General features: G+C 49.3%; 1 protein-coding gene and 2 long non-coding RNA genes across 6 annotated transcripts; all 3 read right to left on the minus strand.

The window, feature by feature from the left end:
* Nucleotides 1-351: 351 nt before the first annotated feature.
* Nucleotides 352-18,624, minus strand: LOC137865586 (uncharacterized). 3 transcript variants are annotated; one of them, XR_011102007.1, is made up of 4 exons: nt 18,473-18,624; nt 17,862-17,931; nt 1,576-1,666; nt 352-998 (listed from the first exon to the last, which is right to left on the minus strand). It is a non-coding gene; the product is annotated as an uncharacterized lncRNA (long non-coding RNA). The 3 variants fall into 3 exon arrangements; XR_011102008.1 differs by lacking the exon at nt 17,862-17,931; XR_011102006.1 differs by lacking the exons at nt 352-998; nt 1,576-1,666; nt 17,862-17,931 and adding an exon at nt 2,224-3,749.
* A 3,159-nt stretch (nt 18,625-21,783) lies between these two features.
* Nucleotides 21,784-35,517, minus strand: GATA5 (GATA binding protein 5). 2 transcript variants are annotated; one of them, XM_068700484.1, is made up of 8 exons: nt 35,432-35,517; nt 34,093-34,141; nt 32,781-33,386; nt 30,531-30,697; nt 25,059-25,184; nt 24,087-24,174; nt 23,378-23,502; nt 21,784-22,613 (listed from the first exon to the last, which is right to left on the minus strand). In XM_068700484.1, the coding sequence occupies exons 3-8, from the start codon at nt 33,298-33,300 to the stop codon at nt 22,458-22,460; spliced, it is 1,182 nt and encodes a 393-aa protein (XP_068556585.1). In that variant the 5' UTR covers nt 33,301-33,386; nt 34,093-34,141; nt 35,432-35,517; the 3' UTR covers nt 21,784-22,457. The 2 variants fall into 2 exon arrangements, with proteins under 2 accessions (XP_068556585.1, XP_068556584.1); XM_068700483.1 differs by lacking the exon at nt 35,432-35,517 and having other exon boundaries at nt 34,093-34,674.
* A 31,005-nt stretch (nt 35,518-66,522) lies between these two features.
* Nucleotides 66,523-70,039, minus strand: LOC137865537 (uncharacterized). Its single transcript, XR_011101971.1, has 2 exons — nt 67,836-70,039; nt 66,523-67,269 (listed from the first exon to the last, which is right to left on the minus strand). It is a non-coding gene; the product is annotated as an uncharacterized lncRNA (long non-coding RNA).
* Nucleotides 70,040-70,388: the final 349 nt, after the last annotated feature.

The following is a 70,388-nucleotide window of genomic DNA, read 5'->3' on the forward strand; positions in this document are numbered from 1 at the left end:
TTCTCTGTGTAAGGAGAAGCTCTATTCAGAGCTATGCAACTTCTCAGACAGAAAATGTGTTGGTTTAAGGCCTAGAGGGAAGTTTAGTGATGCTCTCATGCTGCTTTCCACCTTTTTGGGGGCCAATGGGAAGTGCCAACTTGCTCCAACTGTTAATTGATTCTTCTAAAGACCTGTGATTAAGACACAGTGATTTCTCACTGCCCCCCCCATTTTTTTTCCCCTGCCTTTTTGGACAAGGAATGCACAAGCTTCCTAATGATAAAATGGAGATGAAATTACCTTCTGTCATGGCTTAAAGGATACTGAGATAGGGAAAGAAGGATATATGAGCAGGTCAAAGGAACGGTGTCATATTTTAAGTGACATCCGAAAAAAAATCCATCTTTATTCATTTGCTAAAGAAATGAACAATAAAATGGGGTGCAGGCAACTCAGATAACTTTGGATTTTGAAGGAACTTTTTATGAGGAAGGAAACCAGACTTTTGATATAGTTCATACAACATTTATCCTAAGAGGTGCTATAGGAATGTGACATACGTTTAGTCAATGTGCCTTGGACCGCAGAGGACACTGCTCTGTAACACATGACTCCCATTTCCTCGTGTTCTTTCTGAGAACAGCTCCTGAAATGGCCAGACATCTGACGTGTTCCACTGTCAGTGAAGACAGTCCTTCTGGCACGGGGCACGTAACCTTTTGTTTTCACAGAGCGTTACTGGACTGACTGGTGAAGTGGCTGTCATACAGCGATGGCAAGCTTTCCCCAGGCTAAGTGACATTCCCAGACCCTTGGCAGCAGAAGACACGTTTCTCCTGCAGTGGAAGCATTTGGAGGAAAGCCCCGCGCGCTTTGGCAGCGCCAGCTGGGTACCTGGCAAGGATCACTCAGCACTGCCTGCCCTCGCTCCGTCCCGCGTTACCTCCACCGCGATAACGGGAGCCTGCGAGCATGCTTGTCCTAATCCCAACAAGGAAAAGCGGAATTACATCAATCTGCAGGGGAGAAAAAGACACCACTTTGGGGATGGATGAGATCCAGAGTCTTGTGTCTGTTTTAGGGCACGGTTCTAGGTCAACAGTGGAAACAGGGTGGCAAAACCACAATACACAGGGTTCTTAATGAGCATGGGGGTTAAACACACTGAAGACAACAAAGCTGTTGTGGTACATTGAGTTACTGTTCCCATCAGTGCAATCAAGAATTTAACAGCAACTCTTAAATATATATTTTTTCTTTTTTTTTTTTTTTTTCCTCCAGTCCACCAGTGATAGGCAGATGTATGACAGCAACATCCTAAAGCACCAGACACCTGAATGCAGCTTTGACATCTCTGCTGCTGGCTGACAGACCATGTACATTTCCTTAAATGCACCTGCTTACTGATGTGCTTTACACCACTTTCATGGAAATCAGCCATTTAGCATTGGCACTGGGCTGACAGCACACCCAGATCATTGTGCTGTTCAGCAGATGTTGCAGTGGCTTGGCCAGGTGAAGTGATACAGCCTGAGCTCCAAGTAATAGCATTAGAGATAATGAAACCCTTTTGGGATTGTCAGAAGTACTCACAGGATTCTGGAGGCTGCATGCCGAAGCTGTAGGTCTGTACTGAGCTCTCCTGCCTCTCCTTGGAGCTGGTTCTGCAGGAGCAGGAACATGCCTGCAGGGAGACCAAAACGTTACGATTATGTGAAGGCTGACAGGTCCCCGACACTATCTGCTATAGCAGAGGGTGCCCGTGCAGATACGCACTGACTCCTTCAGGAGGAATATTCTTTGTGAAGAGCTGACTAATCTGAAAATGCCTCCTGTGTTCCTACTCCAGGCACTAAACTGAATAAGATTTTTCCCCTGAGCCATTTTTAACTTAACAGTGATAGGTGAGTATCAAGAGAGAAAAAGCCATACTATTGCGTATTTCTTCTGCTAGCATAAATTAAATCTTTTCCTAAATCTTTCATTCCAATACAGGTGTATCTGTAGCAAGCCCATCTCATCAAGAACTGATTTCAAGTCACCCTTTTCAGACTCCTTTTGCCCTATCCTTGTCCATACGAGGAGGTTGCTCCTGTGGCAGCAGGCTGGCTGCTGGGTGAGCATCACACTGCTGCCTCCAGCTCATTGAGCCCAAGACGTGAATGGAGCTGAAAGTCATTAAGCCCATGAAACATCAGTTAAGCTATCATGGGATTTTGCCAGCCTTTAATTAACTGGCTGTTAGAAACCAGAAGACCAGACACAGTAGGTTAATACCCCTGAGTGCCAGCTTCTTCGTTGCCTGAGAGCTTGCTGTTAGCTTGGCTGAGAGAGGAGAGCAGAGGAGAGCCCTACAATTATGTTTTATCCACCAGAACTGGCTTCTGGCTGGGTTCATGCACTCATATTGTAAGGGGTAAGAGCATCTTGTGCTCCTACTGGATAAAGCAGACCCCCAGGGAAACACAAAATGAATATTTTATTCATTAGTCATTTTTCATTCATCTTCACTTCTATGAAGAAGCTCCAAGCTGCAGAGAATTTAGTTGGAAAGGTATAAAAATATTTCAAGTTCCCACACCTTCATTCATTGCGCATTTTTCCAGATATTCTTCCCAGTTCTCACTCATGTTATACCTCTAACCCGTCACAGTCTTCTTTTAGGCATAATGTCATTATCTATTACTTTAATCCCAAAATGGTGAGGGAGTGCTACATGGAAAAAAAGTAATGGGAAATAGGCCCAGCAAATGGAGTTAAGGAGAGATAGGAAGGAGCCAGGGTCTGTCAGCTCCCCGGGGCCCCGCAGGATGCCTGCAAATGACAGACAGCATTTCCCTAGTATCAGACGAGGCCAAACACATTTCTTGATAAACTAATTAGGTAAATGTGTTGAAACAATGCAGTGTGACTGGGTGCTCGCTGGCTGTGGCTGTGCCTGGGGCCGAGCTGCTGTTTGGTGCCATGCAGAGCATACGGCCTTCTTCTTCAGCTTCCATGTAGGCACTGGGCCTAACCTCAACCACAGGCAATGGGCCTTCAGACCTCCTCCTCTTCCTTCTCCTACACAGGAGACACCACTGAGTTCAGCACCGTGCCCAACATTTTTTGCCTCTGTATTATAGCCAGCAGTAAAGAGCAGATTCACAGGAGTGCCAAGGCAGGGCCGTGGAGACCTTGGCCGCTCTTTCTGCATGCTGAGGACTCCCTTTTCTCCAGCCACCCCAAGCCAGACTACTGGCAGCAGCATTTGTTTCAAAACCCAGGCAAAAAGAAACATTCCCAGTCCACATGCTTGCTTGCAGGATGAAAAATTACATCCTATCCTTCCTCCTCCTCCCTCTCGGTCCTTCACTGCCTTCCAAACATGATGCCGGGCCGCGTATATCCTGAGCAGCCTTTGCTCAGACACGACAACCTGGACTTGACCCCTGAGGTTCTGGCTCCACCGAGTCTTCCTGGCCATTTCGGGCAGCAGGAACCTCTGTCAGCACCAGTGATGGATGGCTTCAGTGGGAGAGAGGCCTACAGACTAAAAGTCTCACAAACACGGTGACAGGCAAAAATAAAATAGATCCCGAGCACCAGCAGCTTGCTGTGAGCAGAACCAGGGAAGGGCCTGGTCGTGGTTTGTAGTCACAAAGTCGTTCCTCTTCCTGCTTGTCACCATCCTTCCTGCAGCCCATGTGGTACTTGGGGTGTTTTTCTCTTGCCCAGGCATTTTCTGGCTTTCAGGCTTTCCCATACCTTGCCTTAACCACCAATAGCTGGAAATGAAGGAAATAACAGCTCGTTTCTCTAGCAAGTTACAAAGGCCACTGCAGGTGCCTTCGCAGGCCCCATACATGCCTGAGGCCATATCTCTGCTTTGTCAAGACTGAGCCCCCAGCAAGCAGACAATCCACGGTGGTATCTCCAACCAGACATCATGATCTGCCGGAGGGACAGCTTGACTGACAGATGGCTTTGTTATATTTTACAGAGTCAGGAGAACTTCAGGACAAGATCCATCTCCTCAGGACTGTGTTACTTGCAAGATGTTCCTGAGAGGTTCCCTGGTGTCCCTGCCTGGTGCCCACCCTCAGCCACCACCTGTACCCTGGGCTGGGCTTGGCACCACAGGATTTCCCAGTGAGAGACACCCCAGAGATTGGCCTCAGGGACATCAACTTCTTGACTCCTTGGCAGATTCTGGGCAGCCAATGCAGCCCGAAGAGGAAATGAGGGCTGAGGAGCAAGGATCTGACCTTGTGCTTCTGCCTCCTTTTCCAGATTAAGCCATTTCCTTATGAGACACACACCCTGCAGTCCAAATATTAGCTGAGTTTCCATTTCAGGCAGTGCCATTATTAGCCAACTCAATCCCAGCATGCGTTTGTACCCACTCTATTTCATGACATTTTAACATTGAAACTCCATTCATTTGCTAGGAATGGCCTTTCATTTGCATATCCAGTGCAGAAGGCAAGCCCTCAAGGTCATCTGAAGCACTCCTCTGGATTGCCAGTGACCTGCGAGCACTGGACTGGGGAAGCATCAGTCAAACTGGAGGGACAAGTCACAGCAATGCTTTGCCACCGCTGGGCTCCACAAACCAGGACACAAGCAGGACATCTGTCATTGCTTCTGGGGACAACCAGATTTACATTCCTCCTCTCCAAGGAGCCTCCAGACTTATTCCACCACCAAAGCAGCAATATGGGCTACACCATGCAAAACGTTTCCTTCAGCCAGGGTGATCAAGGTTGAAGATTAATGGAAACCTCTGGAAACCCAGACTCTGGCCAAGGAATTGGGGTTACTGCATGACAGCGACTGCGTGCTCCGAACCCTGCCCTTCTGCCTGTGCCCCTTACTTCACCTGGTGCTTTATGATGGGTTATGCTAACATACATGAAATTTAATTTCCGGTTATTAACCCACAAGGAGGGTATTACTGTTTTCAAAGACTTTACATTGCTTCCAATTAGCGCTGCCCTTTGGTTTATGGTATGTTGTTTTTCTTGAAAACCTTTGAACCAGGTTGTACATGAGCTGAAGGGCATTCTGGGGTTGTTAATAAAGATTAACTCTTTTAAGCAAATACCTGCTCCCATTCATTTGTAAGGATTACACTGTTGCAAAGGAAGGGGATCTGAGGAAATGTTAGCTCTCTGCTTTGCCTTCAAATTTCTCAAACATTTTTATGCTTTCCTGTATCTGGGATCCCATTTTCCAGCCTTGCCAAAGATGTCCCTCTTCCCATTTCCATAGCAGGATGGTTACAACTAAGTAAGAGCTGCCTCCAGAAGCTGGACACACAGCAGCTATCCTGCTTCTGCCAGAGAACGGCTTTGGGATGGTTTTGTCCAACCACTCCATAAAATGTGTAGAGAAAAGAGGAAGCTTGAGACATTAAGAGGAGAGAAAGGGGAGTTACTGTAACTTTGAAGCAATTACTATTTGACTGCCTTGTTCAATCTCAACTTCCACTGCTCATCTTTCTCCATGCTACCATGAAATTTTATGGCTCCAAGTTAGCTTTAGTCTTTCTGCTTGTCTGGTATCATTTATCTCTTTACCTTCAGATTACTGATGTACATTACAAACACAGAGGTAAATGTGTCCTCAGTGTATGTATTCTCACTCTGACTGGCTTTCAGCTTGCTTCTGTTATTACCCTATGATTCTGCCAAAGGATGTATTCACCTATGTTCTTTTATTATTATACCTTCCCTAGCCAGAATATTTAAAACAAGGAAAACAAGAGATTTACCCTAGGAAATTTAGCTTTATTTCTCACCTTTCAGTCAAACCCTTCTCTAGATTTCTGCACATGCAGCTTCCACAGGAGAATTGTTCTTTGAAGTGTGGGTATTTGTACTACACCTCTGCAAGGCACGGTTAGATGTCTTTGTCTAAGAATGACAATTCAAAACATTTCCATTTTCCTTCATTAAATCTGGCTGCATGACCAACACGTGAACTTCATACTCTTATTTAAATGAGAGCAGCTAGCTCTGTCCTAGTGTTTCACACATAAAAACAACACATAGCTCTTATTTTCCAGAAAGATCACTTGAGGAGGGGATTGCTGGTGTTCCTGATGAGCTGATGGCAACTTCTCCACCAGGGCACTGTGCCAGTCAAAGAGGCTGTCAAAGGTGATCCAACAGCTAACAACTGCCACTGCTGCAGCCTCTCAAAATGATGCCTTCTGTTTATTAACACCTCACCACCCAGACTAGGACTTGGTGCTAAACAATAAACAACAGCTGGTGGAGCTGAGCCACCCATGAGCATATCTTTCAGCTAAACTCTTAGGTTTCTTCTGACATGTCCTTTTTCCCCCCGTCCTGTTGTGTCTGGATGGCACAAGGCATAATCATGCCCTTATTGGGTGCTTCCTGAGTTGGTTCTGAGCTTTTGGTGCCCATGCAACCCCCTAGAGGCACGTGATTCTCCTACCTGAGTTGCAGGACCCTCATTCCTGTGCTCCATGGGGACACAGATCTCACTCCCACCTCTAAAAAAAAAATACTGGTGACCTCTCAGGGTGCCAACCCAGTATCTTTAATTCTAAAAAAAAATAATTTAAAAATCAAATTAGACAGAACTTTTTTTTTTTGTGAAGAGCTCTGGAGGTTAGGGAGGCAAGATCTACACAGATTTCATTATAATTCAGGAGCATCTCACCCTTTGCAGACTCAAACCGAAGGTAAGATCTATGTGCCAGGCAGCCACGGGTCAATACATTCTTTGGCCATGCTCGTTCCCTAAAGAAATAGATGCTTGGTTGGGGAATGGGCTCATTTAATCTATCCTCTGCTTGCACTTCTAGCAATTCTCCCAAAAGCTCATCTATAAAGCAATGAGCCTACAATCCTGTGTGGAAAACACATTGCACTTCTGTTTTCAGTATGGCCATATATCTGCAAGGACATGCAGCCAGCAAAATGGCTGAAGCCTCAGTGGGTCTGCGGACATTTATTGTGAAAAGCAGCAGAGGAGCAATCAAAGTAATTGCTTGGGGCCGAGGTACGTATTTCTAATGAGTCTCGTTGCAGAGGGACTTATTCAGTGTCTGCATTATTTACACAGGACACCACTATCAGTAAAAGGCCTTATTATCTACTCTGTATTTGTTTCTATATCTTTTAGTTTAGCAACTCTCAAATTCAGTGTTGGTTTTTTTATTTTTATAGCTTGTTTCCTCTTTAGTGATATTATCATGGAGCCAATAAAAGTGTTTTCCTTCTACATCTGGTCAAGGAAAGATTTTGCTGGGTACAAGAGTCATATTTCTGCAAATGCCTCCAAGTGAATATAAAAAGCTGTTGGAAGCAATTGAGTTTACTGTTGCCTTATGTACTATCATTAATTAGGAAATAAAGCAAACGGCATTTTATATCACTTGTAATCAAAATGTTACAGTCTTAAAGCGAAGTCTTCCAAGTGCTGAGCTTGAGAAGAGGCAGTCATATAGACAAGCAGAGGAAAAAAGGATGCAGGGCTTCTATTCTAAAATTTATGGGCCATGTTTTCAGACCGACAATGTAAGAAGGGCTTCTGTGCTGAAAGGCAGGATGAGGGCAGCTGCCCTGGCAGAGCAGGCAGGATTATTGCACATAGGGGATGCCTGGATAACTGGGCAGCTGCCCTGATTTATTCCACCACTGCAGCATCACAGTGACTGTCTGAGCAGCAGCTCACTGTCTGGCTCCCATTCTTGGGTATCACAAGACACTGATATTTAGTTATCATTCCTTCCCTCCACTTTAGTTTAAATTAACTTTTTTTTAACCCCAAAATATATTTTAATAGAACCCAGTTTTCCTGACTTCCTTTCTAGTCACCTCCTTCAAAATGTTGAGCAGGATAAAAAATCAATAATAAAAAATCCAAACAAAATACTTAAAAAGAAAAAGAGCATTTCGTCAGCAAGCCTTTTTTTCCACAACCTCTAACATTAGGTGCCTTTGTCAACTCCATTAGGACCATATCTGCACTTTCCGGAGCTTGAATGCTTTCATATATTTGGCTCCATATGAACAAACTGATGGAGCAAACATATTAGTAGATCATTTGCCATGTACATGATTCAGATACCCAGACATGTACAAAACCCAGGCAGGGATTAACCAAGTCTGACAGCACTGATGTGACTCCAGTTCTGTGTATGTATAAGCGATAATGAACCAAAGGCCCTGTTTGTCTTCAAATAACACACAAAATGATTAATTATTCGGAGGGGCATGAGTAATAATCACAATATTATATGCTTGACCATAATGGAACACTGCTCTCTTCTTGCTTTGTTCCTCTAATCTTGGAGAAGCAAATATCCACAGGGTGTTACCAGTAGGCTTGGAAGGAGATTGCAGTCGCTCACAGCTTATGAGGAGTACTTCTTTCCCATTGTGATTTTATGCCCCTGGGACACGCAGAAAACCTCTTTGGAAAATACACATAATTGCTAAAGGATTAAAGAGATGTACAGAAAGAAAAAAGGCAAAGAACTCCAGTTGCAGATTGCAGACTGTAACACGTTCCCATTAAATTCAACAGCAAAGTTTTCTTCCGTTCAAGAACAGGTCCTAACTGAACTTTTTAAATCATTGAGATATTCCTTGATAAAGATCACACACTTTGTCACAGAGATGCCTAAAAGAAAGAACAGATACTCAACCTCCCTATATTTAATGTTTATTCATTTGCTTCTGATGCAATGCAAAACTGCTCCTTTGGACATTCACCAAAGCAGCAACTCCAGCACTGGGATTTCTGCCTCTGGGGAGAAGCACACAGCAAGGTCAGGTGCAGGAGGAAAGTAGGAGGTGTGCACAGCTTTGCTCGCAACCCGAGGTGCAGACACACCGGTGTCTGAAGGCACAGGTACCTGCTGGGGACCAGGTCCTGCCTGGGCTCCAGGCCTGGGGCTTTGCTCTGGGCTGAGCGTTTCGCTCTCAGCCAGAGTCAGCAGAGGGAGCAGCAGCCTCAAGTCTCCTTTCCCCTCCAAGGAGCAGCCTAGTGAGGAGGTTTCCAGCCGAGCCCAGCACAAACTGGGGAGCAAAAGGTGAAGCAGGAGCTGCCAGTGCCTTGCTCCAAGGAGCAGAAAGCAGCAGGTGGTGCACATGCTGCTCCCACCCTGCCTCTGTGATCAGAGCCCTGTGCTCCATAACATCCCCTACTCAGTTAAATAAATTGGAGAAGGGGCTAATATCATAGCACAGTCAGTATTTGCCTCCCCTGGGATGCCCACACACTGCACAATAACCCCAAGATCTCAGAGCCCCAGGAGAAGTGCAGCAAGAGGCAGTGCCCAAAAAGGGTTACTGGCTTTGAAATTATACCTGCACCAAACTCACATACAGCTAACAACAATACTTTGTCTTCCTTGCTGAAACAACTAGACCCATTTTTTCTGTATTCACTATATATAACTTCGCCATCCTCCTAGTTTAAAAATATTATAGTCAAATCCTGTCTTTGCCTATTTTTAGTTGCTATTGTCCACTCTGACATTTTGGTGTACAATATTGACGTGGATGCATATGGATCCAGCAGAGGTTTCAAGATTTTTTTTTCATTGGAAAGTGACCAGGCAACACAAGTTGCGTTGTATTTGTGCAATTTAATTCTCAGGTTAATTAGAGCTCAGCCCAAGGGAGGTTGCTGCACTTCCTCAGGCACCACTGTCTCTTCTCCTACAGGGACCCCCCTTGAAGGGCAAGGCGGCAATTGTATTGCCTCCATGGGAACTGACCCTGGACAATAGAATTCCCAAGAAAAAGCTGTTTTGTCACAATTTTTTCCCTTTCAGATGACTCCCACCTCTCCGTCCTCAAAGGTGACTTGGTTTAGGGGTGCACTTTGCATGCAGGTCACGCTCAAGTGGAAGCAGCATTTTATATTTTAGTCCCCGGGGTATTTTGTCAAAGCAGCATCAGTTTCTGGTAGAAGTTCTTATACAGAATTATAAGGGAGCCTTGTCATTCCCCAGCTAAATAAGCTGCTTCCACCACCACCTCTTGGTCCAGCTCTGCCTTCAAAGCACCTCATTTTGGTCATTGACAGACAGGGTAAATGGACACGTGTGTGCTCCCATGCCAAGCTCTTCCTGATGTCAGAAGGACCTGAGCAAGCGAGGGATGTTGCTCTTACAGTCTACCCTACAAGCAAGGCCTGGCTAAGCTAGGGGAAACTATTATGAGTTAACTGCTCTTGCAGTAACATCTGAAATGCAGAACCATGCAGCTCTGCCAGCACATCTCAATGTCAGCCTTTCCCTCTCTTTTTGACCCGCAGCATCCCATTCAGGACTGCCCATGGGGCACCTTCTTGTCCCCACAGCCCCCAAAGGGCCCCCTGCCCCCAGCCGCACTCCTTGCCAGCCCTGACATTTGCGCACACGTTCCTGTGACCGACCTCGGCGAAGTTGGAGTCTGATGCAGAAGGGAAAATATTCCCTTCACTTGACATACCTACGTGTTAAAATGAAACAGGCTCATACAGGGGAAAAATCGCGCTGTTATCAGCGTGACATTGTGGAGTCTCACGATCATAATCCAATATTAGCGTGTGATAGGGATCCTGCCGGCGGTGCAGCCTGTGCTGGGGGACAGATTGGACCTTGTGGGTGACCTCTGCATGCCTCACAGGGCTGCTTTCACCTGCCACACAGCCCCAAGCACATCCCCGCTCCAACACAGTATTTGTGACTTTGGGAAGGGAGGGGGGGGGTCTGGGACCCTTACTCCTTGAAACCCTAAAATCTTTCTGGGCTTCTGGTGGAAAGGTCCATGGAAAACAGGGACATGGTGGGGAGATGCAGTGGCGCCAATGGGAGGTTGGATGCAAATCCAGACCTCTTCCCATCTATCTGTCTTCCATACCCCTCTCCTCTGCCCCTGAGGTCCCAGGCTTACCTGGGATCCTGTTTATTTTACACTTGCTCAACTGCCTGAGTTTACAGGGACCTCGCCTTTTAATGCGGTAATCACAGGAGGTGTGGAAGTGCTATCACCCACACTTTATTCTGCCAATATCAGCTTCCCTGCAGCACAGGGCAGCGGCTCTAGAGGGACAGATCAGCCTCATTGCTCCCCTTTCTGGATGCATAACAAGGCACAAGAAGCCAGGCACTTTCCTTGTCCCCAGCAGGCACATCCCTGAGTTCACCCTGCTCCAGGACAGCTCAGAGCCACGGCTGCATTCATCCCTCCAAATCCACAGCATTTATCCCAGGCATGCTCAGCCAGCATCCGAGGCTCCATCTCAAGCTGCTGGACCTGCAGCACCCAAGCCCCTCAGTCACAGAGACGACCAACTCCTTTTTGGAACAGACTGAGATGCAGTAGCATGAAACCACAAGCTGAATCCTCAAGGAAAAAAATAGTCAAATATTCCAAAGCTAATAACTAATCATAAGAATCCTCTGAACTGGAACAAACCAGAGTGGATTTGCACTGGCAGCAGCTCCCCCGCATAGCCCAGGTAATACCACCAGCCCCTGCCCAGGCTCCAGGGTGGAGGTGGTCACAGTCCCTGGCTCAAAGGCTGGTGCCTAAAACAGGGTCTGGCCTGATGCCCTGCTCCTGTACGCAGATGCCACACAGGAGCAACAGGCTCTTCAGTCAGTCTCCTCGAAGGAGGAGCCAGATCTGGTATCCGAGCCGAGGAGGAGCACGGAGCCAAAGGCCAGCAAGCTTTCACATCCGACAGGACCCACGAGAGCAAGTAAACCCTGTGGCCTCATCCTGCAATCAAACCCCAGCCAACAGGACCCGGAGGGCCTCAGACCTTTCCTCTTTCCATAAATAAAGCCATGCATGTCCAAGTGTTGTACTTGGACGTGGACCTGAGGAGCCCCGTGCCAAAGGATGAGCCGAGGAGCCCAGCCGCGTGCTGCGCAGGGTGGCCACGGCCAAGCCCTTCTGGCACCCTGGCACATGCCCAGCCTGCAGCAGCCAAACCAGGCACATGTGCCTTCCCTGGTGTTCATCCCATAATCTCCCTGGCTCAAATAAGGAGAGTTAACATGTCAATTATATCCCCATTACTGTAGCATTCATTGCATGGCACAGTTTGATCCTGGGAGATGCCCTCTTGATGGAAAGTGGAGGGGGGGGAGAAGGCTGGGGGAGCCTGCAGGGTGAATTCACTGGGGAATGGGTTTATTTATTCTACTTCAGAACAGATTTAACAATACTTATCAACTATTTTAAGGAAAAATCAATTACCTCAGTTGCTAAAATGGTGGAGAGGCAAGCCTAGATAGGGGCTGACCTGAGGTATACCCCTAAACCCAAACCCAGCATGTTTTTCCAAACCAGAGGCAGGAGAAGCAGGACAGCAAACGACACTGCTCACACAGGCAGCCACATGCCACTTCCCCCAGTTGTAAAATCTGAACCTAATATTAAGTTCAGTACAGCAGTGGTTATACCCTGCTAGAAACCATTTTTTTTTTTTTTATCTACTCATAGCCTTGCCTGTGTTCCTAACTACAAGACAGGCAGCAGCTTGTTTATTCGCATCCCACAGCAGATGAATGGGATACACACAAGCTCCGGGAGGCACAGCATTTGTTCCTGCCCTGTGAGCATCCCCGGCTGGGAGATCCCCACTGAGAGCATCCATTTATAACCAAAGACAGAGGAGATTCGCCTCGGCTCTGCGGAAAGGCTCTTTACGTCATAAATTGTATTTAAAGGCTCTTTCAAGAAGACAAGCAAATTTAAGAGGGCAGTTAGCTTCTGGCACTCACATGCATAACTTTATTTGAGTATTCAATTTCCTCCTTCATTCATAAAGTAAACATCGGAGTTATCTGAAAGTGACTGTATACTTATGCAGTGTTTTCTTAAAAGAGTCAATAGGAGCAAGGCGACATAAAATGCTTCAGAGAGCATGACACAGGAAAACACAAGCCTTTAAATTATACACATTCAGGAAACGGTTGAATTCAGCATTTTAGATGGAGAGGTTAAAATGTTTGTGCTGAATTGTATTAAATCTTTCACCAGTAAATCCTGTAGGAAGCAGAACATTTGAGGGAGCCCACTTATTCCCAGTGTCTAGGAAAGACTCCCAGAGTTTCAAAGGAAAACGGCCATTAATCTCACTGGACAAGTGCAATCTAATAAAAGCTGTTGTTAAATTAAGGCAACTTTGTTATTAAGTGTTTTCCAAATTTAGTTTATTTCCCCCCCTCTCCAAAAAAATCTATTCTGAAATGGAGGCCCTTTGTTGCCTGAAATTATTTTTTATTTAGGGAGCAGGACAGGATCGGAAGCCCATGCAGTAGTTAATAGTTTAATGTGCTACACATTTACCTTTACAGAATTTTTACATGCATCGGTGAGGTCTTGGTTTGGGCATATATATATAACTGTTTTATGGTTTTTTACAAAGCAAGTGAGCTTTGGGAGTGCAGAAGGGTCCAGGACAGGTTTGCAGACTTGCTTCTACCACCAGGGCGGCCTCATGCCCACTGGCTGACCCCACCAGTGACCACATTTCTCAGACACAAGCCAAGCTTAACTTTATTTTTAAAAAAAACTTCAATTCCAAGACAAATTCCAGAGACCAGAAACTGTGGCCATTTCTGCCACCGACCTCCCAATGGACCTTTGTCAAGTCACTTTGCCTCACTGCAGCTCAGCTCCATCACCAACAGCACAGCATGACAAATGACCACTTACACGAGGATGATGCCAAGAACTGTTCCCATCACCACAGGGTACAGATGCAAGGAACCAAGCCCAGAAGTTGGAAATTAAACATTTTACCAGAGTTTTATAGCAAAGACTTGTCAAACACCTTTGGTTTCTTTGGATTTTTTTTTCCTGCATTTATTCTCAGCAGCTCTCTGCATGTGACGATGTAACCAAGTATTAAATCAGGAGAAACTTTAAACTGCAATGCTGATATTTATCTTCATCAGCAAATGTTTATCATTTGGGGGATTTCTTGCAGATTTTGTTTAAAACAAATTAAATTGGACTGTTGAACCTGATTCTAGGTATAGCAAATGCCCAAGCTGTCTGTGCAATGAAACCACCCAACTGCCAAATCTCTATCCAGATGTTTGATTTGTAGTTCTGTGCTTGTACCTCACTTTGGCACAAAAATCTCTGGGAAAGGGAAGGAAATCAACTGGTAGGACTGCACATTTACAGCCTCTTCCCAAATTATATCTAAATTAAAATTCAATTTCAGTGGAAGATGTAGAATGGATAGCTGGATTTTTACTTGTATTTATTTTTAACGTATTCAGGAGTATAGAGGGCCTGAGGATCTGAAGCACTGAAGCATGTGAGCTTCGCAGCGGTCACTCAGACCTGGCTGGGAAGGGAAACTCTCAGCTTTCTTACAAAACAAACTAAAAGCAAAACAAACCACTTTTCCTGGTGAGACTTTCATTCAATTCTGCAGACTCAGGAAGCTCCTGAGATAAGCCTCTGCTCTGAGGATACACTCGGAGCTGGCTGAAGCCTAGACCCAAGCTGGCAATTAGCAGGAACACAGCATGCTTTATGAATTAACACATTTGTCCAGCCTGTCCCAGGGTGGAAAAATAACCTGCCTGCGGTGTTTTCTGCAGCCCAATTGTACCTCTTCAAAAAGACATTAGTGGTTAAAATGTGTGCCAGTCTTCCAAGAAACCTCCCAAGGAAGTCCTCAAGTTTCCTGGTTGAGCAGGACTAAGCAACCAATGACATTAAAAAAAAAACCACAAAAATTCTACTTCTGGATCCAGTGGGAAATTTGGAGGCATTGAAATACTCAGTTAAAAAAGCTTATAAACCTTGAATCAGATTCTGCTTTTGTTTAGATTTGGTTTCTGATGAGGAGATAAGTAGATTCCTATTCTACCCAAACCAATTTCCTACTAATTATGGACTGATCCCCAGCCTGTTTTTCTTTAAAAAAACATAGAACTGAATTTCATTACAAGAGCAGATGACAGCTATTTTAACTGAAAAACACGGATACTATTGTGGTTTTGTTTTTGGCTTTCGCCTCCCGCAAATGCAAGAGGGCTTGGTTGCCATTTATTCAGACTGCCTTTAGAAAACAAAAGGAACTCCATCCCCAGTGACCTTGCTCAACGCACTCCAGATGTAACTGATTTTGTGGTTATGTTACAAGCCCCATTGACACCACTGTAGCTAAAATGATTGGTGATGCACAAACCCAGCCAGAAAGGAAAACCAAGCCAGAAAGAAAAAAGCCAAGAGGTATCTTCATTTCAGAGCAACCACAGACATAAAAAAAAAAAAAAAAGACAAAACTCTGCAAGCACAGAGACCTTGTGCAGCCTGGTGCTCCTGAGGACAACCTCTCAGACCCATGTCTTCAACCTGTGCAGGGTGCCAGCACCACAACCATGTGAGGTAATGCTTTTCTCCTCCACAGCTTTATCTGCAAGATGTAGGTACAGGATCCCATGGTAGGGGCAAGGGCAGGCCAAGTGCTCCCTACCTCGAACACCCAGGGACCTCAGCGTGGTGGGACAGGTGGAGCTCCTCTCTTCTGGGTTTACAGCCACTCTTCAAAGGTAAAGGCAGCTCTGAAACGAGGGTGCCCAGGGCAGTCCCGTGCAGCAGAGAAAAGATACAGCCTGGGGACAAACCCTGCTTCTTTATCCAAACATAAGGGCAAGCAGCAATGTCAAAGTCAATAACCTCTGAGCAGAGCCCATCCAAAAAAGCACACTTATTAAAACTCACTGCTTGGAAATGAGTTATCCATTATTAATATTTTAAATTGCTAAATCCTTTCTAATCATGTTTTAATATGAAGCAAAGCTGTGTGATTTAAAAGCAAACCTCAAGCCACTGCCAATCACTCCTGGGCATGGAGCAAAACCTGCCCAGGGAATACTGATGAGACCAAGTTTCCTGCAGGGATGGAGACTCTGGGAGCAGTTTACTGGGACCCCAGCCTCCTCTAGGAGAGGCCACAGGACATTTCTGTGCTTTTGGGATGTCCTGAGCATCACAGACACCACACTTCCCTGAGCACAGAGCAAAGCTGGCACACAAGGCTTGTGCTCATAGACCCTATTATAGGGATGTTAGACTGGATTTTGGAACAAGCTCTGGAATGGAGAAACAGGTCCAGGAACAGTGTCTTCTTACCCTTTGTTTTTATCATAGGATTTCTACAGACTCTTGTGGGACAGCACATCTCAATGCAGGAAGGACTTGCTCCTGGAGAAGGCCCATTTTGGGCCATGTGTTGGGGTACCACTGCACCCAGCTGAAGGCGGTGAGGTTTGAGTTGCAGTTGGCTGGGATGAACAGGGTTATGGAGGAATGACAGCCTGGGCTTAGCATGTGTGACAGTGGAATGAAAACAATGGTGACATGTTCAGTTACGTTCAAGTACCTAGTGAATCTCAAGATAAACTGAAACTCCAGCCTTTTTGTAGCTGTATTATTAAACATAGAAAACATATCCATGATATAGCAAGGTTTAAGCACCGTAGGATGACAGAAAAGCAAGCTTACACTCCTCCTGCTGAATTTCCTTGGAGAGACACTCAGAAACACCATGGTTATGCCCGAATGCTCAGCAGTAACCATCGCCCTCTGGAAGCTCTCCACTCCCATCTGGCATGGAGCACTATTAATCAGGGAGTAGAGCTGTCAAGGCCAGGCCCAGGAGTGGCAGCTGTCCCGTGGTCCCCATCCACACTGTCCCACGGTGACAGCCCTGCTGGTGACAGAGCACCGTGGCACAGGGCCATGCTCCCGCAAAGCAAACAAAGGTGGATCTGAGCAAACTGCCTCCCCAAAAGGCTGCTTTGCAGCGCCCTTTGAGCAGCAGCTTCCCCATCGAACATTTATGCTTGCAGATCCCTATATACACAGAGCACCTGTTACAGCCTCCATTGGCCTCAAGGTAAATGATTAACATGGCCAATTCCACCTCACCTTAGTCCTGCTCACACAGCAGGGTGAGTTCTCCAGTACTATTTTCCTACCTTGCTAAGGCCAGAGCAGGAAAAAGAAGGAGCATCAGCACTGCTCCACTGCCAGGTGTTAATAACAGGCTCCTACAGCTAAATGTGCATCGTTTCCATTCATTCCACAAGCCAGAGCTATTCTGTTTTTATTACGAGCAAAGAGTGAACAGATGGGAAGGATGCTGCCAACACCTGAAGCGACAGCAACATTGGAGCCCTGCACTGCATGCATCTGTGCCCACCTCTCCTCCTATCCAGCCTCTGGGGTAGTCCCAATCCCACACCTTGCCCTGGAGCAGGGCAGATGCAAACACAGGTGAAACAGGGACCACAACTGGAAGTTCCCATCACTGTTTGCTTTAAACCACTTGCTTCATTGGAAGGAGTAAATAAGAAGAGGCAATTTTTTTCTATCCACCCTTTTCCCCAGGTGTGCATCCCTAACTGAGTGCTCCTATCACACCACGAAGCAGCTAGCTGCGCACCGGAGGCAAGACCTGAATTATAACAATTCCCCACTTTCCTCCTCTTTTATCCTGCCACCAGTATAACAGCACCTGGTAACAAGGTTAGAGGTGTATAAGGGAGAAGATTCAGCACTGCTGCCCCGTGCCAGAGGGGTTGGCCCTGGAGGCAGCTCAGACCCTGACGTTATCAAACACCACAGTAGTCAAGGTCTGCTCTTGGCCACGTTTAATGCTGCTGTGGAAGCACTGGTTGTAAAAATATTTCTTTAAATTCCAATACTAACGCATCTCTCAATGACACTAAAGAAAGCTTGCAAGAACAGGAAAAAGGCCAGTAAATGCTTACAGCCCTGGCAGCCTTAAAGCACTGTGGATAAAGTTTTGGTGTTTTTTTCCCCAATTTTGACTATAAAGGCAGTTCACCCCCGCTACTATCCTTTCCACCCAACACATACCATACCCACAGCATGTTATCCTTGGTCATACTGCTGGGCAGAAGTTTTACTGACATTTGGAAGATCAAGCCTGTGGAGAAAACAGCAGGCTATGGGGAGGTGCTGCCTTCAACAAGGGCCTTTCTGGTATGTGCTTCTTCTCACCAAGCCTCCCCTTGAGGAGGAGCTCCTTTGGAAGCCCTTTGAAAATGGTGTTACTGCTCCACATTAAGTGGTTTGGGGCTATTCAATGTAAATTCATGCTGAACAGGAGAGGTTCTTGGGGACATCACCTCCTGGCCATGAAGCCTTCTCCACAAAAGACCACCTGAGGTGATAAAAGGAGCGGTGCTGTTTGTCTTCTGCTCCTACGCATACAATGGTGAGATTGAATATTCAGCTCAGATTTAACTGCTGCAGAGGTAAGGGGCTTGGACACTTAATTACTGAGACACAGGCTGTTTTCCTGCCTGGTACACAACCAACATAGCCATAAGAGCACAGGAGAGGAGCAAGGAACAAGGCCTGGGAAGTACTAGTGAATTCACCCATGCTTCCCAATGCACTCCCAGAGTACTCCAAAACCACCAAGAAGACACCTAACCCCCCTCAGCCCCATAGCAGTACTATACCTGGCTCACAGTCTTGTTTTTACTTTATTTTTGGAAAAAAAAATGCAGATCCACACCATTACCCCCAGACAGACTCCATATTAGCACTAAGAAGGGGAAGGTTGTGCTCCCATCCTCTTATAACCACGATGGGCTCAGGCCTCAGCTGGCATCATTCAGCCTAACCACTGATTTGGGAGCACACCTGGGGACATGTGTGTCCCCAAGTCATGCGAAGGAGCAGCCAGGAGAGTTAAAGTGCCTGCAGCTGAGCTGCATTTGCCATTCAGGCTGAGCTGCCACACAAGTCGTGCTGAAGATTTCTGTGCACAATGCAGAAAAAACAACGGCTTTTGGTGCTCCCACACAGAAGTGACACCCCATTAGAGAGTCTGCGGCTGCTGGGCTCCCAGCAGAAATTAAGCCTCAGCTTTCCATTTTCCATGCGGAAATAAAAAAGAAACAAACTTTTTTTTTTTCTCTTGAAAGCAACTGCTTGAGTGAGCAGTGATTTTATTGTGCTATTAATATGATCATAAACAAGAATAACATGTGTTTATAGGCTCAAGTGCTTCATTACTCACTCGCTGACTTGGTAAAAATCACTGTGGCATCAGTATAAAGTGCAAAATGGAACAGATCATTGTAGTCGTGTTGTAAAATCATCTGGGCAGGTAACCTTTGAACAAAGGCAATTGATAGCTCGGAGGCAGCTGTACAACAACAGTAAAGATAATAATTGCCCACAAGCAGCCAGACCTGCAGGAGAGCAAACACGGTCATGCCTGGGAAGGGGAGAGCAATGAGGGGAGTGAGAAAGGTTTGGGAAGGAGAAATAAAAGTCAATCTGTGAAGCACATCTGCAAATCTGCCTTGTGTGGAGCTGTGCAGGCAGGGACAAGCAGGCTCTGATCTCCTCCATCGCTGCCATCCCAACCACTCAAACTCCTACAAATACACGGGCTGAGCAGGGCTGTGGAGAGGGACTGAGGACACAGCAGGAGCTGGGGAAACCCAAAATTTCCTTTTTTTTTTTTTTTTTTTTTTTTTCACACCTATTGAGTCAAATGCTCCTTTTTAGTGCTTAATAGGGGGGTGCAGAGGTATGTGGGCCCCCTAGGAAGGTCTTCAAAATGGCAGGTTGGGAAGGTGGTGGGTAGAGGGTGCAGGGGTGCTCCTGGACGTGGCTGCTGGGACCTGCACAGGGTGAGCTTCTCAGGGTGCAGAGCTGGAAAAGAAAAGGTGCTCCCCTGTCCTGCAGGGCTGCACGGATGGTGCTGGGTTTCTGTTAGGGAAGACCAGGAGGCAGGGTCTGCAGGGACGGCTCCTGGCTCGGGGATGGGAGCAAAAGGTTGGAAGACACCCCAGAGAAATACAAAGCCAGCCTCGTGGACGATGCCGTCCAGTGAGTGCAGGGAGCGAGCAGGAAGGAAAAATTACACACATCCCGATTGTTTCACTTCTTGTCGCTCTGCCTCGTTTTGTCAGCCACCAGGCCCCGGCGTATCCCGACGGCCAGCCAACAGTTACCAACAGGCAATAAATAAAACTGCTGGAGCCACTGGTGTCAACATCTTGGCATTGTTTGGGTCTTCTTGTTTGCCTTTAAAATAACTCTCCCCTTCGGGGTCATGCAGACGAGAAAGCGAGGACCCCTTGCCATCGTCCGCAGAAATCATCTTGTCGTGGCTTTGTGCTGCCTTTTTGTGACGGCAAATATGGGATTTGGGAAGGTGCCCGGGAATGCTGATCACGATGCACTGTGGGCTCTCGCTCCCTCCATCCCATGCCCTGACACATCAAGCTGGACACCCACTGTTCCCTGATGCTCGGGGCACAGCACCCATTTCCCTGACTCCCAGGGGCACTCTTAGGGTCGGATTTGGGGTCAGTGTCACCCTGCTCACCCTGCAGAGACTCAGCTCTGCAGTGCAAAGCCCAAGGGCTGTGTTTGGGATGAACAAAGCAAGTTCCTGCCACAGAAGTGGGGAGGTGATGGTGAGCCCCTGTCCTCGGTGAGGGCAAAAAGCTGCCGGGAGCTGGGGGAATCTGGGGAGCTGGGAGAAAGCTGCTGGCTTGCTCACTGCAGGGCTACACGTGGCTGTGCTGTGGGTATTGGCAGCTCAAGGAGTGGAAAAACAAACAGTGGGGATGCAGAGCAGCACCGAGAACCCACTGTGCAAACACAGAGTGCCACCGCCGAAACTGTCACTGCGGGCAGTGGGTCTGGGTGCTCCTCTGTGACATCCCCAGGCTTGGTGTGATGCAAGCCACTAATGAGGCTCTGGAGACACAAGAAAACCCCTCGAAGGTAGCTTTCATCCATGGGCTTTGCTGAAAGGATGGGTTGAACCCCCCCCTGTGCCCACTAAGAGTCACAGCGTGGCTGCAGAAGTTACACCGAGCTCCAGCAGTTTCAGAGGGGACCGATCCTGCCCGGTGCCTGGAGCATCTGCTCTCCCCCAGCGAGGGCTGTGTGGTGGCAAACACCATCCTCCATCTCGGATGAGCTGTGACCTGATGCCAGATTTCACTCTCCCCGATCGTCTTTAGCTGTTTATAATAAAAATCAAGCGATCCATCTCTTCTGACAAGAGGAAGAGTTGCTCCAGGAAGCCCTGGACAGGTCAACTTCTATATTAAGGAACTATTACTTGACGGCTTCCTGGCCATAAATAGCTGTCCAGCCAGGCTGGGGTTTTTATTTAGAAATAACAAATAAAGCAGGCCTCAGACGTAACTCCATGACCTCACTCCCCCTTCATTTCCCACCCATCTCCCCTGCTTGCTGCCGTCCTCTCCTCACCCCGGGCTGCTCAGGGCCCCCAGCAGAGCGTTTCTCCCATCGCCAACCTCCCCGGGGCAACTGCGAGCCCCCTGTCCTCCCACAACCCCACTTAAAGCCTAACCCCAAAACCTTCACCGAGCCCTCAGCAGCACTGATGTGATCCCAGCAATAAATGCTCAGAAAGAGGGGGCTCGGGGAAGGTGAGAAGACCCCTGTGTGCCCAGCAGCGCTGCAGGCACAAACTGGTGCCAGCCTTTGGAAGCATGGAGGTGGGTCACCGTCTGCTGCAGCTCAGCTCCAATAAATTAATTCCTGATAGGCTTTCCTTGAAAAAGTGGGAAAGGAATCTCTGACCTGCACAGATGAAATGGAAATCTTTCATTTAAAACATGCCCGAAACCGGTTGCAAACAGAAAGTACATCCAACACAGCGTTTATTTTTCAGTTCCTCGAGCCTTTCTCGTAACTTTTGGAAGGCCGATTCCTATTTTGTAATGTTTGGAGTTGGCAATATTGAAACCAATCAGGAAATACAAAAGAAAAACAACATTTCAGCATTCTTTTATTACTGGGAGGTTTTGACCATTTTTGTCATGTGGTTTGCCTAAAATAATAATAAAAAAAATCCTTCTTTGGAACCGGGACGGGAAGAGCGGCGTGTTTATTTCATGTATGACTCATCAGCTCGGTGTTGATACACTAAATGCTTCAGAAGCTAACACTCTATAGAGATGATCATTTTTAATATAAAACAGTAAATGTTCAAAACAACCATTGCTTTTTTTTTCTTTTTTTCTTTTTTTCTTCTCCCCATTGTGGCCAATAAAACAGAAGGGAGGCCACGCAGTTTACATTTTAATAAAATTAAGTTATTTGGTGCCACGTTATTACAGTCTTTATTGGAAAGTGGAATAAATTGCACACAGAGGAGTCATAGGAGGGAGAAATCACTGCGAATAAACATAGATTCTGGGATGCATTTATTTGCTGGTTGCATCTCAAAGGAGGAAGGCTTTCCTGGGGAACACGGAGGCGGCCTCGAGGAGGCTGCTCAGGGTCACTTCGGCCAAGGAAGAGCTTTCTGGGTGTCTCATCCAGCTGTCCTTTTCCACCCATGTCCTCTGAGAGAAGCCTGTCCTGTGGCAGCTGGGGCAGCCGGTGTCCTCCCAGTGGGGTGAGCCACATGCACGGTGCCCGGGCTTGTGGCCCCAAGGGGGTTTAGGCGAGCGCCAGGGCGCACCAGGAGTCCTGCCGCAGCGGCACGCTCAGCCCCGGCTGCGGGGCCATGCTGCTGGGGGAGAAAGGGTAGTCCTCGGGCTCGAATTTGAACTCGCCGTGGCTGCCGGCCAAAGCTTCGTCCGACTGGCTCTGCGCCTGCCCCGGGAGGGAAGGAAGAAGCCATTAGAAAGCCTGTTATGAGCTAAGGGTAGTTCTCCTGCTTATCCTAACACAGTGGTAGGATGGTGACAGGTCATGGACACAGTGCATTATCCCTGAGGCTCATCCCGTGTGTCAGAGGCTGGCCAGGAGCAGTGCTCTGTCCCCAGCCCAGCGAGCAGCAGGCCAAGAGAAGGCATCCCAGGGCCAGCCCGTTATTTATTGACTGAAAGCGTCCAGCTCAGACATCTCTAAGTGCATGTCTATTTTTTAAGAGCACAGCACAAATCAGATTTACCCGTTTCAGCCAAAAAATCTCTCCCGTGGCACAGTGCCTGGTGCTCAGGCTCTGGGGCTGAGCTCCCCCTGCACACATGTCCAGCTTGATGGGGCTTAAACCCCGCACGGGGATAACACGGGGGAAAAAATATCCACCTGCGGGATGACTTAGAGCCATTTTTTCCCGAACAAAGTTGAAATACCACCCTGCACAGCAAATCTTCATGGCAGAAGTGTGAGCTTGCCCTCAGCCTCTAAGCAATCAGGGCTATAAAGCACAGATAATATATGGCCAGGCAGTCTTTTTTTTAGGAACTACAGAGGTTTCCACCCAGGGCTGATCCCACTGACTCCATAGGGTTGCAGATCACTGGGCAGCCCCTCAGTGCAATTAGGAAGCCACTCAGCCTCGTCAAGGTCCTCTGCAATTACGGAGGCAGGTGGAGCATCCACTCCAGCAGGTGACAGCCCTGGTGACTTACCTGGGACACTGCCACGATGGCTTGTCCGGGATACTGCGAGGTCGTGCTGGGCTCGGACTTTAAAGTGACCGTGCTGTCTGAGTTCGTAATGGAAGAAGGGGAGTTCGTGGCCGAGGTTGTAGATCCTGCAGGACAACGAGCACAGGACAATGAAGAAAATACAAGAGGCACAAATCTGCCCCTAAGGGGATCTATTTTGTAATGTCTAGCACCATATCACATGGCACAGCTCTGCTACTCTCCTTCTCCACCTTGTCTCCACCAGGGTAAGGCTTCTTTGGGCTGCCACGATGCTGATGGAGGAGATCCCATTCCCAGCCTGGCCGTGCGGGTCCTTGCACAGGCCAGAGGGGCAGATGCTGAACGTGTCGTGAGCCCTCCCCCTAACTCTTAACCACACCACTCCCAGCCCCTATTTTTTCTCGTTGCCCACTGAAGCTCAGACCTGCTGGAACCCAGGTGCTGCGGGGCTGGAACCGGGTGCCCACAGCACATGGGATCCCTGTGGGGACGTGACACCAATGAGGTTTCTCACCCCACATTCTCACTTGAGGGCTGTGCTTAAACAAAAGCCCTATAGCTAAACCAGTCATCAGGGAAAAAAAAAATCCCAATATAATTTTCTCTTAATCACAGTTTCTTGCAGAATGAACACTGGTGAGATGAACTGTGCCCCAAGCCCCCAGGACAGATGGTCGCAGCACTATACCTGTCGAGGTTTTGCCTTTGGTAATGTTTTTAGGCTTCCTTTTCCTTGTCTGGATGCTTTCCTTTTTCATGGCCAGAGGTCGTGGTACCTTGACATTCATAAGGTTTGGAATCATTAATATTGTATTTTACTCATCTCCTTCCCACACACGTGTTGCCTTCCTATTTCCACGCTGTACTTCATGCAGAGCACCTAAAGTCCTTGTCCTTCACTGAGTGCTATTTTTCTCTGCGACAGGCCTTGGCTGGAAGATGTATAAGGCTAACAGCTAAGGCTTTCCCACAAATTTTGTTTTTTTCCTTTATTTCCTATTTTCCTTTTCCTGATTTATTGGTGACCTTTATGACAGGGCCCTACTAAATTGCTCCGACAGCTGGGGCCTGCAGGACTCGGAGGGAGCAGTCATGGGATAGAGAAACTCGAACCCTTATGGCAGAAGCTTGAAGAGGCCTGCATGGAGGGGTGAAGCCTCCTCTTGGATCATGGGCATATTACCAACATTTCCCATCCATCTTGGCTGAATGTTATCAGCCAACCTCCTGGCAGACTCTTTAGCATCTTCCACACATCGCTTAAGTACCCAACCTAGCAGAGAAACGCCCCTTATCTCCTGTCTGCATTTGGGGAGCTTTAGTCTCCAGCTACTGGACTCTGGCATGGTTTCTTTTTTCTCTCTTTCTTTCTTTACTTTTTTTTTTTTTTTTTTTTTGAGTAACTCTTGGCAAACGAGCTGATTAAGAGCCACAGAATGCCAGAAGTCTCTTCTACAGGTACCTCCCAAAAGTGTTCCACTTCCCCCTTAACCTTATTTTGGGTAACTCCAGTAGAATGAGCTTGTCCAAGGGAACAGCACTGGTTTTTGGCTCTTCTGGGTCTGCTCTAGAGGCTGTCCCCTCCAACCCCAGTGTCCCAGCCCTGCCAGGGGGATCCCAGCACCCCACGTGTCCCTCGTGCCATGCACGCACTCCTCACCCCGTGAAGCTTCATGTACAACCCGCAGGCGTTGCAGACGGGCTCCCCTTCGGCGTTCCTTCTCCAGAGGGTGGTGTTGGTTGTGTGGCAGTTAGTGCAACATAGCCCAGCACGTCTGGATGAAGACTTAAAGGCAAGCAAACAGACATGTGAGTGCACACATGGAAATGTCAAACTGGGAAGTTTCCTTTCCTACAAAAATAAAATCCCCGTTTACAATGCTTTCCTGGAAAACGTGAAACATGAAAGATAGCCAAATTCAGAAAGAAATTACATTCAAATGTGAACACTCTAATTTGCAAGAGCTTTATTTATTGAGCTCGATAAACCTGGCAAATGTCCTCCCGATCCTTTTCACAAACTCCCAGCAAGTGTGCTGGAAGTGATCAAAACTGGGAGCACAGAGCACTTCTGTCCAGGAGACCCGCTCAGGGAAAGAGAAGGAAAATACCTGCCAGGCCTTCAGCACTCCAATGGCTGCTGCAGAAAGCTGCTGTTGCTTTAACTGAACTTTATTTCTGTTCTTCTGCATTCAAAGCTACCACTAAAGTTAGCAACGTCCCCGATTAATCTCTGCTTTAAGACACTGGAATTAATTGGCTGAGCTGAGCAGAACCAAGCTGAACTGGCCCGTGATGGGATGAGGAGGGTTTTTCCCTGCACGTCTCCCAGATAATCTGATCCCTTACTGGCTGCAGGAACACTGTGCAAACATTAACTAATGACATACTTTGTGAGTGCAGTGATTGCTGGCTCCGAAACGTTCGCATTTCCAAAGGAAGAAGGGAAATATTCTGGCAGAAGCTGCAAGCTAATTTCTGACAACTGTACTCTAAGCCACTGGAAAATTCACAAGTCTCCTTGTCAGCTTAATAGCATTTCATTTCAATGTCTCTAAACTCTTCACATTTGAACTATTTTAATAAGAGGCTTCAAGACGCACAAAGATACCAGCGACGTAAGTAATATCGCAGACCCTGCACATTCAGGTATTTGAATACATTCTTCAGCACTGAGAAAAATCACTTTGGTTCTTCTCAAAGACAGATGATAGGTGATGCAGGCAATAACGAACTCCCTGTTTGTTTATTTTTCCATTACCACTTGATATCATAACTAATCAATATGATGAATGAAGTGGGGTGCGTCGGGATAAAAATGAAATGTTTTTACAAGGTTAGCAGTCAGAGATCAGCTTTGAGTTTCAAGAGACACGAGTGACGTGCCCAAGCTTTGATTCACTGATTGCAAAGAGGTCTCAGCAACTATTCGCAAATAATGATACTGCTTGGAAAATGATTTGCTTTTCAAGAAATAACCAAAAATAATAATATGCTGAGCTGTGAGTGGACAAGCTTGGCACAGAGGAGGTTTTTACAGCAGTTCTTGTCCGTAACATGGGACACGGTGTCACAGCAAGATCCTGGACCAATTACAGAGCTTTCTCAAAGCCTTTCAGCTACCACGGCTGGGTCATTCATCCCTGCAACCAGGAGGGACCTCAGCCCCAGGGGTGCCACAGGCGCGAGGGGGAATTTGGAGGCACTCAGCCCTGTGGTATCGGTGCCCAGCAGGGGCTGGTGAGATCTGTCAGCACCTGCGGATGGAGGAAGGCCAATGCAAAGCGCTTTGGAAAGCCCCAAAATTTCTGGGCAGCCCCGGGGAGGAAGGGACGTGCTGTCCTGATGTCACACAACATTGTGCTGTTTGCTGGGGCATCAGTGCCTACCTCCGAATGCATCTTCTGTACTGTGCTTTGTGGGCTGCCTCCTCCCTGCAGAGCCCGGCACGGCAGAGGCCATCCTCCTTGGGCAGACATCACGATTTAAAACCCAGAAATCCAGTGAGAACCTGGCCCTACACCACAACTTGCCAGTCTGGCAAGAAAGAGACAGTCAAGGCTACTTTTGCTCACTGAAGGACGGAGGTACAATATGTTATTGCTGGTTTCCCAGCAGTTCCCTTAAAAGAAAGCGCATTGCTGTCTGCCTCCACCCCTCTGCCTTTGTACCGCTCTGACCTTGTCTAGGAAGTTGTTGACTTCAACATTGTGCTCCAGTGTTTATTTATACAAATGCACCGTACACTCAAACAAAAACTCCTCACGGACCAGGCTTGACAGCCAAGTGCTGCCGATAAGCTCGAGGAATCAGGAGCCGGTGCCTATCGCATCAACCCCGTGTGGGCGCTGCTTGGGCAGCCTGAAAACTTCGGGGCCAGCAGGGCAGGTCCCTCCAAGGGGGAGGCCCAAAGCCATACGGGATTGTGCTTTGTCTGCTCTTCAGGAGTAGAGAACAAACCATGGGGTTTCACAGGGGAAAAGCAGCCTCTGAACCTCCTAAGGGTTTAATTGAAGATTGTCTGTCCCCCTCGCCAGTAGGACAGAGGGGAGCTGGTGTCGGTAGGAAAGAGGCTGCAGCAAAATGTGCTGAGATTCCCCTGCTCAGCTCCTGGAAGCAGGCAGCTCCGAGGCTCAGAGCCACAAGCAGCAGCAGTGTCTGAGATATGGCCTTGCTGTTGTGGCTCTGGGCACCTCGGAGGAGAAGTGAACCACAGGAAATGATGGCCAGGAGAAAGCCAAAGCACAAACCATGAACACTGCACAGCTCTGGGATCCCAGCAGATTGCACCAGGGCTGTGATCAGTCCCATGTCCACCTTCCCCAAAAGCATCACCAAATCCATGTATTGCAAACTATAAAAAAGGACAGCCTGGAAAAACAAACAAACAAACAAAACCAAATACCACAAAACAAAACAAAGACACAAAAACTGAAAATTTAACTTCCAGAATAATTCTCCACCTCAGGATGATGGGAGCTGCTGAGCACAGGACGGCTGCTGCGTCTGCCCCCCCTGCTGCACCACGAGCTGCAGCTCTGCTCCTGACATTGGGGGAATTTCATGCACAAGAGTGGAGCCATCCAGCTCCAGGGGCTGCTCTGGGATGGTAAAAGTGATCCAGCTTTTAGGACTGGATTTAAGGTATCTTGTGAAACGTGCCGAGGAACTTTAGCTAGAAAAGAAGCTAAAATAAAGCGCTGCTCTCATCCTCCTCTAAGGGAAATCCTTTCTGCTGAAAGCCACAGTGCTTTGCGTCCAGCGGCAGGCTGTAGCAAAACAGCTGTCCCTGCTGCCTAGAGGATGCTGCCCTTATCACAAACAAACAAACAAAAAAAAAAAAACGAAAAAATGAACTGGAAACAGCACTGCTGCTGCTGGCCCTCTCCCATGCACAAGCAGGCTGAGTGCTACCAAGCCACAGGACGTCATCCCCGCGGGGTCGCGTGTGCCACGTTGCATTTGCCAGGCCTTTCAGCGGGACTTGCTTTGTGAACACAGAAGTCAGAACAACTGCGGCGCAGCGCCTGCCTACAGAACAAAGGTCATAACGTAAAGGCCGAAAGGCACCATTTTTCCTCTCTGTGCCTCTATTTCACGGCGTTGTGAAACAGCCTGGCTCATTGTTCCTGCACCGTGAGCTCCCGCCCTGCCCGTGCGGGTGGGGTTACGCGGGGATGGTGCTCCAAACCATTCCCGGCAGTGGAAATGATTTGGGGTTGGGGAAACATCCCAAGGACAGGTAGATGCAGGGGTGGTGGGTTTGTAGAAAATGCCTGGCACCCTCTTATCCATCAGCAGTGGGCCCTCCTTCCTCTGATGGAGCACAACTTGTTGCAAAACGGCATTTCAAAACCTTGGAAAAATCCGAGATTTTGAAATGTTTCATTTCAAAGTCAGGACGGAAAGTCAAAAATTCAGCCCCTTCTCTTTTCTATAAAACAAAATCCCATCAGGTATTTCACTGAAACACTGAAATGTTTCCCCTGGATAAGGATATCAGCCATTTCACGTGGGCCTTATCATTGTATTGATAGCCAAAATAATAACACAGTTGGAAATGCTTTGATATTTGTTTCACGGGGACGAGCCAGCAGTCCTAATTCAGTGAACCAGCATTCTCCACCAAAAAACACAGCTGAAATGTTTACTAAAAAAATGCCTCATGGCTGCTACTTATGGGGCTGCGCCAGCAGTGACAGAGGAGCAGGCAGGGGGCTCGGGGACCCCAAATACTGCCGTGTGCTGTGGGGCAGGTACCCAGCCCTGTGGGGAGGTGCCGGCACCGCTCCAGCCGCAGCCTCACCACCGTCGCAGCAGGCATGCAAAGGGGCCGGCTCCCTTCCCATGCACTGAAATAAAATACCAGGTAACAGCAAGCCCTGTCCCAGAGCCTTGGGGAAAAGCTGCTCTAAAGAGTCCAGGAAATTCAGGCAGAGCCGCATTTTGATGCCAGTCTCTGAAATGCAGAGTTTGATTTAAGCTTTTGCACCAGTCTTTCAATACACAGCTCATATTTGCGTCAACAAAATCAGCAGCATAACTCTGAGATCTGCAGCTCAGGAGAGATTTGGGGGTGCAGATTTAATATAATTACATTAGAAGAGACCAGGAATGTTTTGGTGAGACGCACAAATCCTGTAAGATAATGCAAAATATTTCTCAGAAACACATCGGTTTTGGTGACATTGCTACAGCATGGAACAAAACAGTGTGATTTTCTGTGGAGTTACTGCTCATTTCATTTTGCAAATAAAGCCAAATTTCCAGGATCACAATCAGAACAAATCGTTTATTCAATCCCAAATTTGTTTCTTATGATTTTTTTTAACACTGAAACTTGCCACTGTTGGGTTACTGCTAACAATTTGTTTTGCGACACACGAAATAACTGCAGGAATACACCCAGAGTGAAAGCAAAAGGAACTCCCAGCTGTTCCCCAGCACGGCTCAGACAAACATCCTGTTTGTAATGACTGCTTCTGATGACAGGCTCGGAAACCAAAACTGTTACCACCAAATTTAAACATCCCAAAGCGATCGTGCAAAAAAAGGAGGCGCCTGTCCTCTCTCACGATGGGATCCCAATTAGAGGAAGCCCAATACCACGATGTGGGGGGAATTACTGCTTTAACCTGCAGAGAAACTGGGAACTACCAAACCCCAAATCCTCCCTTAGGAGCGCAGGGCTCCAGGCATGGTATCTGTGCCCCATCCTGCTCCCCTCGCAGCCCTGCCTCCTCCTCAGCTACCCTGCTTAGACCCTGCGTGACTGCATGGACATAACAATTATTGGCATAGCAAGAAAGCAAAGTGCCCATGGTAGAAACAGGGGTGGGAGAAGTTCGCAGAGCACCCCACATCCCCAGATAGCAGGCAGGGATGCAGCACAGCCTGGGACCCCTCCATGCTGGCCACCGGCTGTGCCAGAGCAGCATTTCCCGCAGCTTCACTCATCTCCACGCTCTGACCCGTAACAAAGGCCTCTGGCTGGCACTGACAGCATTTAACCCAGGGGAGGACTGAGGCTCAAACAGGCCCTAACACAGAGATCCCGACAGCGTGGGCACCAGCCCCCCGGATCCTGCCCTCCATCCACCCCCGGGTACAGCAGGGGATGTGTCCCTCTTACCAGCCTCTTCTGTGGCTTGAGCGGCCGGTTGATGCCGTTCATTTTGTGGTAGAGCCCACAGGCGTTGCACAGGTAGTGCCCGGTGCCATCCTTCCTCCAGAGCGGTGTGGACATGGCCCCGCAGTTCACGCACTCCCGGCCGTCCCCAGGGAACTCCTCCAGATACTCTGGAAGAGAGACCCAAGGCACACGGGTCAGGAGCTGTGCCCACCACACCGTGCCACCCGCAGCGTGGAGAGCTTGCAGGAAGGTGTCCCCGATCCTCTGTGCCCTGCTGCTCGTCTGCAAGGGACAATCCCTGCCCGCCGGGAGCTTGCCTTCACCTTGCAGAACATGGAAGAAATCCTTTATTCCCCCGCACACCCTCAGCTCTCAATATTTGCTCAAAGGCAGCACATTCCCCCATCCCCACCCCAAAACCCCTGAGCAGAACTGAGCTGTCCGGGGGATGGAAAGGGGCAGGGAGCCCATCCGCGGCATAATCCCAGCGCAGGGCACAGCCTGGGAGGTAAAACTATTTTTAATGAACACTACGGGGATAATAAAGCGGGGAGGGAGGACAAAAAGGGGGGCTTTTTCCTATCTCTAGCGAGGCGCGGTGCTCCCCGGCCGGTGGCGGGGCGCACAGGGCTCCATCCGCGCTGCAACCCCGGCTCGTACCAGGCTCCGTGCAGCGCCCAGGAGCACCGGGCAGCCTCCCCCGACCCCAAACTCGCTGTAGCCAGGCTCTTCCGGACTTTTCTTCCCCTCTCCGAGGAAATCTCGGAGCCGCCCGGCCCCAGCACGGTGCCCGGGGGCCCCCGGCCCGAGCGCCGCCGCGCTGCGAACGGGCAGCCCGGGGCGCAACCGAAAGCCTCAGGTCGGGCTCTTTCCTCCTGCCGCTTTTCTTTCTCTCTTTGAAATAACTTCCTTCGTCCCGAAAGTTATTTTCTTTCTAAAAAAAAAAAACCGCAAATACGCTCTTTTTTTTTTTTTTTCTTTTTCATCTGCGATCGTATTAAAAATGATCCACCGGGAGAAAAAAAAAAAAAAAAAGGCAAAACAAAAACATGAAAAATAAATTGAAAAAATATATATGTGTAAGAAGTAAAAAAGAAAAAGGTCGCAATAATTCATTAAAAGAAAAAGAAAATAGTTTACGCCACTTAAGAGCGGTTTACACTATTCAAGAGCAAAAATAAACGGCAGAGAGGACGGCGGTCTCTATTCCAGGTCCCAAACTAGTAAATTCAAAGCGTAGAAGATTTTTCCGCGCCACCACCTCCCTCGGCAGGACCGGGGCGATCGGTCCCGGCACAACACAACGGATTTTCCGAGACAAAGAGAAAATCTGGGAAACCAACCGCTCCCGAGCATCCCCGGCGTGGGAGGAAAAGCCGAGCCGGGGAGGCAGCCCGGCGGGGAGGGGGCTGTCTCCCCGCTTTACTTTGTTCTTGGGGTAAAGATAAGATAATTCGGTTCACCGCAGTAAAGATGATAACGCAGCTGAGATCTTGAAGTGGCTTTTAAAGGGCTTTGCGAAGCACCGCCGGAGGAGGCTGGGGAAATATCCCCGGGGCTGTAAACCGCGCACACGGAGGGTCCTTTTACATCAAGACCCGAAAACTTTGTTTGCTCGGCTCTGGGTTTAAAAGAGCTCTCCGGTATGGACGCAAACGAATTGTGGTGGGGTTTATTGTTCAACGCCTGGCTGCCTTTCCCTGCCTCCCCAAAGGCCGCGGAGCGGTGCAGCTGCGGACCTGTTTGGGCGAAGGCGAATTAGGAGACCGAGAGTCTGTTCGAATATAAACTCATTTACCACAATAAATTACTTAAAAGGGAGGGAGCTATAAATCTGCCCCGCTAATTTAAACACAAGGGTAAGTATTGAAGCCCAGGCACAAAGTCGATATTGTGGGAAGGAGATATCGCGGGGGGGGGTTGGGGGGGTGGTAAGGGGGTGTCGAGCGGCCTCTGCTCCTCCGTCCTCGGGGGGAATTGCTCTCCTTTGAAACGTGCTCTTTGCCCTCCTTGTAACACAAGCACACACACACACACAAACAAAACACCTCCGTCTGGGGGCAGCCAGCCGCGCACCCCATGCCCGGACCAGCTTTCCATCCAGCTAAAACCTCTCCCTCTTTTTCCCGTCGGGGCAGCTCACCCCGGAGCTGGGGGGATGCTCCAAGGACCGGGGTGGGGGCGCACGGAGCCCTTCCTCACCGGGAAGGGGACGCCCGGAGGCGACGGTGAAGGGCGACGGCGACCTACCGAAGGTGGACCTGCGGCCGGGCAAAGCCGCCTGCCTCGTCTGCAGGCTGTGCAGCACGCTGCTCTCAAAGTGTCCGGCCGTCCAGGAAGGAGGAATGTCGGGGGTCACGTAGGCGGGGTAGGGGCTGGAGTAGGACCCGTTGACGGAGCGCACCAAGGCGTTGCCGTACTGCTCCCGGCCCCCGCCGGCCAGCAGCAGGGGCCCCTGGTAGGCGCCGTCGCGGCCCGGGGGGCTGCTGCCCGGGGGGCTGTGGGGGTAGGAAAAACCCGACGGCGGGTGGGGGCTGCCGGCGTTGAAGGAAGGGGCTTCGCCGCTGCTCTGCGCCCAGCCCGGGGGGTTGCCGAGGTGGCTCTGGTGCGGCTCGCAGCCTTGCAGGTAGGGCAGCGTCTGCAGCACGGAGGGCACCCGGGTGGTGGGCACGTAGACGGGCGAGCCGGCCGACGAGTGCAGGAAATTGCTGGAGTCGTGGGAATAAGCCGGCTGGCCATGGCTGGGGGCGAGGGCCAGCCCCTGATACATGGTCCGTCCTCGGCGGCGGCGGCGGCTGCTGCTCAGGGCCCGGCCGGCTGCGCCCCGACGGTGCCGAGGGGCTCACTCACAAGCACCTGGAGGGAGAGCCCAGAGCCGCGGCTCAGCGAGGCCAGAGCCCCGGTCCCATACCCATCCACATCCCCGACCCCATCCCCGACCCCATCCCTGCCCCTGACCCCATCCCCGGCCTGGCTGCTCCTGGGACTCCTGGAGCCTCCAGCCCAGCAGTGAAAACACTACTCTCCTGCCTCAAGCTGGGGAGAGGGTGATGTGTTTTTTTACTATTATTTATTTTATTTTGTTTTTTATTTTTCCCCCTTAAATCTCCCTCTGCTCCCCTCTATCACGCGGGGGAACCCGCGGCTCCAGGCTGAGAGCAGCGGCCGAGCCCCGGCATGAACCGGCCTCTGCTCCCCGGCCCACCCGGCCCCGGCATTTCCAAGGGTCCTTAAAAAAATAAAAACTTTTTTTCCCCTTTTTAATTTTTTTTTTTTTTTACTTTTTTTTTTTTTTTCTCCCCCGAAATCTTTCCCTTCCCGTCTTTTTCCGAGCTCCGGGCCTGGAGCGAGCCCCGGGCCCTGGCGGGTGAGGAGCTGCGGGCCGTGCTGCAGCGCCGGTGTCCCCCCCCCCCGCTGCTTTTTGGTTGAAAAGCGAAAGAAAGCGACCGAAACAAGTCCTCCGCGACGCACGGAGCCGGGAGACCTCGGGTCCCAAAAAGAGCATCCCACCCCCGTAACCCCCCCCCACTCCCCGGGCAGCTCCTCCGGGACAGGTACTCACATTGCAGCGGGCCGGGAGCGGAGCCGGGCATGGCCGGGTGGGCATGAAGCTGCGCTCAGACCATCCAGGGCAATCCCAGGAAAATAATAAAATAATAATAATAACAATAAAAAAAGAATAATAATAAAAAAAACTTTCCGGGGGAGGGGAGAAAAAACACAACCGCGGCCTCTCAGCAGAAAGGGGCCGGTGCTATCCCCCCCCCTACTCGGTCGGTCGGTCGGTCCGTCCCTCTCTGTCTGTCCGTCCGTCCGTCCGTCCGTCCGTCCCCCCGTGGGTGCGTCCCCGGCTGCGCCCGGCGGGGAAGTGGCGGCCGGGGGGCGGCGGCGGCGGCTCTTTACGGCGGGGCCCGGGCCCCACGTGACGGCCGGCGGGGTAACCCCGGTCCCGGCAGGGGTTGGGCTCCTCCCGCCGGGGGGGTGGGGGGGGGAAGGGGTAAAGCCCGGAGGCTCCGCTCCCGCTTGGGGGGGGGGACACACGGGATGAGCAGCCCGGCAGCGCGACCCCCGCACGGTGCGTCCCGGGACCCCCCCCCGGGTTGATCCCTCAGGAAGGATGGAGGGGACCGCCCGCCCCCGCCCCCTCCCCCGGTGGGGGAGGCTCCCGGCTTTGCCCCCCCCCCACTCCAGGTGTTTTTTGGGGGCTCTTCGAGGAAGGGGTGCCGTGTGTGTCCTCCCCCGCCTCGTCTGACCCCGGTTTCCCGGAGGAACCGGCGGCCGGTGGAGGCTGGGGAGGGCTCGGCACGCTTTCCGATATGGGGTTTCGGGTAGCAGAGGACGTGGCGAGGGGGTTTTGTGCCCCCAGCGAGCTCTCCCTCTCTCCTTGGCACCAAAACCCCATAATACCAGGGAGGGGAGGGGGTCTCTCTCTTCCTCTCCCGTGCCCTGCCGAGGCTAGGGCGATGCTCGCAGCCTCCCGGCGGTGCAGAGCCGCCCTGAGCCCCACGAGCAGCTATCCGGTCCCATGAGCGGTTACCCGGCCCCAGGACATTTATCCGGCCCCACACCGGTCCCCGTTGGGGTCCTGTCAGCCCCGGGCTGTCCCCACGCAGCCGTGCCCCCGCCTGTCCCCGGGGGCTCGGGGCCTCCTCTTCGCTCCGGCCTTGCGACGGGGACCCGCAGAGGGCCGGGAAACGACAAAAAAAAAAAAAAAAAAAAAAAAAGAAAGAAAAAAAAGAAGAAAAAAAAAAGAAAGGAAAAAAAGAAGAAAAAAAAAAGGAAGGAAAAAGGAAGAAAAAAAAAAAAAAACAACAGCAAAAAAAAACCAAAAATTTTTCCCTAATTTTCCCCGTCGGCGCGACCAGAGAAAGGGGAGGCAAGAGGGGAAAAAAAACACTTACACCCCCGCTGTCCGCATGGCCCGGCAAATTTGGCGGATTTAATTCTGCTCCGGTGCGGTGCCGGTCACCTCCCCCAGAGCAAGGAAACCACTTCAGCCTTATCTTTTTTTTTTTTTTTTTTTTTTTTTTTTTTTTTGCCCTTGGGACGCGCGGGGCTCCCTGCTCGCCGGCTCTTTGCTCCTCGGAGAAACGGGGAGAAGCCGCGCTCGGTCTCCCCCGGGCTCTCGCTCTGCTCTCGGGCCTCTGCCGCCAGGATCCGGCCCTGCTCGGCCCCGGGAGTGCTCCCGACGCCCGCTTCCAGCCCCGCACCGGCGGCGGGGTCCCGGCGCCCAGCCCCGGCCCCGCTAGGGACCGGCGCTGCGGGAAGGGTGGGAAATTTCGGCTCCAAAATAAACCGGGGCAGGAATGCCAGCTATTTCCCTCGGAATAATGCAGCGCAACTGGCTGGGGATCTGTATTTATTTGCTCGCTGCGTTCAGGAGAAAGCGGCCGTTTGCAGCTCGCGGGGAGTCCCTGCGTCCGCAAACCGAAAAGAAAAGAATTAAAAAAAAATGCACTTGAGAAAAAAAAAATAATAATAACAGCTCGGGGATGCTGCTGGTCAGCGGCAAGGGCAGAAACGTCTCTGCGGGAATCCAGCCCCAAAGCCGCGGGGGCCGTGGCTGAGCCCCCGCTGGAGTTTCCTTCGTTTCGTTTCGGTTGGGAAAAGCGGGGCGAAGCCGTCGGGCTCGCCCGTGCCGCAGCCGCGCGCCTTGCCGTTTCCAGGCGCTATTTAATTGGAATTTATTCTTAAAAAATAATGAGCATTGAAATAAACGCTCCCCGACCGCCCGTTCCGGTCGCTTGTGGCATTCGAATAAAAGTGGAAACGGTGAAAGACCCGAGGATTTGCCCCGGGAGCGCATTGACGCCGGAGGAGCTTCGCCAAAACCTGCCCGTAGTCGTGTTGCGTGTGCGAGTGCGTTCAGACACAACCGATTTACCCGTTTTTCGACCCAATTTCTCCCCGCAGCGGCGTTAGGTCAGCTCCCGGCGGTGCCGGGCTCTCGCCCCCCGGGCTGCGGCTGCCCGAGGCCGCGATGAGGGGCGCTGGGTTCCTCCGGAGCCCCCCCGGCAGCAGGGCTGCGGGCAGGTGCTCCCACCCCGGGGCTTTCCAGCACAACCGGAGGCAGCTTTCCGCAGCCTCCCCGCGGAGGCTGTGGCGTTTATAGACCCTGTGTGCGTGTTGCGGGACGAGCAAGGCACCGGGCCGGGCTGCTGTCACCCGTGGGGACACGTTCATGCGTGGGGCAGCTTGGTACGGGTTTGGGGGTGAACCCGCAGCTGGACACAGAGCCGCTGGGTGCGGGGGTAACACCGTGGGGTGAGACTCCCGGCGTGGGGGTCCGCCAGCCGGCTCCTTAAATACATTTCCAATACATTTCCTTGTGTTTGTGCCTTGGGTGTTTGTAGAAATTTGGGCTGCTCTCGGGGGGGAGCCTGGGGGTGCTTTAGGTGAACCGCAGCCCTCGCCCGGCCGCCAAGGACTCACGTCGGGGTGTGGGACGCAGTGAGCCCGGTCTGTGCGGGCACCCCCCGCGGGAACGGGCAGGGTCTCCCTGACTCTCCCTGCTCACCGAGGGCATCCCCGACGTGCCCAAACCGAGGTGAGACCCGGGGTGGGGGGGACTCGACGTGGCCGCGGAGCCGGGTTCACGGCGAGGCTTAGGCGGAGGCAAGAAACCCAAAGAGAAGCACCGGGGCAGGTGCTTCCCGGACTCCTCGGAGAGACCAAACCTTCTTCCATCCTCACCTGGAGCAGGGACGAGAGGAAAGGCTCCCAGGGGAGCCCGGGGCCACCCGAAGGCACCCACCGGGAGTTCGCCCCCCGAGCCCCATCCTTTGCCTTTGGGCAGGCTGGCTGGGACCTTGTCCTGCTCTTCCAGACCAATTTTATGCAAGGATGAGAGGCAGGACCTGGGGTAAGGAAGGGATCCGCGGCCCCCGTGCCCGGCGTCCAGGCAGAGCTTTCTGCCGGCTGGCTCCGAGCGGTGCCGGGCGCTGCGCAGCGGGGTCGGTGCGGCTCGGCACGGCACGGCACGGCTCCCGGGGGAGGCCTGACCCCTCCAGGTGAGGCTCCCCCGCCCCGGGACAGACTGCCCGGCGCCCCGGCCCCTCGGCCCTAATCCCGCTCCGGCTGATTTGTGAGCCCTGCGCAGGGGCGGACGCGTGGGAGCGCGCTGCGCGGTCCCGAGGGGGGCCAGAAGCCCCCTCCAGCAACAACAAAACCACGAGACAAAAAGCAAAACCACAAAACAAACAAAGAAACAAACAAACTAAAAAAAAAAACACACACCAAAAAAAAAAAAAAAAAGAAAAAAAAAAAAAGAAAGTGCAGAGGGAAGGGCAGAAACGTACCCGGTCCTGCTCACCAGAGGCGAGGCGCACCCTCCTGAGAGGGGAATCCTGGCTTCACGTCCCTCTCTGTCCATCGGGAGGGTGGCAATTAATGAAATTAGCCCCCTCCCCTCTCCCCCCACCTCTCACGGGCCGCAGCATCCTCCCCCGGGGCTCGGAGGCGGCTCACAGCCCTCTGCCCTCGGGCACTTCGCTGCAAAGGGAAACCCATCGAGTATTTGGCTCCTGCGGCCCCGGCGGGAGGCTCCGGGCCGCTTTTTGATTCTGCCCCCGGTTACCAAACGAACAGCCCGGGGGGGAAGACGAGCTCCCCGGGGGCTGCTTCCCCCGGCCCGGGTGGGCTACGAAAGGGGGGGACGGACGGGAGGGGACCGTCGGGGTTTGGGTCCCTTACTCTGCATCCCCTGGTCCCCATCCGTGGTCCCGATCCCCTGCTCCACATCCCAGCCGCCCTCTGTGTCCTCCCCCCGGTTCCTTCCTACCCAGTTTCCAAGGGGCCGGTTGTCCCCTTCTCAGACGGTTTTGGGGACCTTTTGGGGCCGGGAGGATTTGTAGGGCAGCACTGCGGAGAGAGGGGCTGGAGGCGGCCAGGGCTGGGGGAGGCCAGCAAGGGGCTGCGGGCAAGGACTGGGCTGCCCCAAGCCCAAGCAGGCAGGGACAGCAGGGTTTTGTGCCTGGAGGAGTGAGGGGATGCCAGAGGGCTCGGGCTCAAAAGGGTTAAACAAACAGCGGGCTCCACCAAAAAATATTTATCTCCTGCTATATGCATGTGGCAGTGGCTCTCAGGAAGGGGGGCTGTGAGAGAGAGGGGGGGGAAGTATTGCAAATCTTTCGCCTTCTTACTCTGAGATCCTGTTTTGTTCCTTAGCCTGTAAGAATTTCACTGGCACGGAAAATCGGAGGTTCCACAGAGCTGACGTTGCCTGCTGTCCTCTCACAGAGCCATTGTACAGGGATGCTGCAGCCTCAGCCATTCCTCCAGCTGCTGACAAGTCCACAACAGCTACAAAAATCACCCCACTTCCTTCAGTATCTACAGGGAACTATATACAGACAATTTGTGCCCCCCAAATACGGGTAACTTGGAACAGGCTTTCTAAAAGTGACCTTCCTTTGCATCATTTTTTACCATGAATTGTTAAAAAATCCTAGTTTTTTAAAATTCCATTTTCCTTCCAGGCTGATTTAACAGCAAGTTTTGGAGCAGGCAGGGAGTCCTCTGGCAGATGAGAGCAGGGGCACCGGGCACAGGCAGCACCCGCTGCTGGGAGTGCACCAGGAGAGCCAAAACCACCCCTGCAGATGGGCAGACAGAGCTCTGCAGGTTTATTTGATGCAGGGCACTCCGAGGGCTTCAGCTTTGCCCTGGTCCTGTGGGACAAGGACGCCCAGCCCAGGGGCTCAAAACTTTTTTTTTTTTTGGGGGGGGGGTGAGGAAGGGGAAGTCTCCAGGAGTTTTGCTGCGAGCAGGCAGGAGCTGGGAGTGACTCAGGATCTGGCCATGTGCATGGGCTGGGGGACGCCTCTTGTGTCTACAAGTTCCCGTGTGTGTAGGTGCTGGTGGGGCTGAGGCTGGAGGGCACGGCGCGCCACCGGCCACGCTGGCGATCCCAAACCAGATATCATTCAATACATGTGAGAGTGGAAACCTTCTGTACACTGAAAATGGGAACTATTGCTTTGAATAAACCATGGCTCATGTGTTCTGGGCTGGTGCTGGCAATGCCAGCCTCGTGTTGGAGGAGACAACGAGCAAAGCCTCCAGCCCTACACCACCTTCAGAGCCTTGCCAGCCACGCAGGGTTTGCTCCACGCTCCCCACTTCACAAGGCAATAAATGGGGAAAGAAAAAAAAAAAAAAGGGCTATTTTGGTATATTAACCTCCTTGTGGCCAGGTGAAAGGTTAAATTCACATGATTCATTGGCGGCTGAGAGACAGCACTTTGTTGCTAGGATTTTGGGGAATGCGGAGGGCTCCAGCGAAGGAGTCTCGCTAATCTTTAAGGGAGGGAGCCAGGCTCCTGTCTGACGGCTGCAGGCCCAGCAGCTCTGTGTTTCATTTCAGACTGTCACTCTCCTATCTCTCAGCTCACTCCCAGCTCCAGCTTGCTGCCAGATCTTGGGAACTGTTAACTCAGACAAATTTATAGATGGAAAAAGAACAGTTAGCCATTGTTCCTGGCGTGGGGGAGGGAGGAAAGCGAGGAGCTTCAGCGACCAAAGTCATGATGTAACCTGTTTGTTACATGGCTGGGAGAAACATGCAAAGGGGCTTGCTCTTCCTGTGCCATGCAGGGAAAGTGGGACTGTTATGTTACTGGGAAATGTTGGGAAATGGGACGCTGGTGCCCAAATCCCTGGGAGACTTTTTAGGGAGTTCCCATAAATAAGTGGAATCTCCCAGCTGGACACCTTTGGGATATGAGCTCATTTTTTTAATTCAAGTCCCATGACACTGGGTGGTTTTTCCTAAAGCTTCAGACTCTGGAGCTGTGAGATCTAACATTAATAGCAGCGTTCTCGTAAACAAAGCACCTGGTACGTGGACTGCAGAGAAGAAACAAAAATGGGGAGATCTTAAGGATTAAAAATCAAAACCCCAGATAGCAAGGACAGATTGGAGTGCCTTGACTTTTAGGAAGCACTGCTGAATTTTGGGAACTTCAGTCTCTGAAGAAGTGGAATCTGTTTTTGTCTACCTGGGAGAAAAGAGGAGAGCAAAAAGTTGCTGTCTGCCTCCGTGCTCTGCCCTGCTTGCCAGCTAGGTACCTCTCCAACCCACCCTCCTGGGGGAAAGACTTTTGTTTTCAATATGAAATTAAAGGTCTGGAAAATAAGAGAGTGTCCACTCACCCTAATATTTGGTTTACAGCTTTTAGACAGTCTCAGGCTCCTGAATATGGGTTTCTTTTAGAGACATCTCTTCCAAAATTTCTCAGAGAACAGAGACGCATCTTCAGGGCCTGTTGCAGAAGCCTCCCTGCTGCAAAGCTGTTCCTGCCTTACTGTCCTCATGGTTTCTGCAGTCCCCTTCTATATCTGGAGATGTTTCTGGTTCTTTGTGCTTGCTTGCTCACAGGGACATGTGGGAAGGGCTTGGAGGACTGTTAGCAGCTCTGTCTGCCTCTTCTACAGACAGCTTCAGGCCAGGAGGAGCCTATGTCTCCGTAGGGTAAGCCACTTGGGCTTTTTATATCCACTCTGACTCCAGGTCCCCAATTTTTAAACCTTTTATATGTGTACAGAGTGGATAGAGGTGAGGAATATTGGATTTTAAAATAAACAATAGCACATTAAGTGCTTAGCAAATCCAGCCACTTGAGAATCTGGCCTCATGGAAGATGGTTTCTTCTTCCAAAGTCTGAGTGGCTGCAGAAGTCTGTTTTTTAATCAGGAGACTGGGCAGATTTGATTCTCAAGGACCAGAAGGCATCATGTTCCCAACATGTGACTCCCCCTCATTTTGCTTATTGGCGTTTTATTTGGCTCTGCAATAACAGGGACAGACTTTCACATTTTCTAAAGTCTCAGCCCAAAGTCAGCTGCAATATTAACATTTATTTTCTGTTTAATTGTGGTATCTGCAAGTAGAAGCACTTTTTTTTTTTTTTTTTTTTCTTTCTTTTTCTTTCCCCCTTGCAGTTTTGGAATGAAATTATTGACTCAAAACACTGGCGTTGCACAGATGTGTACTTCTAAATACAGGTCAGAATTAATCTCTCGTGGGAGGCTTCCACTGAAGTTAACAAAGGTGCCCCAGGGACGAATTTGGGACGCTATCTGCATTGTAGGCTAATTTTCATTTTGCACCTCTCTCCTCATATATTTTATATGTCTAAAAATAATCTTCCAAGAGGGAGAAATGGCACTGTGACTTCTCGTAAGCAAGGTACTGAAGGGATGTGACAAATGAATTGTGCAGCCTTTCCTATCTAGTAGAACTAAATTTAATGTTCCCTGCACTGCTTTGCTACACTTCATTTTAATACCCCTATGTCCAATAATCTTCCTACCTTTGCTCACTGTGTTCACAGGCTGTGCTCACTGTATTCACAGCTCCTCTGCCACACCTGAACTGCCTTGGCTATGGCCAGCAAACCTTCTTCTCCACTTCACCAAACGCCCCTTGCCATTTCTCTCTGTCTCTTTGGCTGCGTCTCTGACCTCGCCTAGCCTCATTTTTCACCCTCTCAGCAACCTCTCAGCCCTCACTGGGTGCATTTTTCATCTGCTTTGGCATGAAAACATGGCTCCAATTAGTTGGGAAGGTGGTATGGAGAGGGAGAGGTGGCCATTTCTGCCAGAGCAGGGAGCAAAGCACCTCTTGCTCTCTCTGGGCAGCCCACCTGCCCTGGAGATGGGGTGGCTTTCATCTTTTATTGCTCTGAAATCAGGGAGAAGGAGGAAAGAAAGTTTTTTTCTACTTTTCTGGACTCATAAATACAAAACCAGGGCACAACCTATGCTTTGCACCGCATTAATTTTAGGCATAGCCGTAGCTGGTCTGACCCAGCTGTTTTCTCCTTGCGTGGTGGAAGCCCCCTGGTCCCATGGTACAAGGGGTGCACGGGGGAGTACGTGGCCAGGGGCCACTTGCAATCTCCTGCTTGCTCCTGAGATTTCACAGGAACGAGCTGAGCAAAGCCATGTGTTACGAGGAGCCACTGGAACGATTTTAAGCAAGCAAAGATATGCAGAAGCAGAAGTCCTGGCAAGACTTTATTCAGTTCCCTATGGATAGGAAGAAAATTATGAGCGCGTACATCCCATCTGACTGTACCCGGGCCAATCTCTAGAGTTTAGCCATTGTCCAGTGTTTCCAAACCTTCAGCCCCACATCTGGTCAGCTGGGAACTTCCCACAGCCAAACTCGGGGTCCTCCTTTCAGGGGGCGTAGGGCAATCTGCATACAATTGGCTCTGCGGGTTGAAGCCGAGGTCACCATTGAAAGCATTTTTTTTTTTTTTTCCAAGAGCTGTTTGATCAAACACAATTTACTGACCGGGACAGTTATTGACAGGGCTGACAAAAGTGATGCTACAATGATTTACAGTCCAGGTGTGTTGTCAGAGCAAGATATTTACCTGAGATCCCAACAACTGTTAAAATTTAATCCCAAGAGACCTTCTCTGGCTTTAATGCAATGTCTTGAGGGGTCACAGCTCCTGGACCATTTGGAGTCTCCATGCAAATAACCCATAGTTTAGGAACTCTCAGGAGAAATAATAGCAGATACAGAATTTTAAAATGTTTTTTAATGGATATAAAATCAGAGAGGTGAACAGATATAGGATGCCCTTTCCCTTATCCCAAACGAAAATTCTCCACAATAAACCTCTTTGAATATATACACATTAGTCAGGATTATCTCTGAACGTCTAGCAGGCTAAGAATATGGATCCTGGAGACGTCAGCAGGAGGATTCATTAGAGAAGATGGCAAGTGCTTGGAAATGGGAAATGTATTCTCTTATAAACACAGCCTGCACTGGGGCTGACCTTAGGACTGAGCAGAATTGGCTGGAGGGAGAGGGAAAGCAGAGAAGGAAAACAATGTTCATACGCGACCGTCTCCGCTTCTTGTAACAAAACCCGCTATCGAGGTTTCTGTAACTTCTCTCCACTCTCAGATAGAGACAACTCTCACCCTGAAAACTGAGACCACTGAAAAGGCAACGACAAATCATCCCAAACACCCCCTTTTCCAGTGAGTCAGAATTCACAGTTTTGGGGTACACGACGTGACTCCAGGAGGATTTTCCTCTCTGCTCATGTGCCGAAACCTCCAGGTGACCAAAGCATTATTCATTTCTTTTCCCATAAAACTGAATATTCATTTCTGTGCCTTTAATCTTACCAGCTACTTAAACTCTGCATTATCAGAGTTCATGTATATGGATGATTTCTTGTATGTGAAGGGAAAAGATGCTGGGAAACTTTAAAGATCCTCCGGGTGCGTATGGGCACATAGGCATGTGGATGTTTCCCCTTTATTATCACCTCTCTCCGCTCTCTCATTTGCTTACTGGGCAAAATGAAAGTAGCAAGCTCCGGGTATGAAAGGAACTCAGCAAGCCAGCATTGACTCCTACCTCATATCTATTAGCTGTAAATTACTTTAACATGAGTGACATCACACTTGACTCTTGGTAAAACAGTGTTAAGTTAGTGGGTAATAAAACAGCTTGACACTAATGATGGGTTCTGCGTGATAAATTACTGTCAGTGATCAGATAAGGGTTCTTGAGACTAACCTTGAACTAAATCTGTTTTGTTGCTACATCTTGTGTGCAGTGTTCCACTTCTTACCGCGGGGATTAAGGGCTCACAGCCCAATCCTGCTCCGTGCTCGGAGGCAAAAGGGCTGCTCGTGGGCAGGGGCACTTCCAGGAGCAGCTCCCAGGCAGGAGCTGCTCCCACGAGCGCAGCACACAGGGCTTGGCCCCAGCCTCGAGCACGGCTGGATGTTTGGGCAGGCTCAGGGCGAGCGATTACACTGCAGGAAGAGTTTCCAGCAGGGCCTGAAGTGTCTGAGCCTCTGCTATTTTTCATTTAGAAAACCAACAACAACAAAACCCACAAAGGCATTGCACAACTGAGGGGTGGATCCTGAAAGCTTCATTTCTCTGTGAGTTTGGTATGATGGATTTCATTACTGGATAAATATTTTTTGGCCTGTGCTAGACCTGTGCATTAGTCTGTCCTACAAACCATGGACATCTTTGGCACCAGTAAGAAGAGAAGATGCTCAGCAGCCTGCATCAGGCCCTCATTCAAAGAACTTGTTTTACTTGCAAAACACTGAGAGAAAGCTTTATACCCAAGAGCTGGGAGCTGGCCAAAGTCAATGTACTGCATGGGTTTTTGAATATTTTTTGCATGTATTTTCTTTGGAATCTAACCAGGGTGCTGCTTAGAAAAGGCTTCACAAATTGTTTTACATTGTTATTATTATTTGAGGCTCCATTTTCATTTATCATTCAGGTAACATTCTTGGGAGATATTGTTTCCACTACTTCTTGTATAAACCATTGTCTTAAAACATTTACCTTAGTTCAGTTTTGTGCCCAATCACTATTGTCCTGGACTGTTTGTCATGGCTGATCTAATCCTGGTTACTTGTGCATTATAATGGCTTCAACGAAGAGGGGTTTTCACTGGGTTGGTCCGGGTACCTCATTCGTATATGATTATGGCAGACCTTGTATTAAGATGCAATGATTTTAATGAAAACTGTAATGAATTAGTCTGGAAAGGGCCCTTGGGTGGATGCTTTCAGTGCAATAGAAAGAGGGAAATGCAGGGGTAGGAGCTGGGTGTGCCTGGGATGTGCCCAAGGAGTGGGGATTGCTGACCCATGGGCATGGTGTTGGACATGGGGTTAGCATGCTCCCACTCTGTTCTTTGCTGAATACCCCATTTACATTGAAATATTTATCCGAGCCCAAGCCTAGTGGAAGGTTAAGGCGCTGCTTACAGTGTGTAGCTCTCCGCACAGAGTGATCTTGAGGCTGGAGATGAGGGCTGAGCTCCAGCTATGCCCATGCACCCACACTCAGGGCAGATGGCACAGGAGCCAGGCTGCTGGAAAAGCCACAGGTGTTTCTGCAAAATGTCTCTGATGAAATTAAATGCCTTTTTTTTTTTTTTTTTTTTTTTTTTTTTTTTTAATGCAGTTTTCCCATTAAATCCCATTTTATCAGGTCTTTCTCATCTGTTCAATTCCATTTTGAAAGGAGAGGGTTTATTCCTACTCAATTCAAGGCAAAAATAATTTTTCTTGGCTTTTTTGTTTGTTTATTTGTTTTCTTTCCTATTCCATCTTTTGATTCCTTCTGGGAAGAAAAAAAAATAAAAAAGTAAGGGAAGAGAAGCAGGAAAACACTTCTGTTTGGAAAGAAAGGGAGTAGTCTGTGTGGGAGATGTCAAATGGAGCTGAAAATCACTGGACTTTCTCCAGAAACCCGTATCCACTTGAGCTGTGGATACGATCAGTTTATCAAAACACCTCTGATGCATGGCTGGGAGACAGAGCAGCGTCGTGCCTCCATCAGAAGGAGTGCCCCTTCGCATCCCTGCTTACTCCTCGCCCCAAAACTCACCCGTGCCCAAATCCTGTTGTCCCTTCCTCTCCTCTCCACTGCCATCTGCATGCTGGCCACATCCTATACTGGGGCGAGAAGCCTGGAGCTCACCCAGCCTGGGATGAATTTGCTCCCATTGGCATCAAGGATTCACATGCAGCCCTTCCAGTACCGTCACCGGTCCCAGTGCACAGCTCTCACTGGGAGGCTGGGGGCTCACCAGAGACGTGGAGTCCGCAGGGAGTTGGTCTGTAAGGCAGATTTCCCCGCTGCTGGGAGGGGAAGCGGCACAACGGCAACATTTGGGCAAGATCTGCATGCAGAGCCGGAGCTGAGGAATTTCTTCTCTCTTCCACCCTTTGATTTGCTCGGTGCGACTGGGGGCACGGGTTTTACATCCCTGCCTCTGACAAACCAGCCCGTGAATGTGTCACACATGTGCTCACAGACATGTCTAGGCTTAAATGCTTTTGTCTTCATGTGTCCCTTTTTTCTTTTCTTTCTCTCATTCCATCACCAGACGTAACAGAGCCCAACCGAGCAGAGACACCGGGACTGCCATGATGTAGGAAAGAAACAATCCCTGGCTGACGCGGCGGGCTCCAAACAGCTTATCCAACAGATGCATGAACAGGAAATGCAATATCATGTCCAATTTCTCATACCTTATTCATGACTGTTGCAATCACCGAACACATGTAGCCCAGCGATACGCATTGCATAACCCTTTTGTGAGAGCCTGCTCTCCCCTCTTGCTCCAAAACTGTCCCTTTTGCTGGGGGAGAAGAGGTGCAGATCTGGCAGAGCTGAAAAGTACCCGTGGACTTATGTAAAACAGCCCAGGCACCGAGAATGGAAATGTGCCCACATTTGCTTTGCTAATTAACCTTAGCTTTGGCTCAGAGGGACTCGTTTAGGAGGGGTGAATGAGAGGAGATGGACTGGAGCCCAAACCCCGCTCGCTTGCTCTGCAGAGCTGCCTCTGGGGCCCATTGGGATTTTTCTCTTATCCTTTCCGAGCCGGATCTCATCACTCCTTTCACCAGCAGCACCCTGAGTCCATCAAGCAGTAGAAACGCTCTGCGTCACCACTTCCCGAGGCACCAGTGGGACATCCTGGCCCCATCCAGCACATCTCCCCGCTGCTGGGATCTGCAACCAAGGCACCTGGACCCTACACGAAGCGCTCCCCTGCTCCCCAGCAGGAGCACTTCAAAGAGCAATGAAAAAAAAAAAAAGTTTTATTTCTTTAGGGACGATAACATGGTCTGGGCGCTGGTGGGGTGGAGCAGGATGAGGCGGCTCCATAAGGAAGGAGCTGGGGCCAGTTTCCACATTGGGATCATGGTGTCAAGCTCCCTTTGGGCTTGGCCCTATGTCCCACTGACCTCTCTAACACCCAGTTTCAATGAAAGCCTTTTTATGAATCTAATCTCTCTCTCTCTTTTTTTTTTTTTTTTTTTCCCTCGTATTATAATGCGCCACAGAAAAAGGCAATGAGTGTCAGAGTGAATGAAGCTCCTCTGGCAGGGAGGGCAGCAGAGTGAGTATTGCACCCCTAATCCCAGCCCTGTGCGAGGTTAAAATAATATTTCTACTGAGAGCTGCAGGAAAGGTGAGTTCAAAGTTTTAGAAAAAAACCTGCATGGGTGTGTTTGTGTGGAAACACCTAGTTCTGCACGGCAGCACCGCAAGGAAAACTCAGCCAGGCTCAGCCCTGTCCTCCACTTTCAGAAACTGCTTCGTGCAGTCGAACCCAAGTGGTGAGGTTTCCAAATAGCATTCATCGCACTTAAAAAGGTGCCCACGGATTTAATAATAATCATCACAAAGTTTCTACATTCTTGCCCAAATTCCAGGGCTTTCCTCTAAGCTAGCTGGCCATACTGTAAAAGTTCATAATAAATATCTGTCTTTGGTATAATAAAAGCAATGTTTATATTCTTGACAGAATGCATTTGTGAACTTACAGTCATTAGAGATGTAAACTGAAGGCAAGAAGATAACCTCTCTCCCAAATGTTCTATTTATTTCTGTAAAGTAATTTGTATGATTTATCTTATAGACTAAGGTTTATGGTTCACTTTGAACTCCAGGTTCTTAACTCAGCAATTGCCTGTTTGGGCTGAAGCATATAAGTGATGGCATGACCCAAAGTGCTAGATGAAAGGAAAAAGACAAAAACAAGGCAGGCTTCTGGGATTTTAACCATCATTTCTATATTCCATTGACATCTCTGGGTTAAATATTTTCCTTTAGAGGCCAATATGATCATTCCATCTGTATGCCATATCTCTCAGTGACAAGGAAAAGCGCAGAACACGGGCATCTTCAATGAGGCATGCCAGCGTGCATCCAGTGGGGAATTCGAGGAGGTCAAACGCTGGTTTTAGTCATAACTCCCAGTTTACACATTCTCATAAGCAAGACAGCATCTATTGCGTGATTCATAAAAGAAGCATTTGATGTGAATCCACGTATCCTTGCTGTGCTGTGCTGGAAAGCCTCTGCATTTTTTAAACAGGCTTGTAAGCCCCGTTAGCAGAAGATAATATTTAATACTAAATAGACCCAGCCTTCCTGACTTTGCAAAAAAGAAAACCAAAAAAAAAAAAAAAAAAAAAAAAGGAGAGATGTGACCTGCCCCATTCATCCAACACCAAACAGCAAAAGCTGTTAATGTAGTGGGGAAGCTCCTGTAACACTCTGATTTCGGGCAGATGGACTTGGGATGGATGGGGATCGAAAGCGCCAGCGGCACTGCGGCATCTGCAGAGCTCGTCTCAGGGCGCTGCCTCCATTTGCTGCCAGATATTTTGGTTCGGTTTTATATTTTTGTCACCTTTTCATAAGAAATGTCCCATCGTGGACATTTCTCCCTTGTGGGAGGGGGAGTGAATGTGATTTGCTGGGATATTTAAGGTTGGTATAACTCTGCTCTTCTGGAGGGAGTTTTAACACTGATCTGCCTATTTTTTATTTTTTAATTTGGGCCACTTTGAAAAATTCAACTCAACTTCTGAGAAGCCAGAGGCAATCTGCTCTGGTAACTTCTGTGAGAGGAGAAAAGGGGGAAAAACAGCTTCCTTAGGATGAATTTCTACCTCTTCTAAAACCAGACTGAATAAGAATATGAGAACAGAGTAAGAGCCACGTGCTTGTATTTTCCTCAGTTTTAGCAGATTCCTAATGTAAGGGGTGGTTAAACAGGACTTGATTTTCTGCTGGTGCCATCAGAAGGCACACACCAATTCCTCCGACTTTTACTCTTGCAGAAAATGCAAGAGATTCAAGAGTGTGCCATGACAATTTTCTTTAAATAAGTGAGAGAAACTGAGGTAGGAACAAAACTACCCCTCAGTTTCTCTCACCTATTTAAAGAATATTTTTAACATTCTCCATTGAGAAACTGCTGAGCAACTCAATAATAGAAAATACATTAAATCAAAAATAAAATTAAATGCTCTGAATGCACCAGCATAAAACTAGGAAGGGCAAATTATTTATTTTCTTGAATCCCTACCGAATAGCTTTAGAACAGGAAAGTATCTCTGTTTTCAAGGTGCCAAAGAACAAGCACAGATGACTTTAGGAAGACTATTTTCCTTTGGGGAAAAAAATAAAACTTGAATTTTCAGTAGTTGAGGGCAGCTACAACAAGGGGCAGAGAGAGGACTTTGGAAGATATCAGTAAATTTAGGAGCTATTGATGCAAGGTACATATAGCCACCAAAGGCCCCGTGGCAGTGGCAGTGGCACCCTCATGATTTCTCCCCATTTCTCCCTTTCTCCCAATTTCTCCCCATCTCTTGTGCTGCTCGTTCAGCACCAGTCACTGGTTTAGCTGGTCGCACCTCTCTGCTCCCTACCTGGAGCCTAAAACGAGCACCTCTGCTGCCTGGCACGGCTGAATGCTATTTCAGAGGGTGAGGAAGAGTTTTGAGCTAAGTGCTAGCTATATTTTGGTGCATTTAGTTATCAATATGTGGAATTCTGTCCAGTCCTGGACGTGAAAAATCCGTATCTTATCTGGCCTCTGCCAGGTCAACATTACTCACAATTCAGACACCATTTACCCTGCAGGGCTGAGACCCATGTGATGCCTGGCTCTGACCAGTACTATTATTCACTTACTCTTGAGAACACTATAATTAATCAGAAAAACATGTTAACACCCTGTCTTCTCTCCCCTGCCTCCATCAAAAATCCCCACCAGCCACCCAGCTTCTGAAAACCACCGGATTAAGCCCTTACTGAAGTTAATGGGAAAAAGCTCAGCAGGAATTCATCATGCTTGGGGTCAGCCTTCTGCTTTCACTTCTCTCCTAAGGTAGGTGGAAAAGCCTGGAAAATGGGAGCAGGGCAAAGACCTTCCAGGTGCCTGGTGCTTGCGGTGCTGGATCCAGCCACCCCTCTCCACGTGGAGGTGAAAGAGAAACTTCCTTGAGTTGGTTTCAGTGGAGATGGAATTTGATACCGAAGCTGCTGTCATGTCAATAAATTATTACACAGTATTATAGAAATTAAGGAAGGAGGATGGAAATATTTTCATGAAGTCCCTTTCTTTGTAAGAGTAAAAATTCCCTTTTTTATTGCTGCACATAACCCACAGATGCCAAGTAATATACCATGCCAAACCGTACAGCACACTCAAGGCTTTTCAGGCTGTCCTAGCATCCGAGATGCCACCCAGCAATTAACACAGATCACAAAAAAAAAAGCCACCTGGCTCCAGAAAACCCATTCTTCCTCCAGGGATCAGTTCCCCCCAAGTTTCTCCAGGACTAGAGGAAAGCCACCCCGATGAGGTAGTGGAGGTGCCCCCTCCCAAGGGACGCAAGCTGTCCTGCCCCAACTTCCCCTTGCTGCCTGCGTTTAAAACATGGAAAATCAGAGGCAATAGCTGGCTCCTCCGGAGCCTGTGCCGGAGCGGGCAGGAGCAGCGCTCACAATGGGCCATCTGTTTCCCTCTGTTTTTATTCCCAGATTGGATCAGTCGGGGCAAAGCCAAACGCAGACAGGGGGAGCGGCGGCACTTGGGGCCGGCTCCCCGGGGCACGGTGCTGCAGGGCTGGGGAGTGTGTGTCCACCCTGCTAGACAGGAGCATGAAGCTCCCTGTTCTGCTCCAAAGATTACTTGGAGCTTGTCTCCAACATGTTTTTTACACCAGAAAGCCAGATGAGTGAGAAATCCCCCCAAAGCTGAGCGCTGGCTGTTGTTTTGAGGCAGCTCTTTCATGCTGCTGCTGAGTTGTCTGTATTTCCCCACTTGTGGTGGATTTGCAGCTCAGGTGGCACTATGTGATGGGTTTTTTTCTCCTGAAGTTGGGCCCATTTCCCCGAAATATCTTGGAGCTGTGCTTGGGCAGGGCAATGTGGGGTTGTGGTGTGCTTAGTGCCCAGCATGGGAGGATTTGTATTGGTGTCAGGGAGACTACCGGGGGCCTCACTGTTAGGCACAGAAATAAACACTTTGTTATTTTTAAGCCTTAAAAATATAAAGAGGACTGCAAAGTGCATGAGAATAAGCGCCTGCAGGATCCAGAGCCTTATTTGCAACCAGGGAGCAGAAGCAACCTGGGCATTAGCAAAATTTCACCCTGCCCTTGGTGAGGCACGGAAATGTGCCTGATTCAGGCAGGACAAGCACCATTTCTGACCGGGGCAGGCACTTGCCATTGCACATCACGCGTTGGCTTTATATTAAAGCTGTAACAGCACCAGAGGCGGGCACCGAGGGGGATGAATCTGCCTTGAACTCCTGCTCTCCCACCCGCGCAGCTGGAGCCGCCGATAAGCAGGGAGCCGATGGCTGCGGGGAGGCGACGAAGGCTGTTTTCTCTCTTTGGGGCTGACCCGTCGCTGACCCAGCTTTTGACAGGTGATGGTGCCACCACAAGCCACTGGCACCAGGGGACGGCAGCCCCCAAGCACACCGGGACCGACCCTGCCCCTGCCCTGGCCGCTGGTTGTCACCTCCATGCTCGGCCCAGCTCTGTCTGGGTAGAAATCCGGCTGCAAAAAGTGAAGAAAATAGTGTGGTTTCTGAAAAAAATCCATTTCACCAAGTCCTGTGAGGCAATTGCACAATAACTACTCCAGGAGTAGTGGAAATGAAAAAAAAATAAAAAAAAGAAAAAAAAAGAAAAGAAAAAGAAAACCAACACTTGTTGCACGACGTGGGCTAATACCATGAGAATTGGCATCGCTATCATTAAAAGCAAAGATTGCACATGAGAAATGTTTCTTTTTATAAGGCCATACAGGGATTTTGCACTAAAAATAACCCATGCTCCTCTGAGCTGCTCTGTGGGAGAACCTCGGGTCCCTAGCTGTAAATGTGTTAGGCACCCTCTAAGCAAATAACATCAATATCTCCTTTGTGCTATTTTTCTGCTACATAAATACAACAGGGAAAAGAAGCCTCTGCAGAAGAGGGTAAAGAAGCATGAAGAGATTATAAAGCTGGCAGAAGCTGGTAGGAGAGACGCATGAATACAGAACGCTTTCTCATTAAGATCATTTCTCTGACAGACAGAGACTATTCAAATATGTATTTTTAATGTGAACATATTAAATATTTCAATTTTTAATTGAAAATATATAAAAAGTGACAGTGCAATGAAAAGGTCCATATAAATGAAGGTGCTGCTGGCAGAAACACATTTTGCACAACTTAATGTATATAATAGAAATGCTAACGCTTGTTAATAGCACAGCGAGATTTGCAGGAATACTGTTTTGGGGCCATGAGGTTATTCATTTTGGAGCTTTTTAATGTCAAACTCCTTCAGAAAAATGACACTCCTTTGCTCCAGATCCTTTACCATGCAGGTATTTTTTCAAAAACTAATCTCATTCATATTTTCAGAAATGTTTTTTTTCCTTTAAGTGCTTCAAACAAACTTTTACAAATAACACCTCATTGCAGCTTTTATTGCTCTGATAAATCACTGAAACAACACTTGAAAATATTAGAATCGGTTGACTCAAGGAGTTTAACATTTGGAATTGAGATAAGAACTGAAAAGTCTCTGAAGGCAGCAACGATTCTGAATACAAGAGAAGAAAAAAAAATAAAATAAAGGAAATCTGAAAAGGGAATTTACTGCTAATGGAAACACCACTTGAAATATTTACCTTGTCGCTCTACTGTATTTTCACTACTCGATTAGTTCTGTGCCCATACACATAGCAGCCTCACTTAACTAATGAACTTTTCCAGTGCTTATCTCCTTCAGCGACCCCATGTCCTTGGAGTAGGCGGCCGAGGACTTGTTGTGGGGCACGTGGGATGGTTCTGTGGGTCCAGGACTTGCTGCCACCCTGCTGGGGACCCTCAGTGGTGGCATTGGGGTGTAGTGGCCCCAGGAAAAGCCTGTATAGAGGCCGTTTCTGCCAAGCACTGGGCAGATGGAGGCTGTCCCCCATATGGGATTCTATAAGAATTGCATCTCCTGCCTTGGACCACTCCCTAAAACAAATCACTGGAGGCATCCATTGATATCTTACATCCCAAGGGTGGTGGGCACCCATCAGACCTTCTACCCAGCTATGGCCCCAGGGAAACCCAGCTTGACACCATTTCCTTGCAGCTGGGAAGCCTGAACCCATCCTTTCCTCCTCTCTGCTTTTTATAAATTAGATCCCAACATGTCAGTGTGTTTTAAAAACTTTCCAAACACTTTATTTATCCTTAGGATCATGCAGGAATAATCAATCCCCCGAGCATCTGGTTCCGTTTGATTTCTTTTCTTTCCTCCTCCCCTAGTCTGGAAACCTGCTGGGGAGCCAGCGGGAGACACGTATGATACCGAGCTTCATTTGTACGGCTTATTTGGTAAAAAACATCTTCCAAATGCATCCTGCTGTGAGAGGCAACCGCTGAGGAGAGAGAGAAAAGGGGGGAGGCGGGATGAGGAGGAGATGGTGGGCTGGGAGGAGGGCGAGAGGTGGAGGAGAAGCTCAGGACAGTGAAGGTACCTGCCCCCAGGGTCCGTCGGGGTGTTTGTGTGTGGGCAGGGGAGCAGAGGAAAGGTAAGCATGGAGGGCAAGGCAGGGACATGCAGGGAGAGGGGGAAGAGGAAGTCTCTGGGTGGTAAGGGGTTTTCCATTGCAGCCCTGGTGCACAAGCTGGGGGTGAAACCTTAATTATAGCACTGGAGTTTCACTGAAAGGTGCTGGGTCTGCTTCCGTCCACAGCACATGCGACTGCTGTTGCTGGGTGAACCCACTCAATTTTTCTGCAAACGTTGTAAAGACACACTTGTATTGAAATTAGAGTATTTGTTAAAATTTAGCTGCTTTTGCCTCAAAAGTGGACTGGGATAAATGAGAAAAAGGTGATCATGAGCATGAAAGAAGCATTCATACCATGGGTTATTCCAAAGGACGAATTCTTCTTTAAATTCACCCCAGAGTTTATGCTGGAAGGACGTTAGAGAAATAATCCTTGTTGGGACTGCTGGCTGTGGACTTTCCATCTCGGGGAGATGGAAATAGCTTTGAAAATCTGGGTCCAGGTGAGTCCCTGGGTGTCTGGCCCCAGGCAGGTCGGGCTGTGCCTGTCCTGGGACGGTCCCTGTTGGGCAGGCTGCGTGCACCCAACGCTTCTGAAGGTTAAAAAGCAAAAGTCCCCATCCACGCCTGCTGGCTTAGGGGCTTTCACCTCGTTTTCTTGGAACGATGACCTCTGCGGAATGGCTCCCATCCACGGCGCAGCAGTAAAATAAATAAATGTGTAAATCGGCAGGGCACGCTTCAGACTTTGGAACCACGGAGCTGGGGAGCCTGGGCTGGTGTTTTCACAAGCTCACAATTAAGCTCTAGCCCTTTGTCAACTTTTCCTGTATTGCCAGGGACGTGGCAGAAGCAAACAGTCAGCAATTACAGGCACCCCGGAGGCTGCGGCCGCCCGGGGCCGTGCATGGCACCGCCAGTTACGGGGCCGGTGACTCACGGCCCCGCCGCCCATAAACCCGGGCACTTGCTCGCACGAACGACGAACGGCGGCCGGGGCCACCGCCAAGGCTCCTCCAAGGGGACGTGGGGGCGATGCCGTGCTCCGGGGCCGCCTTATTGACCGCTGAAATCCCCCGCAGATCAAAGCGGGTCTGCGAGCGTCTTCCTAATGCCGCGTGAACTGCGCTGACCTTTCCCTCTGGAACCTCTGTTAACTCCTGCCCATTACTCATTGTAAACAAAAGGGAGATCCAAAGGGTTCCCAATGGCCAAGACGGATGGGAAATGTTAGGAAGCTGGTGAAGGATTCTCGGGCAGATGACATGATTTAGGGAAAGGCTGGAATTCAGACCCTTGCAGGCTGGCAGCCCCAGTCTGCACCGCAACGCCTTTAACTTCGGCTACGTCTCTCATAGAGACGGCTCAGAAAAAAAATAGTGACCCAAAATTCTGCAGGGGCTCAGATACAAACTTTATAACTTGGTCGTGGGTCAGATTGGGAAGCTAAGGCACCCTGGTGAGCACACACCAGTTCTGTGTGTGGTTTGAGGCCATGTCAGACAACATCATCTGATCAAGCCAGAGGGACCTTGAACTCCAGTGCAGCTCTGCTTGGGGCTCTGAACTCTGCAGCTCAGCTCAGCTCCCAGCACAAGCACTGTGCTGCCATATGGATCATAGGCATCGTGGTTTATCCTCTCCTTTCATACCTTATCCCCTGTGGGAAGCCCTCTGGTACACCTCACATTCTCTCTCCATGGACAGACCATGTACACAGGCCTGAAACTATGTTAAACTCCAACATTTTGGTTGTAAAAATGCCTTTTTTTTTTTTCTTATAATGTATCAGAAATGCCTGGTTCCCACAGAAGGCCCTTCAAATGAGGGTTGGGGTCTATAAAGCTACAGCCTGAGAGGACAAGGCCCTTCCCCATCAGTTCAAGGTTGTTGTCACTAACACCACGTTGCACACACAGTTTCCAGCTCTATTTTCTCTAAATGGCCCTGGAGTAATTTCACACTCTTGTTTGGGGAACGTGCCAGCATAGGAAGAAGCCTGGGGTGGTTTGGATAGGATGGCATGGCACGGTGTGCTGTGCAGTGATGAGAGGAAAGGGAAAGGCTTCTTGAGTGTCTGGGACTGGATTTTGTCCCTTCTTGTGCCTCTCAACCCCTTCACTTCAAAGCAGGCACACTGGGGCTCAGGGCATCTCCTCCCAGCACTGATTCAAGCCGGGCTCCTCTTCCCACAGCTTGAAACCCCCACCCACCCTTTATCTCTCCGAGGCTGGAGACAAAGGCACGGGCTGTGGCGTGGCACCGCGGCACGGATTCCTCGCCCGATGGCGCGCGATAATGCGGAGCTGCTCACACCCGCTGCAGGCGATGCTGCCCCGTGCCTGGGCATGCTGCCTCCTGCCTGGGCAGGCATGGATCAGGAATCCTCCCTGCACTGCCCATGGAGCCCACTGCAAATCCACGGCCTTCTGTTTTGCCTTGTTATTTATTTTCTTGGAACAGCAAGAATGGGATGGGGAAGGAGAAGAGAGGAGGAATAACTATCCCACCCCACTGCCCTGACACAGCAGGGTGTATGGTCAGTTCAGTGCTTTAACCAGGTCCTGCAAGCCTGTTCAGTGACATTTAAATGGACAGAATAAAATTGCTGCTACAGTTTCACCCAGTCTGGACTGCTATGGATGAAACACATAGGCACGGAAAGCACGAGGCCAATTTTGCCCTGGGAATCTCGAGTTTTGCAGGGGGCAGGAAAGTCCAGCCCTGCCCAGAAGCAGACGTGTGCCGGGCATGCAGTGACCTCTGCCGTCTCCTCCCCAGCAAACCCCAGCCCTGCGAGCAGCCACCCGCTTTTCTGGGCGATGCGAGCCAGGATTACTGCCCAGGAGATGCCGTATTAATCGCGCTGCAAGTGCAGCCGTGCCGGCACTCGCCGCCCACTCGTCCCAGCCATTCTTTAGTGCCATCTTCAGGCAAAGCTTCAATATTGCTGAGATCAAAGCGGCCAGGCCTGCCGACGGTTTGTCGGAGCCCTTACGGGTGGCTGCTTTGGCCAAAGTCTACGAGGACCAAGGTCTGCAAGTGCTGCTGTGATGGGCGCAGCCTCTCCTGCTCCAGGTTAGCAGGTGCTGGAAGATTTTCTGGGGTTTGGTAGCACATCATGAGCTGGGAGGTAGGGAAATGTGAGTATTCTGAATAAGGTATTAACCTGGGAAAGGGTCTTTTTGGGTGCTGTTTAGGCAGAGGGCAGCAGAAAGGGCTTTGTGCTGCCTGCCTCATTCTGCTGGAAGGGATGAAGGGAGGCCAGGGAGGTGAGCAGGGTGCACCTCTTGGAGGGGCTGGCACTGCGAGCCCTGGCACCCTGCACTTCACTTTGCTTGGGCTGCTCCCAGCACTTTTAAACAGAGGGCATCTGGGGAGAACTCTGCTCTCTCAGGTATCGCCGAGGCTCTGGAGCAGCCACGGGTTATCTGGTTATCTGGAGGCAGCTGTGTGTGCAACCTGGCACGCAGATGCTGGGAGCAGCTCCTCTGCTAGGGATGGAAGCAGCAGATGGAGCCCCAGGTCCCGCCTGGACCCGGACCCCCAGCATCTTCCAGGGGGCTCCCCAGGGAAATTGAGGCTCTGGCATGCTCGTGCCCAAAGCTGCTGCTCCCGTGGCCTCCAGCTTTGCCAGCACGGGGATGCGGGATGAGAAAAGCTTCAGCCCTGCCTGCCTCCAGCCCACATCTGGCACAGACATGGATCCGATCCTGCAGACTGTGGCTCATGTTCCTCTTCCGCTCGAGGATTTTTCAAAGACCAGGCTTTCTACAGCTGATTTACAGCGCTTTTTAAAGCAAAGGGGTGATTCCAGAGGAGCCACCAATTATGTTGATGAAGAGCCTGACAGTAAATAGTGTCTTTTCTCCCTCTAAAATAAAAAGACACAGAGAGAATTCAGCATCTTCCCAACATCAAAGCTAATAGCAGAAGTGAAGTGAGACTCTGACCTTTAACAGCCTGCCTGTTAGCGTGGATTATATCATGTCAGCAGCCATCTGCAATATAAACTATACCTGGCTTTGATGAGACCTCTTATAGACCTTTAAATGGGTGGAAATACTGCAAGGCTTTCTGCGGAGAGGAAACCACACAAATACCAAGGCATTAGCCAGGCAGCCATGGGCTGGAGGCGCTTGCCAGAGCCTGCTGGGTCACAGGCACTGCTGGGACACCCGTTGGGGATGCTCAGGGAAATGTGGCCCTATAAAAGCACTGTTTGGGTGTGCTGCATTCAAAGTCAGGGATTTCGGGGATGTGAAGAGGCTTTCCCCAGTGCAGCAACACCTGGGAAGCTGGAGCAAGGTTGGGGCTGTCCCTGCCAGCCCCCAGGCTTCAGACACGTGGGGAGATGTGTGTCAGTGTCACCTACTGGGCCTTTCCCAAAACCAAAATGGTTCGCAGTGGTTCACATCCCTGCTCTTGTTTTGATGTCTTTCCGTGGGAACATTAGTAGCTTTGGTTTGTCAACATGATTGACAAATACATCCATCAGGCAGCCTCCATCCCTACTTTTGCTGGTCTTTCTTTTCTTTTCACCCCAAATTCAGCCTCTCTGGGGGTGGGCAGCCCCCTGCCAGGCAGCACCCACCTTCCTGCACAGCCCTGTCTGGTTTCAGTGGGCACTGGTGCAAGCCTCAGGTTCCTGTGGTGGTTAGCCAAGCGAGCAGCCTTAAAGATTTCCAATTTCCCTGGGTATTGCCTTCATCTGGAGGCCAGGGAACGGCAAAATATAACACTGCCATGCTAAATATAGCAGGAGCTACTTCCAGTAACATATTAGTCTAAGTGTCCAATAATTAAAGCTAAACGCCAGCAGAAAGCCAGTGGGAAGCACATGCAATGCCCCTGGGAATACTGAGTGCCGTCATTAGGATCAGGGCACCACGCACATGCTGGTGGCCCCGAGTGACAATAACCTGGTCCCCTGAGCTGGAGCACAACAGGAGCTGGTCCCACGCAAATGTATATGGGAAGTGTCACGGGCATAGGAAAATGCAAGTGAGATTTAGTTGTTTAAATATTTAGGGGCTCCAGAGAGACCATATGTGGCCAACAGCCAAGCAGCTGGCTAGTGCCAGAAGCAATTTAGGGACCATTTTGTGCCCTCTCAGCTGTGCTGGCCGTAGCACTGAGGGCTCCATACCCAGCCTTTCCCCCACCCTGGGACTTGTCCACAATCTGGAGACTGATTTGTGACCCTGACAGCACGGGGCTCGGTGCTGGGGCATCCCAGCACTGTTATAGCATGGTGAGAAGTGTGGAAAAGTTCTTCTGCATCAAAGCATCGGGGTAGATAAATGCAGAGCAGGATCAGGGACCACTGACACTGGCAGCAGGAGGTTCCTTTCTACATGTAAGCAGCTCAGTGTGTTGTTGGGCAATGGCCACAGCTCCCCAGAGAGCACCCAGAAATAATAGGACTGGTGGAACCACGGAGCATCACTGGGATGTTGGTCTAACCTCTTAATACATCAAAACATCTTGCCAGTTTCTCAGGAGAGTTATCCCTAGGAAAAGGAAGTTTTCTGACCCACGTCAGGGAAAAAGAAAAACAGAGGAGGGAAAGAAGTCATCATTACACTGACACCTGGAGATAACTTTTACAGCTCAGCATTGGGTAGGGTAACTCTGCTCCTAAACAACGCTGATTTATTAGGAAAACTCATCTGTTTACAGTCTGTAAGTTAAGGGTTCAGGGCTCTGTGCACAGCGATGCTTCAGCCATCAAGGAGTATGGTAATCATGCTTTATGGAAATGCCTGAGGCTTCCTCCCCGCAGGGCCCTGGCCATTCTGTTATGAAATACACAATGCTTTTGCTTCTCGAAGTCCTACACATTGAGCCATAAAGACAAACATGAGTGATCTTGTATCTTCTGGGGCTTTATGGTGTTATAAAATATGTTTTATGTTCCAATCAGCAGTGACAATTTATGAACAGAGAGGCTCGAAAAGATATAACATCAGACTATGTATTTTAATATAGTTTGAGAGAACTGTAATGCCTTGAATGACATTTGCTCTCAGCGCACATGGAAAATGAATAGTAATGCAGTGGAGATTGATGGTTTATTTCATCAGCAAGGGTCTTCTGTGAGAAGTGTTTTATGAGTGTTATAGACAATAACTAGTTGGCTCAAGGAAGACGATTTATTGGCCATGTGGCTACCTTCTCCTAGAGTGCTAACATTTTCTCAGAGCCTTGTTTGTGAAATTTGTTAGCATCAATTCCAAGAGGTTGTGTGTTTTGTTTTTTTCCCTGTAAATATTAAAATTAGAGCCAGAGGTAGACACCAGCCATTTTTATTAATGTCTCATTTTATTTACACAATGCATCAGTTATAAGAATGTATTATGAAGTAACGCTGAAATGATCTATTTTATATGCAACTCCTCTGGGGAAGGAGAACAAACCTGCTCACAAGTGGAGTAACACTGGTGTCAGACAAGAGTTAGAGCATGCTCTTTGTTGAGTATTGGTCACGTTTAAGCACCCTGTTTTTAAGATTACACAGTATTTATCACTGCTGCCGGATTTCTGTGAGTTCAGCATGTTTTGGTAAATCATCCTCAAAGCTTCTGTTGTAATTCAGCTTTGGTTAAGCATCGCTGCCAAGTGCGAGATGCAAAAGGACGCTTGGGCTGGCAGGAGCACAGGGACTCAGCTCTGCTGACCAGAAGCAGCTGCTGAGCCCCAGACCAGGCTGTGATCCTGCTCCCATCCTCGGGTCCTGGGGTGCATCCAGGTGCTCACAACACAGGCACCTGAAACCTCACAGGGAGCCCCTCGCCCCCCTCAAAACAATGCCATGGGTGAATGTCTCATTCCCTCCCACCCACCTTCTCCTACCTCCTGATTTATTTTTACTCCAAGAGTTTTATTAATGCTGTTGACTTTCCTGTGCTTAGTCCATGCCCCTCCACAGTAATTAAGCATTAACTAATATCTGCTCGTTGCAAAGCATAAGAGAGCTTTATTAGCAGGCAGGAAAAGGCTGCATTGATTTAGAAGACGCAGTGCACATGGTAATTTCTGTGCCACCTTAAAAATCACAGCAAAGTGATCTCTGGAAGGTAATAAACAAGATGCAAAATCACCATGATAACATAAATCACTGTGAACTCACTTGATATTAATAACGACTGTGCCATGGATCCATCCAAGGGAATTGCTTCGTAATGCAGTATCAATGTACCATTATTTTAAAGTGTTACTCAAGTAAAGGGGAAAATGGGATTCTTTATAGCGTGTGTGGGATTTTATTAAGCTCTCCTCTGTGGAGAGGAATGGGACTGCCTGGGTGTACCTAGCAGTGATGACATCTGCTAGGGATGAGCAGTTTGTCCTTTCACCTGAGTCCCCCCATGGAACAGCCTGTCCTGAAAGCCAGGGCAGGAGAAGCCAAACCTCAGAAAATAACGACCAGCATCACCCTTCTTGTTCCAGAGTCTGGGATGGGTAGGGAAATATCGAGGGATGCCTCAGGGCTTGGATGCATCCCCTTTGTTGTCATCTGCCTCAGATGCACATCCCTGGGTGTTGCGAGGAGTTAGGAGCAGAGGAGGTGGACGAGACCCTTCTGGCTGGTGTGCAGCGAGTTATGTGCTAGCTTTACATACAGCCGTTCATTAGAGATTTACCAGCTGGTTTTTGCCTAAATATTTGCTTAAGACTCTCAGCATATTTCATTCCATAGATTATTTTTTTCCTACCAGTTATGAATCAGGGCTAAAAGCGTTTCAGAAAGAAAACACGCTTTGCTGGAGTTGGATGTGGCATTCAATCAAAATCCCCAAGAAACCTAAGCCTGGTTGGAAATATGAAGGGTGTTAGTGTTCAGAGAAGGGCTTCCAGCCCATTGGCAAACCTGTTCTTCCAAATTTTGGCTGGGACCAGCGGCTGGGACAAAGTCACTCGGGACAGATGCTGACAGAGCAGAGATGAGCTCATTTCTGCAATTTTCTGATTCTGCAAGAATCGGTAAGAAAAATGGTTCTTTTTATTTTCACTGTTTAAGTTTTCCTTTTCAGTGGTGCAAGCCAACTGTTCCACCATTCTTCTAATACACAAGGGTGCAATAAATTCTGCTGTCAGCCCAGGAACGCTTCCCGAGCAGGCACTGTGGCTCTCACAACTAATGCCCCAGGCAGGGTCTGCTTGGGTAGCTGTCTGCCCGAATGGTGGTGGGAACCATGGCCAGGAGTATGGGAAGACTGCTCCATTTCATTGAAGTGTTGCTTCTATTTTAAAGACAACATTTCAAACTTGCATTGGAGCTCTGAAATTCTGCCCAGTAGTGAAAAAACAAATTCATAATTGGTCGAAAAGACTGAGCATCTCTCTCAGCTACCCCCAGAGTCTTCCCTGGAGATTCCTGAACACAGGAATTTTGAGGTGACACCTATCTGAATCCAATTTTAAGTGTTCCAGGAGAATTACAAGTCAGAAATCTTCCTTTTTAGCACAGCATGAATACTGATGCTATCCCAGGGCTGCAGGATGGAACAGACTCTGAGAGAATTTGGATTTATTTTATTCCAAACTCTCACCACAACCTTCCAGAATTTTATGGAATTTGGGACCTGTCCCTAGTCTCAGCGAGGAGCCTCCTCTCATCCAATCAATGGGACCATCAGCCAGCAGATCTGGCTGAATTAGTGCTCTCTGAGCTTCCCTACCTCCTTGCAGTGATGCCAATCCCTCACGGTAAGGGCTCTGGTACCAGTGGGCACCAGTGGGCACTGAAGGGGCTTTGGCAGTTCAAAGCAGCTGCAAATCTGCTCTAAGTGATTTTTGTTTTTACAGGTTTTTAACCCACTGGGTTCAAGCTATGCAGAGAACAGACTGCAGTCCTGCTCCTCAGACTGCAGCTGCTGAAGGCAGTCATCCCCCTCATCTCAGTGCTTTAAATAAATCCTAACGTGGGTATCTTAAAGAGCTGGGCTAACTCCCCAAAGCATTAATGGGTGTTAAGTGGTGTGCCGAGATAAGAATACATCCCATTGTTAAGAATGACTGATAGAGCCCAGGGGTCAAGTGAAATTGTACTTATCTGCTCGCAATTCAACTTTTTTTTTTTTCTTCCTGTGCTTGCTGTCTAGAATTTTCTTCTAAAAAAAAAAAAAAAAGAGAAAAGAAAAAAAAAAAAAAAGGAAAGTGTAAACCAGCCCCTATTTTAATCAGGAGTCAAGCAAAAGATTCTCCGGGGGCTATCGGCAGATAAAAGACAGACACAGCACTTCTGGTGGAAAAGCCAGGGGATACCTTCCCCACATGACGAGACACAAGGGACCACCAAATTATTACAAATTACAGGGAAGCCAGAACTCCCTTCATGAAGGCAGCGGTGCAGGGAAATTCCCTTTCCACTAAATTACAAGCAAGCTGCTGTCTCTTCACTACTTTTGTAATGCACAGAAGCTTGTACCTGAATGCGAAAACTTTTGCCTGGTGGCTAAAACTTTTGCCTTGGGAAAGAATATGCTTTGTTGGGCTCAGAATTTGTGTGCAGCTGTAGCAGACCATTTTGTTTCGGAGTTAACTGGTTGGGGAAGGTCCTCAGCTCTGGAACGGACTCTGTGTTCTTGGCAGGGCACAGTCCACTCTTGCTACCTGGGACGTTCGCCCAGGATTTGATTAAAAGGTTGTCATAACCAGGAGAAATGAGCTTCTTATGTACTGGGATAGGTCCCAGCACGTCCATTTCAAGGGGACAGCTCGCAGGGCAAGAAATGCTCTCCCTGGCCCCAAAGTGGTGACCAGCACCAGCTGTCCACGGCCGCCCAGCCCAGATGCCCTTGGGGAGCTGGTGCCACCATGACCCTGCACAGGGCAGCAGGACACACAAAGTGTTCCTAACTTCAGCCAAAACACTTTTCCCCAGGTACCTAAGGGCCGAGTTGTGTACTGGCCTGCAATATCACCGAGGTGTGCTTTCACAGCATAAATATCAGTGCAGGGTTTGGTCTTTCTCCCAGCTGGAGAAGCCAGGAGGCAGCAGTGGCAGGGGGTCCGTTCAGTGTTAGGGGAACACCTTAATGGTAAGATGCTAGCAGAAGGAAGGGTGGGTTGGGAGAAAAGGGATAGAAGGGGATGGACTTCTGCTTTTGTGGAAAAGGAACAACTTCTTTAAAACTAGAACTTGCAAGTGAAAGAAGCAGATGCAGACACGTACGCTTTTTATTGCCATTCTCATGACAAATCCTAAGGGTTTTGATCTCTTTGTGAAATGCTCAGACTGCTGGGCTGCACGCAGACTCTCCTAGGCAGCCCTGCCTGGGTGGGCAGGGAGGCTTCTGCTGCTCCGCCAGGTCTGAGCACAGAAGTAGGAGCATGTACCTCCTTCCTGCTGATTAATAGTTCCAGTCAACATCGGCTAACTTATTCCTATTGACAGATCTATGAAATACTTGCAGAATCAACAGCTATAAAATGTATGGCACTGCACTGGCACCATAAAGCCATAACGTTCGTGTCTATTGCAATCAAGGCTTTTAAAACCTAATTACTTCTGGGTGACATCAGTCATATATTTTCATGTGAAATTACAGTGGCATGCAAGTGCCCAGCAAAATAAAAGAAAACAAATGATGTCCTATAATAACGGAGAAGTGAACTATCATTTTTAATCTGGCATGAAAGCTCCAACTGATGAAGCTTAATACAACTTGTTAAAACACCTAACAAGCGAGGAAGTGATTAAGTATTGTCCTTTTGCCTCTGGGAAATGGGATCTGCTCTCAGCAAGCACGGAGTGACTGAGATAGCCCTTTGGAGCTGATTGAGCTGCACATAAAGTAACTTCTAATGATCTCAGTCCACTTTGAGCCATAAAGATTTAGAAGGGACAATATTTTAGAAATGATCAAGTTCCACTCTTTTTATTAGTGAGGATAAAACACCTTTGTGGAGGAAATTAAACAGAATAAATTGCTGAAGCTGTCTGCAGCTTCCATCATTTAGTGGTGTCGGAAGAGCGTGGCAGACGCTAAGTGGGAGCAGGAGCTCGCCCACAGCAGAGGGAAGTGAGGAGACAAAAAGCCTTTTGCTTCCAAACTGAAACAGGAGGAGTTCCCAGCCTGAGCACAATCCCATGCATAGTCACAGACTCCAGCTCTATTACCTTCCTGGCATGTCTTGGGTATCTCCCTGCTGCCCTGGAGGGGAAACTGAGGCACTCAGACACCACAGCAGGTTTGGGGCTGCTCAGGGCAGACCATGCCTGAGGCACCAGCCTGCCCAGCTTCCTCTGAAGCCAGGGAGAAGATGCAAAGTCCTTCAAGGAGCAAGCAGAGGGCTCTGGGGATGCTCCTGCCTTGCCCTCCCAACTGCTGCAGGACTGCCAAATTGCCTCCAGGGCCAATCCCTCCGCAGGGACAGGCACGCACAACTTCCCAGTTCCTGCAATGGACCATGGCAGAACTTGCTACGGTTTGCTCTTCTGACTTTTATTAAGGACACGTTTTTCAGGAGATGTTTCTTTTATGGTGCTTAAATTAAGTTTTCAAGGTTAATTGTCCAATCTGATGTCTTTGGCTCAATAAATAATTCAGAGACAGTTTACGTCCTCCCATGTAAAGATGCCTACTGAGGTTACGGTCGCAGCCAGACACTTCCTCTGATGTGCTATTAGCTAATGTGCTGAAGATTTTTCCACCTCCTTTTGGAAGCCTTTCTGCTCTTCAAGAGGACGTTTGAATGGAGCTGGAGCTCACTGGAAGGGACCGTAGTGAAGACAGCCAAAGCCACCAAGCCATAGATGAAGTCAGTGCCAAGTCGCCCAGCGCTTTTCCTGCTCTCCGCCACCAAGCAGCGGCAGCACGGCAATAACTTCAGCTCTTAATAACAAGCCACCAGCCTTCAGTTCAGCAGGTCAAGCTGAGGAGCCTTTTACATGCTCTTTGGGGACTCTTTTGAAGAGCAGCTAACTCAGACAGGCCTTTTCCAAACGCATCTGAATTGTTAGCAGAGCCAACAGAGATGCCATCAGAAATTTCACGTCGCTAAACTGCTGAGTGGGATACGTGAAGTTGCTTCGCTTAGTCACATTTTTATAGCTCTCTCACAAACAATCTGCGAGACTGGTTTTCCTATAGGCTTGCTATAATGGGATCATAACCCTGCTGGGACTTGCAGGTAACAATGCAGAAAAAAAAAAAAAAAAAAAAAAAAAAAGCCCTGTAAGTGATAGATATTCCTGTGGCGCCTTCGTGTGAGTTCCAGCCCTGCCGTGAAGGCTGGGGGGGTCCTGGGAGCTCTGCTGGGGATGGGGCTTGCTGCCACCCCCAGGGACCAGGAGCTGGCAGGAGAGGGATGCTGCTTCACTTGTCAGTGCTGGAGGAGTCTTGGGGGACCAATTAGTTAATGTCTGCACTGTGCTACCGACACACAAAATAAAAAAAAAAATTAAAAAAATATTGGCAGTGCTTACTAAATCCTGGTCTTTCCCCTGTTTTAAACGCCAGCATTAGTATTTGCAGTAAATTCACCAGCCCTGCTATCTATGGATGCTTTATAGTGTTAAACCTGCCCTCCCAAGCAGTGGTGCAGGTCTGCTGGCAGCCTGCGGTCAGTAGGTCGTGGAGGATGCAGGTGAGAGCTGCAGCTGGATCCGGCCCCGTGCTGACACTGCAATGCAGCTCCGATGCAGAGCTGCCGGCACAGGGACATCGATTCAGCGGCGTGGTGCTGTCCTTTAATTAAAGGTCACGTTGCAAGGCTGGCTCTGCTCCTGTCTGTGTGTGCACCTGGAGGGTCCGGAGCAGAAATATAGGTACGTGGGAGTTGCTGTGCCCTGTGCTAGTGCCAGAGGTGGGGACGTGGTGGGACGAGAGCCCTTGGTCCATCCAGCCTGTACTGAGGCTGCACAGCCATGCCGTGCTCACTTTGTAAGCACCTGGGGGCTCAGCAGAGCAAAAATGTGTACTAAGGGGATCCCATTTCCATAGCTACCTGGTGTGCACAGTGCCCCGATGCCAACCTGGAGTCACCACCCCAACTTTTGGCTCCTCCATGGACCCCTTGTATGTGACACAGAAGCACCAGCTGACCCTCTCATGCCTCATTTTCCAGCCATCCCCATCCCCTTGTCACTGCTAGTGCTCCTTGAAACCACGCGGAGAGTCACACCACGCAGAGGATAAAGCAGATTTTACTCCTGCGGTTCACAAATCAAAATATCTGAATTTTGCCTGCTAGAGCAAATTGTGGCTACAAATATTCCCACTTAAAATGCAGCTATTGGCAACCTGGCGTTTGGCTGAGCAGGGCTTGCAGAGCAGCGGATTCTGAGGTTTGCAACCAGCAATGTATTCAGGAGGCATCTGATCAAAGCTGTAAAAGGAGAAAAAAAAAAAATCATCAAGGCAACATAGTAAAAGATGATAGTTGTTAAATCTAATTTCAATACTGTGTGTGCATAACCTCTAACTCGGAGGCATCTAAGCATTCCAGACATGGCCGGTGCATTGTAATTTTTGCATCGTTTCACATTACTCACAAGGTACATTAGATGGACACTGAAGGATGAATTATTCTTTTCAGCAAAACATTTTTGTGGAGTAAGTAAATTTATCTTGCGGGGAGAGTAAAAGGAAGAAATATGGCATTAAAATGTGCAGATCTGAGTTGAACACATCTCTCTTTTACAGGGAAACCATGATTTAAGTGCACTCTATTACTAATGTTTAATAAAAGCCATAATTCAGAATGTCAGGCTGAGGCTGTGTGCATTGAAACTATGATTTGGGGAAAAAATGACACGGACATTTTTCAGTACAGTAGCTCTTCTTTAAGCCATTTGTCTGCAGGCCTAAATTAGCTTTGAAATGTACTTTATCTTTGCTAAAAAGGCATTGATACAGAGATTATGCTTTATCAATTAATCTCACAAAGAGTACCTGGGAGGACAGAGGCTCGCGAGGACCAGCCCCTGCTGACCGTCCCCTCCCTGCGGGATGTTGGGTGCCCAGAACCAGGCAGGTGACCAAAATCCCCAGCTTCTGCATCATATAAAGCTTTGAACGATCCGGAGGAAGTCCGTGTGCATGTGGAGGCTGAACCTCAGCCCTCCTGCGAGCGATGCTCCCCAAATAGTCGCGGTTCAGACGCTGCCTCGCCGGCCACGATCCTGACCTCTTGCAGGGCAGACGGAGGAGCCCTGCACTACCCGTGCTGCCAGCGGGTTATTTATTGCCCTGTCAATGTCGGCTCCGAGGGGAATGCGGGATTGACTGATTGATTGGGAAGCAAAGAAGCTATCTCACGTCGTGTCCCTTGATGCTTCACAGACCCAAACTGGCAGACAGCCCCGAGCAGAGTTGGCTGCGGGTTGGCCTCTGCTTGCTGTGTTTGACACCAATTCTTCAGAAAACTGCAAATATCCAAGACTTCAGTGCTTTCTGCTCCAGAGCAAGCACCAGGCAGTGCTAGTGATGTAGCAGAACAGCGGTGCCAGGTTTGGAACAACCCAGATTGGGATCACAACCAAAACACTGCCCTTCTACCACATCACTGCTTCTGGCAGGGTGATTCCTCCGGTGGTGTCCCTCCTGCAGCTCCATAGGTCTGTCATTAAGGTCACATTTAGATGTCATTTAGAGTTATCAGTCCTCAGCCAGCTGTCATGGGGGAGGTTCTTCAGCCTGAGCCTGCAAACACAGGCAGCTAAGGTCCTGAAGTGCTCATGGACATAGAGTTGTTGGAAGTGCTCCTGACTTGGTTTTGCTTTCACTTCCTGTACTTGCTCTCAATAAAAGCTAAGTTTCTAGATAAAAGGCAATATAAAATGAGCAGCTTGGCTGATCTCTGCTTTGCACCTTCCCACATGTGCAGTGAGAATTGATGCTGCTCAGCTCCAGCCTCCGGGTGCTTTATGAATCTCCCCATGGACCCCGTAGTGACTGAGGTTTATCCCTGCACAGGCACGGGATGCCATCCGCAGGTGGATCTGCATCTTGAGCCACAGGGAAAGAATTTGTAGTGTAATAAAAACCCTTTTCCCCTTCCTCTTTCCTTTCCTGGGCGCTGTGAAACGTGCCGGAGCTGCGGGGGAGCCTGGCAGGGCTGCAGCTCCCTCCCTGCTGGCTGCAGGTCACCCACAGCTCCCTGCAGGTCACCCAGGCCAGGCTTCAAACCCAGCCCTGGAGGATGCTGCTTTACACCAGGTGAGGATCTGGGCTGTTAAATATCACTTTCATTTACCATCTGACCTGCAGCCGGCACGTTTATTAGCACAACCCAAACCTCCTGGGGCAAGCAAAGCCCAGCCTGGCCCTCGCTGATCCTCTCCCAGGGAAAAGCTACCTGGGAGAGGCTCTGCTCCCAGGCACCGCAGCGCCCGCAATTAAACTCCCCTTAAACTTTAAAGGCATACTTAAATGTGTTTTTATGGCCCCATTACTTTCTCTTTATAACCTGAGGTGAAGACTGGAATCCTGTCCGAGACATCTTAAAGGTTATATGTACAATTAGCTGGTTCTCATCACGTTCTTTAATATTTCACTGCATAAGCCAAAACAAACCCCTATAAATCACAGAGCGTGGGGGCACTGGTGGGGCAGGGGACATCCCTCCCTCCCTGGTATTAACGGGGGGCTCGGCTGCCAAGAAAATGGTGCTGGACGAGGTACGGTGCTGTCACATCGCTCTTCCCTCCCTGATCTCAGCCGGGACACGGGCTCCCCTCTCCCAGTCCCTAAACCTGCATGTGATGCCGAGTCATTAGTGACAGATGTGTAAACTTTTGCGTGGAGGGTTGCCAATATTTTGCATACTTCCACAGCGCTGCCATAAATATTAATGCGGTGCTAATATGGGAAGTTCCACCAGCTGTGTCCATTCTCGAGGGATACTTCAACTATTTATATTCGGGGTAATGAGCAAGCTGTTATTATATAATCAGGCTGTTGGAGAAGCCTTTGGAATAAAAGTCTCGCTGAGAATTAGCCAACAGCCGAAGCGTGTTTGCAGCCACGGGACATTACGGGTTTAATGATGGAGGCTTTGACAGAGCAGAGGCAGGGGACAGGGGCAAAGCAGGAGAGAAGGAGAAAGGTGCTGTGAGTTAAGCTCCTGAGTAATTAATGCTGATTGGGACTCTGAGTTTTTTTTTCACAGCTGGAAATTTGGTTTCTTCCATAGAGTCCGGCTGCAGTGCTGGGCAAGTGTCTGATATTTATCTTTAGCCTTGGAAATGAGCTGTCTGCCAATGTGGGGTGGAGGTGAGGTGCCACGGACAGAGCCAGCTCCCGCTGGAAGGAGGCAGCAGCTCACCTGCACCCAGCACCAGCAGGACTGGGCTCACATTAAGAAATTTCATCAAAACCTTCCCATGCACACACAAAACAAACCCATGAACCAACATTCCCTGCTTGCAACTGAGCAGAGAACTCCAAGATTTCTTGCACAAAATAATAAAAATCACAAAGGAGGCGAAAACGAGGACACGGTGG

Source organism: Anas acuta, chromosome 16, assembly GCF_963932015.1.
Source record: "Anas acuta chromosome 16, bAnaAcu1.1, whole genome shotgun sequence".
Classification (NCBI taxonomy): Eukaryota; Metazoa; Chordata; class Aves; order Anseriformes; family Anatidae; genus Anas; species Anas acuta.

Bases quoted from the DNA above. Each gene is read 5' to 3' on its own strand.
- GATA5 (XM_068700484.1), bottom strand. From the start codon at position 33,300: ATGTATCAGGGGCTGGCCCTCGCCCCCAGCCATGGCCAGCCGGCTTAT. The intron at 30,698-32,780 runs GTAGGTCGCCGT...TCTCTCTTCCAG, and splicing joins CGGCCGCAGGTCCACCTTCG to AGTATCTGGAGGAGTTCCCT. The intron at 25,185-30,530 runs GTAAGAGGGACA...CTTGCCTTTAAG, and splicing joins TCAAGCCACAGAAGAGGCTG to TCTTCATCCAGACGTGCTGG.